Source organism: Antennarius striatus, chromosome 14 (assembly GCF_040054535.1).
Source record: "Antennarius striatus isolate MH-2024 chromosome 14, ASM4005453v1, whole genome shotgun sequence".
NCBI classification, from domain to species: domain Eukaryota; kingdom Metazoa; phylum Chordata; class Actinopteri; order Lophiiformes; family Antennariidae; genus Antennarius; species Antennarius striatus.
This window is the reverse complement of record NC_090789.1, coordinates 17,755,659-17,827,747: the sequence shown is the minus strand read 5'-3', so window position 1 is coordinate 17,827,747 and position 72,089 is coordinate 17,755,659. Positions and strand designations below refer to the sequence as shown.

The following is a 72,089-nucleotide window of genomic DNA, read 5'->3' as shown; positions in this document are numbered from 1 at the left end:
CAATCATTTTATCCTAATAGATTTTTAAATAAGGCTTAAAATGAATGATGGCCTCAAACTCACTGTGACTCACTTGTGTGGAGTCACAGTGAGTCACAGTGAGTTCACATTAAACAGTGTTCGGTTAAATTTATTTTCTCCTTATTTGTTTTGTGCCACAAAACAAAAAAGAGAAACACAAATAAATGATTTATTATGAACTGATATGGAGACAGATTTATATGGGATATGAGTTATAGTACTAAAGATATCTTATTTCTATACTGTACATGTTGTCCCCATGATAAGCTGGCGTCTTATCCAGAGTGCACCCTGCCAGCTGGGATAAGCTCCAGCAGACCTGTGACCCACAAGGAACGGATGGATGGATGGATGGATGGATGGATGGATGGATGGATGGATTTGATTCCAGTTTTACCTTTTGTTTTCAGTTTTGCCTCCGTCTTACTACAGTTATCCATCACTGTCCTCCATGACCATCGGACACCTGTAAAACCTCAGTGACTGTCAATCAGATGGTAAAATGGTTTTATTTTGTTTCACGCTCTGTATTTCATCATTTTAAGAATATTGCTTCTCTGGGTTTTATGATGTTCTGGGGGTCACCTCCAGCAGCGCTGCCACCTCTAGAAGATCCCTCAGATGGTGCAAGGACCTCATATTTCATTAAAACACTTAATGAGATAACAGATGGTCGAGACATTTCGTCCTTACTGGAGTTAAAAAGAATAAGTTTATATTTTAAACGGGTTCAGTTTCTCAAATACCAAATTAATAAAAATACAGTATATTTCTTCCAATAACTCAGCAGAACTCCTGCCAGCTTTAATTTGATTATCAGTGCTACTGTTTGCTACATTTTTGAAATTAAAAAGCAAATGGTAGTTCATTCATTCATTCACAAATTGTCATTGGCACCAACAAACCCACTTTTTATTCATTTGGTTCGTCCTAACTTTAGAGTTTAAGCACTGAGTCTGGGAAGCTCAGAAGTAAGTCAAATTACTTTATGTGTTAAATCAAAGGATGTTTGTCTCTTCTCATGTAAATACAGGAGCTCCATGGAGCTGGCAGATTTTCAACAAAGCATTCAGGAGGGGAAAAAATACCAACAAATGTGCAAAATCCTTGGGGCCCTTGGTGTTCAGGAGGGCCCGATGGACACATGACAGCAGCAGCATCTCCCACTGACGGCTCAGAGTCTCCCTGGAGGGAAATCCTCTTTGTCCCGGCGGTCCGAGCCGTCCGTGTCTTTCAACAGGATATCCCAACAGAAGGTGAGGTCAACTATGAGCAAACTCTCTACAAAAGGATCTTGAGCTGGATTTGATGTTTCACAAAGCACTGGTCATATTCTTTGAAGATTTCACCGCTTCCCCCGTCAAGTCTGTGAGAGTTAATTAAACATTGAACAGCTTGGGGTCAAGCCTCGGCTTAAAAGTGAAAAAGTAAAAATATCTTCTTTTCAAATCCGACCATTTCAAACCGTATTTCATCTTAATTATTTTATTAGAGTTGGTGAAAAGAGACTCAGAGATGGGCACTCCGTGGAAACAAACAACAATCAGCTCTGATTCTTCAACTTTAACACTTGCTTTTCATTCCCTGACCTCTTTTTTCTCAATTTACTTTTCATTCGCTCTCCTTTTAACGCTTGTAATTAGTCTCTGTGTACATCACAGGAGTTTCTTTGGGATGTTGGAAAAAGATGTTTCATTCACATGTTCACAAAAGTTGTCAGAACAATCTCCAAACGGATCCAAAGAAATGACTAAAAAATGCTCCGGAAGCTGATGTAACCTCTCAAAAATAATAATAAGATCACAGCAGGGATGCGGGAAACTGCTTTCGATTACATCGTCTTTAACTATTTCTAATATTTCAGTCATAAATTGAAAAATTCATCCACTTTCAAAGTTTTAAAGTTTTAAAAACCACACACACACACACACACACACAAAAGGAAATATATCAAACTTCACTTTAAACTCTTACAGGAGTGCTTTATACTTTTCAACTCATAGTGTTTCAAATCTTTCACTGAAGTAACTTCGATACGTTAACGTCCAAACGTCTCAGAGACATTATGGCTGATTTAATAAGAATTATGTTTAATGCGTTGCCGTTTGATCCCGGCTGATCTCGCTGAGCGCGTCGGTCGGGGCGTCTGCAGGAGCTGTTTGGCTGCCCTTCATGTCTCGTGTTGTTGTTTTCCACGGGCCTCAATGGGATGGGTAGTTTGTGAAATGACAGGACATGCCAACAAATTGCATCACTTCTGGCTCAGTGGCTAAGGACAATGCCATGCCATATGCCAGTTGGGGGGGGGTTATGGGTAAAGGGATGAATGGGTCTCATTTCCATGTGCTCCCCCTAAAGTCCGACCCCCCCCCCACCACCACCTCCCCTACCCCCTTTTCCCGACTCCAAACTCTCCATTACCACTACACTCGCACCCAAAAAGCCCTGTTGGGGGGCAGCCTTGGCCAGCGGTGGGACACTGACATACGAGCCGACACATCAGCCGTGAGCCAAAACAAAACATCCACAGATTGATTGAATGACTGAAGAGCGTCGTCGCTCCCATCATACTGTACTCACACAGATCGTCCTCCATGAGCAATCGTTCATCAAGATGGATCATTTGTCCTGTCCATTTGTGCTTTTACTGAATTATTGTTTGTATTTTAAACATATATATGTATATATATTCTGTGTGTGTTTTATATTCTTTCAGTCTGTGTATGATACGTTATCTCGTTTTATGTACTTTTCTACTTTCAATTTTGATTTTATAGTCTTTCTTCAACGATTAAGTTTACATTATGCTTGTGACTTTCAGAATTAAAACGAATTCCCATGTGCTGGAATTAATTTCTAACACCATCCATCTTTATTATAATCCATGTTTGGAAAATTAAATGAAATTACTTATAAAACTTTTAGAAAATTAAGGGAACATAACGAATCCGATAATGTTTAGTCATGGTTAAGGTGAAATAATAATTTTAGTTGTTTCTGTGTAGTTGTTTCTTTTGATTACAGAACTGATCCAGTTTTTTTTTGTTTTTTTTTAACACAAAATCAGATTTTAGTGAGTTCCTTCTTTATCCACGTCTCCAAGGATAGAAGGACATTAATTTAGGAGGTGCTTTTCCATTGACAAGATACAAATGAAGATGTCACCAGAAGGTCAAGCAGCCCCCGCCATCACCATAATCTTCCTAATTGGAACAATATGTGTGTGATAAATCAGCACATCTAAGCACCAGGTCCTCTAAGTCCTTTTATTTTATTCCCTGCTTCTGGAGGAAAGTGAGACTTTCTTATAGTCAATATTTAAAGGTTTTTGTCACTCACCATATGTTTTTAAAGAGCATATGTTCTCCTGCTGAGGGAGGGAGGAGTCTGAGCGAGGGTTTAACCTTCTACGTTGGGGGGAAGTAGTGCGGTTAATACTCTGCCACCTCTTCACTGGGCTGGTGCCAAGGTTTCCTCCCGCCTCGGCTCCACCGGGAGGACGAGACCCAACAGATGCTTTCTCTCCGTCCCCTCTACCTCACGGCCAGATGCCAGGAGGATAAACTCGGGTGGCTGCAGGACCACAACATCAAGGTTGTGTCCAAAACGAGCGTCTGTGAGATTACTCACAGGGAGGGTGTGATGCATGACGCCTCTGTGGTTTTACCTCGGTGACATCTGAAATCACCAAACAACCTAAGACAAAAGAACATGATAAAGGATAGAGAGAGCAGAAAAATAGCACTGAGATCAAACTATTGGATTTTATAGCATGAATAAATGTATGGACCTGAAGGTTAGCAGGAATGGTGGAATACATGTGATGTGAATGTACAGTATTTTCCGCACTGGACTACAAGGCGCACTTTCAATGAAGGGCCTATTTTAAATCTTTTTCATATACAGCGGTACCTCTACTTACGATATTAACTGGTTCTGGAAGAAATTTTGTAAGTAGAAAATTTCATAAGTAGAGACGCGTTTTCCAAGCCCCCCAAAAATTCAGACATAAATGTTTTATAAAGCAAAAATATGCATCAAAACATGTAACAAATACATGTTAGAATTAGATTATTACACAATAAATGAGAGTTGTACATTACGTAGAAAACAAAGAATAGAGTAAAGAATGAAAATGACTGTCATTAACCTTTTAACTGCTGTCCTCATTGTTTTTTTGCCCTCTTTGGTTCATGCCCTCTTGCCCCCCCATGAACAACAGAGTGAATTCCAGTCCTCCTTCTGAAGTTCTCCAACCACCCACGCCACGCCTTAAACTCCTTAAACTTCCTTTTGTTTTAATAACGTGGTGATTGTAGATGCATTACGGCCATATTCTTTGGAGAGATCAACCAAACGCATCCCTTTTTCAGGCTTTTCTATTATCTCTTGTTTTGTTTGTACGGTCAAAAAAACTCTTTTCTTCGTCTTTTCTTTTCCTCTTTTCTCCGTCACTTTCTTGGGGTCCATAGTGAATACTATAAAAGTTAATACATTTACGTAAAACTATCAGAACACCTCATGGGTCGAGGGCCGAATGACGAGGACGCTGCATAGACACCTATCTAGCTACACACAGAGGTCCCTCTTAGCCAATGGGATGCCAGGATGCTAGGTAATAGCCAATGGCAGAGCAGCTATGAGAATGGTGCGTTCAGGAAACTCTTTTTACCTTTCGTAACTCGAAATTTCTTTCGTAACAAGAGTTAATATTTTCCTGTTGAGGCGTTTCGTAAGTAGAAAATTTCGTATGAAGAGATGTTCGTAAGTAGAGGTACCGCTGTATACGGCACACTGGATTTAAGGCGCACTGTCGGTTTTTGAGAAAATGACAGGCTTTTAGGTGCGCCTTATAGTGCGGAAGACACTTCTAGTCATTACTCCATACATACAAATGCATCACACTGAGCTCAGTTAAGAGAAGAATTGGACCGGCCCAGTGTCCAATCGGCTAAACAGCTTTTTATTAAACAAATTTACATGTAAATTTGAAATGCCAGATTCTTCTGCCGGAGCTCAGCTGGTTGACCATTTCTCTTGTTCTGGAGATTTCACGTGAGCTGACAGTTAATTTGCTTCTGCATCGTTTCCTGGAATAAAAGACCTGGAATAAAAGACCTGGAATAAAAGTAGTCAGAAACACTGCCCGACAAAAAGAACACGCAAATGTGGGAACATGTACAATTCATAATTATACATGCAGATTTATTCTATCAATCTTACATAATCTTCTCTCTTGTTTTTGTTTTTTTACAGATATCTATGGGGAAGGGTGGAGGCCGGGGGGGGGGGGGGGGGGGCGAGACCTGTGGATGATTAGCTTCTTTTTGTCCTCTGTTTTTTCTCTGCTTTATTTTCCCTGAGAAGATTAAATATTTCTGCTTGAGAAAATCTTTTTAAACAGCCACTGACTGCTGTCCTGCCCCCCCCCCCCCTCTGTCAGTGCCTGAGCACACAGGGTCCCTCTCCAGAAAGCCCGCAGTTCTCCCCCCCATTTTGTCCTCCCAAAATGTGCTGAAAAAATGTAATCTTCTAACAAAGAATAGAAAAGGGTGGCTATAGAGGAATTTTTTTCTGCAAGTGGCCTCTTCAGTGGGTGGGGGGTGGGGGGGCTCCTTCACAGTATCCACACACAACAGGGATCCAATCTGTCAAATAATTAGCCAGTGTGGGAGGACAAAGGTTTTTATTTGCCCAAATTTCATACATCACTGCCTGAATACATCATCACTGTATTGTGACGGGTCATGGGAACTCCAGCTCAGAGGCAGACGGGAAGATCGAAAACGTAAAAAACAGCAAACTGATCGAGGAAATCACACGATGATCTTATGATAATGATCTGATTCAAAGGCAATTTTTTGTGTGAAAACTACTTTTCTTTATGACATTGGCACTAAACTAAAGCAAAAGTGTATGCATATATGTGCTTATACAGTATGTGTGTGTGTGTGTGTGTGTGTGTGTGTGTGTGTGTGTGTGTGTGTGTGTGTGTGTGTGTGTGTTTGTGTGTATCAAAGTGATTATAACTTGTTTCAATAGTGTCCTGTCACTCCCTCCTAAGGGGAGGGATGTGATGATGTCATCAAACATACGTTCAATTTATTCTTATTTTAAAACACTGAAACACAGTGATTCCTATAATAATTAACATATCGACCTATCAGTTAAATTAACTAATCAACATTTTAGTAAAGGATCAACGACAGAATCAATATATATAATGACAAAATCATGATTTAAGATGAGTACTAATAAATACGTCCCATTTGTTCCATCACTGTGTTGCCTGATATTTGCGGTTTTACGAGGAAAACGCTTGAATAAAAATAGGCTCTTAAGAAGGGAATGATCAACTTCTTATGTTGTGTATCCATAACTTTGTGTGTCTGTCATCTAACACACACACACACACACACACACACACACACACACACACACACGGTTAACGTCAAGTCATGTGATGCAGGTTGTGGCCTTCAGATATGTTTTGTTTTCAAACTTTACATCTGTGGAAATCAGAAGAAAGAAAGTTATCATGAGATGGATATTGTCTGCTTTTTTTTTTTTTTTTTTGAAGTCGCTGCTCTTCTCTCCTCTGGGAGCAGAGCTCTGTTGTCTGCTGTGATTGCTCCGGTTCATCACACGTTTGTCTGAAGGATTAGATCGATCCGCGGGTCGGAGATGAACTCCTGTCTGTACCGGACGGAGCAGCAGGAAGCAGGAGCGGCTGCTGGTCCTAACGCCGTTCCTTTCCTTCCCTTTCACTGAATTTACTGATTAATCACAGGTTTAAACCAGAGACCTGCTGGATGTGGTGATCTACTTTTTGCTTTATTAATTGTTTTCTACAGCTGGAAAAACAAAGACTGTTGACTCCATATCTGCTGAGTGTTCAGAGAAATAAAGGATTAAGAAAAGTTCAATGCAATGTTGTGTAGAAGTTGTCTTCCATTCTTTTCACATGAATAGTATGTAGAGAATAGTAGATGCAATTATGATACAAATTTTTAATGATGATGATTTTTTTTCTTTCTGAACTTTAAAATTAAATATTAATTTATTCTATTCAACGGCAGCTCAACTCTCCTTTCCATCGCAAAATGAAAAGCAGTGTGAGGCTCAAAAATTTGTCCTTTTCCTAAGAAACGTAATAAAACGTGGATTTTTACAGGGAACAGCGCTGAGTCACAGAACACAGATGTTGTTTTTGAACTCTGCACCTGGATTAGACGGATGAATGAAATTATCTGCAGATTGAAATCATCTTTGGTTTTGATGGGGTTTTGGTGCTGTTTCCACACGCAGAGGAGGAAGTTGTTTTTTTTGTTTTTTTCATGCTTTTGTTTTTAACACAGGTGATGATGTTTCTCTCCAGGCCTGGATGCTGATATTTTAGCATGAAATGTGACAGCGCGGACATTTTACAACGCGTGTTGTGTTTATGACGTCGGAAACTGAATCTTTTGTGCTGTCAGAACACAATATTTACATGGAATGAATCGTAGCAGCGTCACACACCCCAGACAGACACGCAGTTTATTTACTGAGCGAATAAAATGAAAACGGAAAAGGGAACGAGCATCATCCTGAAAATCAGAAAGTTAAACGTGCTCGTCTTTGTCATGTGTGACCGACTGACATTCTCAAATCTCGTGTTGGACTGAATGTTTTACTTTGTCCCCTCATCTTTTTTTCTCCCTCTCAGACTGTGATTTATACACACAACATGTTGCACAATGGGAGCCTTGTTTGCTAAATGGGATAGCCTTAATGGAGACTTATATTTCCAGGATTATATCTGTATTCAGTTGCAAATGATTTGGAGGGGGGAGGGGGTTGTTTCAATACTCTTCCTCTGTCTATGAATAATAGTATCATTTGAATTAAGTGGACACCTGGTGCAGTGGGTAAGGCTCAGAGGCGCGCTGTTGACCCGCTACCACTGCCAACTTCCCTTTTTCCCAGCCTGTCCTTTTCCGTCCCTCCGAGCCTCCGATTTCATTCTCCCTCTACCAAATGCCACACACTTGTAACTTTAGTCTCCCTTCGGCAAAAACTTGCTCTCTCCTGAAAGGCAAAAAGGTAAAAAAAAAAAAAAAAAAAAAAAAAAAACTTTAAGGAAGAAGAGAGGGGGAGAGGGGGAGAGAAATTCTTATCAATCTCCTCTTAGATTTGGGTAAAGTCATTTGAAAGCGCGGTGTAATGTTTCAGGGAACACTTCCAATTAAATACTGTAAAAAGATAAAATAACAGTAGCCTGGAACCTGCCCGCCGCTGGTATTAAAGCCCTCTTTTGTTGATTTATTGTACATTAGCCACTGAGCCATGGAAGGAAGGGGACATTTCAGAGGGGATTCTATTTGTATGCATCCTGCGTCTGCCCCACACACAATCAGGCCTGTATTGCGTTTTGCAAATTTATACCAGGATGTAGGTTTAGAGAGTGCACTCCCCCCCCCCCTTTTTTTTTTTGTAAAGAAAAAGAAAGTTTTTCAAGTAAGTGTCTGCTTTCATGAGCACAAGTGATTAAGACTCACAAACAAAGCTTTGTTTCTAAACACAGATGTACAGCCCCGCTGTAGCTTTGTCCTCTGCCCCGAGACGCATTCATACATTTCTGTTACAGGACGTTTGGAAATACGTTTAGAGTGGACATCCAGTAATAATCCATAGCTTTCCCAGGACTGTATTTTACACCCGACTGGGGCGAAGGAAGACTTTTCTGCCAGATAAAACTATAGAAAAAAATAAAATATATATACTGTATATGGAAAACACTACAAGATAATGTTGTATTTTTCTAATTGTTTCAGATTAACAAAACTTCCTTCATGTTTCAGGTGAGTTGTTCAATTAAATTCATGTTTCACATGTAAAAATTCTTCAATCATTTATGTTTTGTTAAACTGCCACCCCATCACAAGTCACATCTCTCTCACTGTAGTCCTTCAGTAATACAGGAATCCTTTCTTGTGACCCTTTTGAAGGGTCAGTTTGAAAAAAAAAAAAATGTTGGACAAAAAATTTCCAGCTGTGTATTCAGGAGATGAAACCAGTTCCACCTGCAGCAGCCACAGCAGGTGATAAAAACTACAAGTCCATCAATGCATCAGCATGAATAACTAGCAATCACATGATCAATCATCAGTCACATGAAGCGCTTCTTTCACACAGAGACACACACACACACACACACACACACACACATGGAGGACAGTCATGTCAGAGGGAGATGACAGAGGAACAATTAACCCTGTAATTCCCTTGTCGATAGCGTTATGTCTTGCGGTCGATGCTCCTGTACCTGTTGTCTGTGATCGATGCTGAAGCACTTCATAACACACATGAGGGTGATAGAAGCTGATGTCCTCTGAGACGCCTCCTGATCCCCATTTAGCTATGATTGCAGGTGTTGCTGTGATTCTGTTTGGCTGCTTATGGATTAGCTACTTTAGCCCTGAAGTGGTTGCAGTTGATGATGTGATTAAATCAATGATAATTTCTCAGAAGGCTCTTTGATTCGTTCTCGTTTGGCTGCGCAGCAGAACAGATGTGACTGTTCCAGCAGTGGGATGAATGACTCTGGTCTCTATCCAGCAGCGTGAGGCGTTCACTGACCAAATATTACACTTATTTTTACAGGGGGAAAAATTGAACATTATGTAAAAGAATAGTGTAAGGTGAGTGTGTGTGACTGAATAAACAAAACCCAAGGTCTGTTTTCTTTATTAGGGCTGTCAGTCGCATCTCCTGAATGAGTTTTTAAGAATTTCATAATTTTTAGGCTATTTACCATTTTTATAATAATTTTACAGTTTGGTGGTATTTTATATTTTTCTTTTGTATTTCTTTTTTTGTCTTTCTTTCTTGTTTTAGATGAAATTTGGGGTATTATGGACTGTCAAATTGTTTTAAATTTTTTAAAAAATGCTTTTAAAAAAGATTTCACAAAATTCACTTTATTAAGTTTTTTTTTTAAATTCTAGACTTACTGGTTACTGTTTAGGAAATCTTTTTATGGTATTTATGGTGTTTGAAATATTTGTTTTAAAACCTTATGAATCTCAAATATTTATTAGATATTTATTTTTATTGTTGTTGTTTATATTTAGGAAATTCAGGGTTTTTAAAAAAAATTTTTTTTAAAAGATTAATGGGGACCTCTGTGTTCTGAACTCTTTTGTTTTTGTGGGAATTCTCTTCTTCACCTTTATCATTCCCGAAAATGCAAACATTTAAGGACATTTTGGCGTTTTTGACAAAATCTGTTCCTATGGAAAGAAAAGAAAGATTTATTTTCTTTTATAGATAACTTCTTATCTATAAAAGAAAATAAATCTTTCTTTTTAGAGCGCTGCTCTAACTGTGCCTCGGTTGTGTCTAGACAACAGGAAATACAAAATTGCATTTGTTTACAGCCGTGTGGAGCGGAGCGGGTGTTGGTTTGGCGAGCAGAGGACCGTCTGCGAAACTGCTGTAAAACAGACTGGATAGTTTTTACTCTTTGCATTTCTTATCTTGTTTTTCTCTTGACCCCATCCCCCCCCGTGTCCCCAGTCATTCCCTGTTTGTGAATGGACTGTTTGAGGCCCTTGCTGCCATTTTGACTCAATCCACTGAGTCCAGACTGCAAGAGAGCAAGAAGTGAGGCAGGTAAGCCGGGTTCAAGGAATACTACAGTTTCTTTCCTTCTCTCTCCCTCTATCGCTCCCCCTCCAGCCCTGTCAGAGGTGTCAGCTCGTCTCCGCGGCGTCACGATCTTCTCCAGCTCCTTCACTTGTAAAGCAGACATAACACAAACACTTGTGTGACTACAGCTCCTGTCGGTCGTCTGGACGTCTGCCTGTCCAGCTATTGATTATCCCTCAGCAGACGGTCATATACGACCCATGAACATACTCCTAACGTCAGACCCGTCACTAGAGGTAAATCAAATAAACCTTGCTGGCTTCGTGGAGCGTGACTTTACAATTACCCGTGACCCGCTCCTGCTGTTGGAGGGTTATTGCATCATTAATACGTGGGAATCTGGGGTGGTTTGGTGTCCTCACTTACATTCACTAACAAACAGGTTAAGCATATTCAAGCTTCACTAGGAAAATCCACAACAATGTCAACTAATAACAAGTTCACTTATCTCTATTTGTGTTCGCAAGAATACCGGTGAACATCTGCTGCAACATGTACAGTATTTTCCGCACTATAAGACGCACCTAAAAGCCTTTAATTTTCTCAAAAACCGACAGTGCGCCTTATAATCCAGTGGGCCTTATTTGTAAAAAAAAGTTCTTAAATAAGCCATTCATTGAAAGTGCACCTTATAATCAGATGCACCTTATAATCCAGTGCGCCTTATATATGAAAAAGGTTTCAAATAGGCCATTCATTGGAGGTGCGCCTTATAGTCCAGTGCGCCTTATATAATACTGCACTCTAATCTACACCTATATTCATGTGAAGAGACATTTACAAAAGCAGATAAGAAATAAACCAACACCCCTGGAGTGCACCAAAAACACGACCACGCATAGAAGTCATGAACACAGTGTAGAAAGTTCAGATGAATGACTACGATTCTTAAATGTTAAGACTTAAAACATTCATTTTCAAATTTCAGATCAAAGCTCCAAACGAAGATTGAATTACCTGAGTTGTAAGTCTGTGGACTAAAAGTGATGGAAATACTACTGATATACCACAGGCACAGTCGAGAGACTTTTCCTGTTTATCCAGTGTGTAACATCTTACACATGTTTGTGGTGTCTGCAGCGAAGGCTTCTACGTAGCTCTGATGAAATAAAGAGAAAAACAACCGTACCTGCGACTGTGAAAATCCAATCCATGTATTTCGGAGTCCGTTAAAAGCGTTAAAAAGGAGCCCCTCGGACAGGCCTGAGCCAGAATGAGAGCGCCGCAGTCAGACTGTAACTCTGGGAATGTGTGCCATCTTGCATGATAAATATCTGTGATTAGCTCCAGGCTTCAGACTGTTACTCACAGGAAGTCACTGTTTGAGGGTTTACACAGATGGAGACCATTCTTAGTCAACATTCACATAAAAATCAGTCTGAGCTCTTTTTTCTTTCCCCCTTTTTCATTGAATAGATGGTGGCAGGGCATCAGTCTTTCACTGGGTTGGAGACAACACCTTTATTTGTTTGCAGGATCTTTGCGAGGCTTAACTTCAAATTTCACAAGCAGCTGTAATTTCACACAGACATGGGTTAGCTCGAGCCGTGCTGTGGGACTTAGTGATCCGTCTGCTGATGGAGTTTGTAATTTTGTTGTTTGTGAGAAAACTGCCTTGACTTTTTAAGGTTTTTTGCTCCCCTCTCTGATAACAAGGCCAGACAAAATTACCGCTCTGCTTAGCAGCAGTTATGAGGATGCTCTGTGGCTCCTGGTCCGCTTCAGGATAAGTCCTCTAATCATTATTTTGTCCTCCGTCTCCTACAGAGAGCCTCATTGAACCAGGAAGCCAAACAATCCTCACATATGTTGCTTGAATGTGTCGCAGATGCCTGAAGTTGTCTTCTCACTGCTTCAATATGTGTTCAGGCCACTTCACTGTAGTGTAGTAACTTCTATAAACAAAAGTTAAATAGGGATCTGACATTAAATTTTATATATATATATATATATATATATATATATATATATAAATTTTAAAAAATGTATATGTATATGTATATACATACATATATACATGTATATATGTATGTATGTATGTATGTGTGTGACATAAAATGTATATACAGTATAAAAATAATATTTAATATTATCTATTTTCTTATGATTGTACCATATGAAACAACTTTAATTTCTGTCTCAAATGTTAAATCTTTCACTTGGCTTCTTAAGAGAACCTTAGTTTGTAGATCAAAAAATGACATCACATTGTACTTTTATTCATCATATGAGTGGATTTTGTTAACATAAATTGTAAAATAGTAGAAAATAAAAATGCTCAAGCTAATTAGAAGTACCTACAAGCTGGATGATGAGAGTTACGTTATTTAAGATGATTTCTGTCAGTTACATCAGTAGAATAACTCTCTAAGAATCCTGGGTTTGTTGTGACACTTAACATGAAATATATAAATGTTCCATGGAAACATATGACTTTGAATAGATTACCAGAAGTAAATGCTGTTTTTACTAGAAAGGGTTACCTGCAGGTCGCTCGCTTTGTTAGTCAGAGAGCAAGATTTCATGTAAAGCAGGCGACTTCTTGATCGTGTGGATAGTTTTCTTCCACCATTCTCAGATACAACATGCTCAAAGATTGTAATTAACAACTGTTTTATCACATCCATTGTTGTAATTGGCATTCCAGTTTGTGAGAAGGAACAATTTCCTCTTTCCCCCCCCGATAGGTTGTTGTCATGTGAGCTGGCATGTCAACAAATCCCAAACACGATCATTATGAAGCTTTTGAAAAGAAAAGAAAACAGCATCTGTTTTGATTTGTGTCCTGTTTGTTTTGTGCTGCTGTCAATAAACAGATTACCTCAAAAATTTCACGAGTTTCCACAAACAAACAAACAAACAAACAAACAAACAAACAAACAAACAAACAAAATATTTGACCCCAAAAATCATAAAGCCAAGCAAATTTACTTATTGCATAAAACTTTTCTGGAACGACACATCAAAACAGTTGTGAAGCTTTTTTCAAAACCGCTGAAGAAGATGGTATAAAAACCTAAAAATACAAGACAAGAAAGTAAAACAGCCCAGTCAACATAATAAAAAAGATCTCCAGAAGCAAACAGATCCCAAACAGATGTTGGTTCACCCTTTTTAAATTGACATTTCACTCTGGTCTCTTAGATAAAATCATTAACATGCATCCCGTCTGAGGAAGTTGCACGAGTTCAAACGCTTGCACAGGAACTGCTGGACACGAAGAACCAAAGGGGAAGGAGCTCTGATCAAGTACAGTCACTTGTAAAACACTGAAAATGTAAGCTTCAGTGTTTGAAATAAGCAAACACTGAGGTATGCAGAGGTATCGGAACACCTAGTGATGTTTGCACGCAAGTTAGAGCTTGTGCACCTTTCTCAGATGGAGTGTGTGATTACATTGTTATCTAAACGAAGACACCGAAGATGTCAGCTTCAAGGGAAACTTAATAATGTCTGTTCTTATCAGTGTAGGATCACAGTCTCTCAATCTATAGACTGGGATTGTGCCGTGTTAGCTAAGTGGATCATTTTTTTTTAGTTAACACAAGAGTATGTATGGTGTATGAAGTGATAAGTTAGTTATAGGGATTAAAATGGATTTTACTTCATAGCATCTCAATTTCTGAGAATTTTTGAATCAGAAGTAGAATTAGTTCTCAAGCAGGGCTTACTTGTTTATTAGCTTTGGAAGTTATCACTAAGATAACAGGAGTAGTGCTCTACCTGATAGATTCCAGACATGTTTCTCTCTCTACCAGCCTGTTTTGTCCAGCTGAGTTTAGTATGGCCAAAGTGCGTTTGTTCTTCTGCTGCGCGAGCGTTGACTTCAGTGAGTCCACAGTTGAATTCTAATAACCCGTTTGTGAACGTCTCTTTTCGACCACGAGCAGCTTTAGAGCTTTCAGCTCTAATGTGTTTTCAGGACTGTGAAGATTAAATTTCATAGATTAAACATGTGTGTTAACACATTAATGTTGACAGCCCTACTTTTTACATTTTAGTACTTGTTTTTTTTAGTTGTTTAAAAAAATGCCAGAACTCTATGAAGCTCCAACAATGTGTTTTGGATTAGGAAACTCCACCTGACTTTCCATTGCCACTGGGTGATATGACTAAACAATCTCTTTTTTTCTAGTGTGTTCATTAACAACCATTTACCCCGATTACACATCATCATCAACACTTTTAGACATGTATTAAATTTTTGTCCGTTTCTTTCTTTCTATCTTTGCCAATGTTCTTTTTTGATCCCAGTCCACTCGTATCAGCAGCTTCCTCATTTACAGCTTGAAGGCGAACCTGACACCTGGGACGTCATGTGAAACCATGACGGACAGGAGGCAATAAGCCAGAGAATAGCAGCAATCTTCAGGAAAGTTCTCCATTCACTCTCACTCTTGTGGTTCTCTGTCCTCTTATCCAGCCTTAAAGATAAAGAAAAAAATCAATACAGAAACACAGTGTTAGATAAAAGCCGAGTGGGGGGAGAGAGAAGCACCAGGTTGGCTGGAGTGAATTAAAGTGATCAGAAATTTCCCAGCCACTCAGTCCTCAGTCTACATAACAGCCCTGTCTTGGTGCTGTCTATCACCCTCCACTCCCTGTTCAATCCCCTTTTGTTCACATTTGATTTATTTTTGCTCTACTCCCTATTTGCTTTGTGTTTTGGGATGAAGGACCTGCTCCCATTCAGCTCCAATAACTGCTGACTGAAGGTTTTGGATATTGCGAGGAAGCAAATCTGATCAGCTTTAACTGTTGTTGGTCTCTGTAGAGCAGTCAAGGGGAAACTATGGACCGTGGAACATGTATGGCCTGCTGGGTTCGTCAAATATTGCTACAAAATTGTTGAACTTATAGTACAGCCTCATTTTTTGCCTTATTCCATCAAAACCTACTATTTTAGTTGATCCCACTAGATGGAGTACTCCACAATAATGACCTTTGCCAGTGCCCGCTCTAATGGACCATTGTCACTGCCGTGAGCCATTTTGTGACAAAGAGTAGACTAGAGAAAAGACAGGACAACAGTGAGTGTTGAATAAGGAGTTACCAGCTAGATAACCAAAGACTGTGTGTCAAATTTGCAGAGAAACCATTGTGGTATTCAAAAATTTACAATATTGATTGCCATTTATACACCCAGCAGGCTAGCCGCGTTAGCAAATGGGCAATGTAATGGGCAGCAACCGCTCAGAGGTTGGCAGTAAATTTACAGAGCTATTTAAGAGTCAAGCATCAAAGGAAGTTATTTGTGTTCAGTCGATCTATTTCTGGTTTTAGCTGTGTAAAATCATATCTACGAGATGGACTGCTATCAAAGTGTGTCAGGGAATGTCTACCAGACATTCCCTGGTTGCACAGTGATGCAACTCACTCCGTCACCATCCATCCGTCGACTGTCATTGTCTTACCCTCAGCCGCTTTTCTGGTTTTTGGGTCCCAAAGGTTGCTGGAGCCTATTCTAGCTGACTATGGGCAATAGGCGGGTTAGGCTCTGGACGCTTTACCGGCGCATTGCGAGGCCACACACAATGCGTCATTCTCAAGTTTTGGCAGTCTTCATTGACTTGGTCTTTTCACGTGAGTCTCTGTCTGCTCAACCTCAACTTTCCCATCACTGCCCAGTCCCTGCAGATTTATCAACTTCAACATTCTATCAGTCTTATCCGCATCAGCAGAGTCATCAGCCGCCACCACCACCACCACCACCTGGACTCCATGGTGGATTTTATCTGCGGGTGTCTGGACAGATACCCTTCCTTGACATTTTGACAGATTTATTTATTTATTTAAATCATCTGCTTTTAAACAGTAATCCTAACCATATTCAGTTTTCTGTCGTAATTGACAGTTACTTATTGTGAAATGTAATATTGGTATTTTTGTAAAGGTGCTTAAAAATAATAGTAAAACACAATTGTATTTTCAGTGGTTTAGCACCAAATGCTAATGACATTTCTACTAAACTTAGCTCTACTTTGTTTAATTATAATTAAATAGTCTTGGCAGTTCCAGGTTCCAGAGTTATTTTCACCCATTTCCATTTGTTTATTTGTTTGCGGGACTATGTAACAGCTACTGTGAATGGTCCAGGAAAGAACCCATTAATCTAAATGTGAAACCCACAATGGGACAAATACAAGAATTCATTACAATTTTACTTATCTGTGTGAAATTCCAATTACTTACTACGCAAAAACTACTAAAACCATCGGCAGATCCAGGTTTTTTTTTGTTGTTCTTTCTGTCTTTAAAAACTTCCACATTTAAAATGTTGATATTGATCAGTGAGTGCATGCGGCAGAGTTGAATAATAATCAGGATCTGATCACAAACATGTATCTGTACTTAGCAGCTGTTATAGCGAGACAGCTACGCTTATTGATCACCCTTCACATATTATGAACTCTACTGACAGCCATTCTAATTTATAGTGTTTTGGAGTTTTCAACTTACTTTTATTTACAAAACACCAACGTAAAACTGGAAGACCAAAAGTAGTCAGGTCTAGACCATATGTTGTCTTACTGAAACCTATTTACATTCCCACATGATCAAACTCAAGGAAAAATTTACTTTTAACAGAGAGAAACCTCAGAGTAGACCCCGGTTCAAGGTGGGTGGTCCTCATCTGCAGTTGTCAAAATAAGAAATAAAACTGAATGCCTGTAAGTCCACTCTACTTCCACTGAAAAACATAACCAAAAGAACCGCATATTGAATAATATCTATCTATAATTATTAATCTCATCTACGTTCCATTATTTATTGTAATAACTTATACATAAGCATGTGGTGTTTGCCATGCTTGCCCTGCATATATTAGCACTTACTGCATGACATCACTAAAACACGCTCGTACAGCTGCTAGCTTGACTTTGGTGAACACTTTGTCTCGTGATTTATACAAATTTATATCCACATTTCTTTTTTCTGATGCCTTCTTTCTCTCAGCTCATCAGCGAACAGATCGCATCAACATCATGTGATTCTCTCTAGGACATAAAACACAAGAGACTGAGGTCATACTTTACTGTTTCAGGGCTGGAGCGCGGTCATGTATTAATTAAAATACAAATACCCTGTATTGATTGGTGTTATCAGGCCAGAGCAGGCAGGGCCCAGCGTATTGATCTGTCCTGTGATTCATGATCATTTTCAAGAAAAATCCTTTAGTGTGATTATATGAGGAAACAGCCTGAGTGAATGTAATTCTTTTAGACGTATTCTGTAGCATGGGAGGGGTGGTTGGGGACCAAATACACTGCCACCCTGAAGCCACTAAGAAAAATATATTTCCAACTAAAAATATATTACGATATCCAGTTGTTCTCATTGAAAACTAAATCATAGGAGGCAGAAGGCTTTACAGACTCTTCTGGCACACCTTCCTTTCAAAGGCCATAGTTGATCTAGACATAATCACAATTTAGAAACTGACAAGACATAATTAAAAGGGTCAGCTCACCCAAACCTTTAATTTTGATTTTTCCACTCCTCATCTGTGTTGTAAAACCATTAATATAGTTTAGATTTTTGACCAGTGTGTTGAAATTTTCAGCACCCCAGTAGAATGAAGTTGATTGTTTTCCTTTCCAACATGTATTTCAAGTCCCACGCCCCAAATCTTTTAGACGTAATCCTTCTACGTATATTACCTGTGCATGGCAGGTACTATGTTGCTGAGAATGGATGGGTCACAAACCAACCAACATGACCAGTGCACCTCATCCAATCATTCTGCCTCCAGCAATACTTCCTTCACTGGAAGTGAAACATATGTTGAAGTTTGAATTAGTTGAGACATCACACGAGAAGTTATCAATTGATGCTAGCATTGATGTTAGTATTAGACTAAATCTTGCCATTGTTGGTGTGATCGGCCCTTTTCTGCGCTCCTGAGGCTAAATCAGGAGATCTTCATCATCTTCATATTCCACATTGTGGACGGCACAGAAAATTAAAAGAATTACGCCTGTCGATTTTTTTTTTTTAACACAAACAACCCCCTGATTGTAGGTGTATGATGAATCATTTCCCCCTCAAATCATCCTTGTATATTTATTTTCTCTGGAAACATTTGAATGCAGAATTGACTCCATTTTTTAACAAACATTCCATTGGTGGGTCTTTGAGATTTAAGGGTATAAAATGTGGCTCAACTGACTCTGCAGTAAAAATTCTTGGCTGTACTCCCCTGACGTGTCATGCTAATGTTGATAGACCTCCAGTGAACACTCGTCAGGTCTTTGAGGCTGATGTATCTTTCATTTTTCCTGTAGTTGAATGCTGTCTGTCTCAGTTGCGAGTCAGGGGCCATTAGCTTGTCATATCTCCATCGGAGGCCTCCCGCTTCATACAGCAGCTCTCACATTCCTCTGTAGGCACCAGCCGACAGGACGCTGCTGTATCTGCTTCTCCATTCAACTAGCAGTAAATCACAGACCATATTGTAAACTTCATATGCAGAAAAACTGGTTCCTTTAAATCCACAGACTCAATTTCATACGCACAGCATTATTTATTGGTGACAATCTCCCAATCAAACACATATCTTCTTGGGTACTGGAAAGTCAACTCAATGGATTTTCAACTGTAACTGACTGTAACTACAGTATTTAAGTCAATAATTAAATTAAAAATGATTTCATAAAATCATTTCATGAAATCATTTATTTTGTTTACAACTGCTTGTTTTTCAGCTTGTGTTTATAAAACAGCCCAGTGAACTAAAGCATGATCACAATTATTTAATGATACTTAAGAGCTATTGGTCTTTTCCAGTCCTGAGGGTGGTCAAAATAACACAAACATTTCACAATGTCATTCAGCACTGGGCAAAGAGACCAGTGAAACACTGTGAGGTTTCAGTTTGAATGTCTGCATTAAAAACAAAAGAAAAAGAAACATTCCTGGCTTTTCCTGACCTCATACGTTCTGTATTTTCTTTCTTTTTTTTTTTTTAGAAGTGATGGGATTCAACTTTATACATGCGGCCCTGCAAGATCATAAAAGCTCATTGTGTCTAAAAATAAAAAGGTCAAAGGTGTGTTTTAGACCTAATACTACATTTCCCACAATGCATTGATTCAGTCCATTTTAACTTTGAAAAAAAAACTTGAAAAAAGTGAATGTCCTAACTTGTGTTTGATGTTATTTTTCTTTATTCACTTGGATAGTTTGATCCTTAATTAATGGAGTTCTGTGGGTTTAATAATCTGACAAATTAAATGGATTTATGTTAGAACAGAGAAACAAGCAAACAAATTTTTTCTGTGTAACTGTTGTGTTTGTAACTTTATTAAGTAATAAATTCAGAGCATTTAACATTATGGAATAGTTACATATATTTTATATTTGTTTTACATTACATTGAGCTACATTTAATTAGATTTACAAGTTACATCTGGCTCCTTGAGGACAACCATTATGATGTAGCCCTCAGTAAAAATGAGTTTGACACATGTAAAAGAAAATATAAAAAGAAAAATATGAAAAAAGAAAAGCATGTTAAATTTATCTGCAGAATGAGATTAATTTTAAGGGTCGCAGTGGGTAGCGATGTTACCTCGTAGCAAGAAGGGTCTGGTACAGTTCTTTTCTCCACATGTCTGTGGGGGTTCTCTCTGGGTTCTCCAGCTTCCTCCCACCTCCAAAAACATGCAGTTTATATCGTCTGATCATTCCAAATTGTCATTATGTGTGAGTGTGAATGACGTTCATGTGGTCCTGCAATGAGCTGGCATCTCATCCGGGGTGTACCCCCAACTCTCGCCCACAGCCAACTGAGACAGGCTCCAGAAGACCTGTGACCCTCTAGCATCACAGTCGCAACTCTCTCGTCTACCAGAAAACGGACGGATGTATTTGTAGATCAGTCTGACTCTCCTTGATTTTATTAGCGTGGTTTCATTTCTGCAACATTCACACAAACGTAAAACGTAAGCCACTGTTGAGGAGTCTGAAGACGATTCATTTGTTTTACTGGAAGACGGTCCTAACCCATTTTTTTCTCCAAATAAACAAGTAAAAGAAAAAACAAAACCAAAATAAAATCAGAAGGAAAACAAACTCCACCAAGATTCTTATCTGAGGAAGCCTAATCTGGGATTTGTGAGCTAAAATCCTGTCTCCTGTGTGTTTATTCAAATCAAGTACATGAAATCAGCTAAAAAAAAAAAGTATCTTTTATTTATTATCGAGTGTTTTTATAAGTTTTATTTTATTTGCTATCAATTTCATTTGTTGTTGAAGTAATTTATGATTGCATGTGATTGACTGCGTTCAAATGCAGTTGCTCCTAATGCTAATGTTTCTCCAACAAATTTGCACAATAATTCCAGGGGTTCTTCAGGCTGTGAGAGCAAGCAGCAGACCGAGTCTGAATCTGGAAGAGGTGATGGTCAAGTAGTTGTTAGTTTGATTTTCTTGTGCCGTCGCTGGTTACAAAGAATCAATAATGAATCAAAGAGGGTTGAGTTTCCAGATAAGGGTTCTTGGCCACTCTGGCTATTCATCATAAGTCTGTAGAAACCTGATAGGTCAGAAGAAATTATATTCCAGCAGGAGTGGGTCCTCCTTATCTCTCCATAGCAGGGGAATAGAAGCCATGCCGATCAATACCAGGCTGTTGTGTAGTACTTGCAATTATCAACAGCTGATTCTGCCCTCACTGAGCTGCAGCTTTTAATACCACATAATTACACGTTTTTGACAATACATTGAGAAAGGGATTATTGCTATGGTGAAGTATCCCTTATTCTTTTCTCGGTTTTGGATTACTTACATTATGTAGAAGAAGAGCACCAAATAATAATCCCCAAACAGATTGTATTATATTCCCAGTACTCTATAGATGTAGTGATGAATAAGAGATTCAACTGAAAGCAGGGACCTGTGGTCTGTGACTATGTAAAGCAACCGACACAACCTAAAAACTACAAAAACTCAAGGTGTGTGTGTCTGTCAACACTCTCCCCTCCTCAGACTTCAACTCAGGTGTGTTTTCCCTCAACGCATCACCGACCATCAGTCAATAAGATTTGATTTCCAACATAGAGATATTTTCAATCTATAATGGCGCCAAATTGTGGGAGGTCGTAACAAATGAAGCAAGGGCTCAAACACCTCCTGTGGTATCCTGGCAGTAGCCTATCGCAGTCGGCTGAGGGGAGCCTGCTGATGGGCCGGAGGCGGAGGCAACAAGGAGGGAGCCGGTGCCCGGGACAAACCAGGGAGTCTCACGTCAGACAGCCACCGATCTGAGGTCGGACTCCCAGGCCTGACCCGATCGAGAGCTTTTCGCTTCGGTTTTCTATTTTTTTTACTCAAATCGATTTAACGCGTCGATTGGGGACTTTAGTGGACTCAACAATTATCACACCCTCCTATGGAAGGATAACCTGCGATGGGCTTTACTCCGATGTTTTAGGTCTGCGTCAGGGTTGAGATTCGATCGGGACGCACAGCTTTCCAACCGGAGGACTCTGCCTGAATCTTTTGAAGGAGCAAAGATCTAAATCAACTCCATCCTAAATCAACTCGTTGTGCATCGTTTGTTCGCCGATTTAAACCTCAAGATGCTCACATCAGTTCAGGTCGAACTTTACCGCGGCGGAGCAGCTGGGAGTTGTGCGTAAAAGTTGCCGAAGGCTGCGCAGGAAGTGAACTAATTATTAGTAACCCCCCGCTTCTCATTTCCATATCTGGCTGGATTGGAGCCAATCATCCACCGAAGTGCAAAGAGTCGTTTAAGTATTATCCTTCCTCCATCACAATTACACTGACATGCGCAATCTGCACACGGGCATCACCAGCGGCCACCGTTCGCTTATTTCACCGAAGCCGCTCCGCCTGAAGGGTCCCATTCGCTGCTCGTAGATGAGTCGGCGGAAGGAAGCAACGAGTCTCAGTCCAAGAGCAACATGTCCCGCCGCAAGCAAGCCAAACCGCAGCACCTGAGGTCAGAGGTGGATGCGACGCGGAGCGGACGCATCGGCAGCGATGGTAGGTGTCCGGAGAACGGAGACACTTTGACGGGGTTTGCTTCGTCTGCTGGGGAGAACCCAGAGAACTTTATGTGAAGAACAGATAGGTGACAAAATGTGCCATTATGATGCCAGCTTCATGTCTTTAAGGTGGTAAAACTTTATTTTATATATATAAAAAATAAAAAAAAATTCCAACGATGCATAATTTCAGACTCCTGATTTTAAAGTCATTTGAAAAGTTTATCGTCTTAAATAAAAGTTTATTATACATTTAGATTTTTTTTTATTTTTAGAAACTGTTGAGACGTGACTTACGAATGCTGCTAATTCAAAGCTGTTTTTAAGTTTATTACATTTCAACTTTGAAATAAAACCCCATCAGACATGGGGCTCTTTTACTCCTGTGTGGCTCTAGAATAAAGCAGACGTGTTAAAGTTTTATTTCTGAAAGTTATGTTTGGCTGGAGGCCTTCCTGTCAACTACTATAAACTTCAACGATAAACATTTACACCATTCATCAGGAGAAAATGATCTGAAAATAAAAGGAACACATAACAAAAAACTGTTTGTATTGTGTTGTAAGCAGTGCCAGTTTATATTTTTTCCTAATTCCTGCAGTGCTTTATAACATTTGACTAGTATTCTGTTCAAATTACAATAATAATGTGAAAAACAAAACAGATCAGGCTAAATGGATTTAAACATTAATCTAAGCATATGAAGGTTTTCCCTGGAGTGTATAAAATAATTACAGAAAAATTATCAGCCTTGTACACATTACTTGTAAGATCATATTTCAAATATTGCCAGTCTGTGTTATGTAACACCAGAAGCTTAACATCATTTCTGATATTTTAATATTTCATTAAACAATCTAATTTTCTCGCAATAAGTGTACAAGACAAACCGGCTGTCATTTAAATCTTTTTCAGCGCTAACTCAGAACTAATTTCAGAACCAATCATTTAAAAAAAAGAACTTTTAAACTATGGGATGGGTTTATCCAAACTGGACTGAATTTTTAATGTATTGTTGTCCTGCTGTTTAAATATGATGTAAAATTGTGGATTTAATTCCCACCACGCTTGAGCTGGCAGTTCTTGAATCTTAATTAATTAAATTAATGTAACGTGATTCATATTGTATTACATTATTTATTTTTTTCATCAATATCAACTTTATTCATCAGCCCAAGCCTCTGCAAATTCTCAAAAGCAAAAGGCCTGCAGAAGACCAATCTAGTATTATTAATTAATGTAATCGGCATCACAGCGATGCTCCAGGTTTTTCAGTTTTATCATTTTACTATCGTGTGCATCATTATTATTTGTGGATGCAAAAAGGTGCCGAGTCCAGAAGAGGCCCTTCCACAGCCCTGCATTCAGACGGAGGGCTCTGCCACTCTGAGGTGGGCTTTGATTGAGCTCGCTGACTTAACCTTTGTCAGCCTCACCCTACGAAGGGCAAGTGCTCCAGTCTGGTTCATAATATAATTAGTGCATGTGAACCGTTGACCTCTGCAACCCGGAGGTCACAACGGAGGGACACCAACTCCGGCTGGGTCTGTTTGCTTTTCAGCTGCAGCTTCATGATTATTTTTCTCCTTTCAGCTCCAAACCCTGGTGTGAAGCAGACATAAATCTGTTTTCTGCCCCCAACAATATGGATTGAGTGAGGGTGACATTTCAAAACAAATCTCTATCTGTGTGTTATTATATCTGGAAATATACTCAGAGTTTTAAATCAAAGCTGATCTCTTCTTTGTTTTTTCTGGAGGTAAAATTTACAAAGTGCAGACAAAATCCTGACCTAAAACAGTGGAAGTGTTTTCATGCCTGTGTTTGCTGAATCGCCTTGGTGATCTTCAGACCACCCACCTAGTGGGCCCAGCCACTGATAATTTACTGACGACTTGGACTTTTACAGAGATTTTAGCCACTCAGCTGTGTTAAAATCACTTTTGTTGTCTCAGATGTGAGACGATGTGAAGCTATAGACTACAGTATATTAACAAACTACATGTCTGCATACGTGAAGCTTGCTGTGGGACTGTAATGTCTGATGTCTGTGATTAGCATTAGCACACTCATTTTCAGGTGAAACATAATGACAGTTAGCGCAGCTACACAGTCATTCATGGTAAATGGATTTATGTCATTTACTGTGTTCAAGAACGAAGGGTGCAACATGTAAACCCCCACCAAACACACACACACACACACACACGCACACAAAACCTTAACCCCAGCAATAATTCTGAATCTAAAATATTTTCTTAAAGACTTGTGAAGCTACTGAAAAAGCAAAAAACGAACGTATGACATCAAAATGAATGTGAAGCATTCTAAATAAATTTATATATAAATATAAATATAAAAAAAAAAAAATATATATATATATATATATCTGTATATATATATACGCCTGTATATATATATACACCTGTGTATATATATACACAGTATGTCACAGTAAATTACATTAAAAAAAATATACAAGCAAGTTATGAATAAATACTTTTTATTAGTTTCATATATATTTTATGACACGTATGACACGTTTACTGGACCATTAAATCTGTTATATTATAGATGGAGTTCTACCCCCCCCCCAAAAAAACCAAACAAACAAACAAAGAAACTATCAATATCAGCTGTTATCTTCTGAAAATTGAAAAATGTAATTTTGCTGATCAAAATTTTGAGCAAAATGAGTGTCACACTAAAAACAGTGAGCCTGTCATGTGTTTCATGCTGCTTGGTGCATCCGATGTAAACATATAAATAAACACATAAACGCACCTCAGTTAAAGAAGATGTTGTCAGCTGTCTTCACACAACTCCAGGTCTTTTTTGTAGAGATGACACTCATCCCTGAAATGTTTGAATGCACAGAAAATCAATACACTGTATGGAATTTCATTACCTGTCTGAATGCACAAATGAGAGGTCAGATGACTTTATTGAACTCTATTGATTTTTTTGGAAAGATTATTAACATCTGAAAACAAGGGGGTGTGAGTTTTAAAACATTTTACCGACCACTTTAAAGCCTCATTATTATCATCTGTGTGCTGCATTTTGGAATTGAAAGTGGAATTCAAAAAGGCAATGTATGGAGGATTCTACTAGTAACCAGATGCAAAAATTAAAATAGCTGAGAATTAATTTTTTCAAACAGAAATGACATGTACAATTCTTTTACTTTATTTCTCGTTAGAAGTCAAAACTCAGAGAGCCCTTTGGTTTTTTTTAAGGAGATTCATTGTCAGGACAAAATATATTCGCTACGGTTTTATTGTATATCAATATACTATATACGTTTGTACTGGCAATCTCAAACATTTCTAATCGTCCCTTTGTCACTATTATCTTTTAAAAACCTCCTTGTAATTCAGCCTGACATATCTATTATCTTTGGACATTTAAGGATCTCTTGTGGAATTTTAAGTTCACTTGGTTTGAACAATTTCCACCCATGCAGCAAGAGTTTGGAAAGATGGACGGTCTGCTATGTGTGGAGAGATTAACAGAACGCCAGAACAATAAATTATCAGTGTTGCTTTCTTAATCTCTTTTCAGGCATTGTGGAGAGCATGGAGAGAGAGGAGACCACGGCAGGCGGCCGCAGCCCGGAGGAAACACATGTCTGTGACAAATGTTGTGCTGAGTTCTTCACTTGGACTGAACTGAGTGAACATCAGAAGGTCTGCACCGAGGATCCCTTGGTGCTGATTGTGAAGGACAATGAGGGGATGCCTTTTTCTGAAGAATCTCCTGTCAGACCTTCTCCGGTTCCTAGCGTGGTGTCCAGTGATCTGACGGCAGCGGAGTCCACGGACGCTGGCTTTGAACTGGGAGAGATGCTGGTGACTGACAACGACAGCCTGGATAACGTAGAAGAAGGCGCTGAGCGAGATGAAGCCATGGAGCTTGAGCAATGTCCAAAAGAGAAATACATCTCATCCTCCAGTCCTCATCCTCCAGATTCAAACAGGTCCTGTGCCCCCCATGTGTCAGCTGATATCTACAGCATGCCAAATACGAATGTGACGCTAGAGATCCTTCACAGTACCAGGGTGGCTGTTGCCCAGTTCTCCCAGGGCATCAGTAACTGCGGTATTGGAGGGAAGGCGGCTTCGGCGGCCATCCCTGTGATCCTGGATCACCTGCTAGCACTGCAGAAGCAACAGGTCCACCAACTGCAGCTGATCGAACAGATCTGCAGCCAGGTAGCCGTCATGAACAAACAACCAGTACAGACGGCGTTAAATCCAGTCTCTAGATCCCTGTCCCGGACGCCTAACCCTTTCCCGTCTCAAGTCATCATGCCGCCTTCTGTTTTGCCGCTGTCGGGGACTATGCCCTCAACTATCAATGGACAGGCGGCCGTTTCTTTGTCCTCTGGACTCAGAAAGTCACAAAGTCCCCCCTCACAGACTATATGTGGGCAGTCTCCATTTAGAGATTTAACACATACCTCAGCTTCTTCAGAGAATCCAACCCCTTGTCTTTCCAGCTGCAGCAGCCATGAGCCTCTGTGTAACGAGACAGGAGCCACGTTGCTGCCGCGTTACACAAGCTCACACACCAGCAGCATGAGCTGTTCCCCTAGCCCGCTGTCCCTGGGGCAGAATTGCCTCCTCAGCTCATCCTCCAGCTTGCCATTTCTACCTCAGAGCCCCCCCAGCAGCGTTATTTTCCCCAATCCTTTGGCTAGCATCGCTGCCACCGCTAATGCACTTGACCCTCTCGCAGCCCTGATGAAGCACAGGAAAGGGAAGCTGCCTCACGCGTCTTTGTTCGAAACCAAGCCCAGTCCAGAGGAGCCCTTCTTCAAGCATAAATGCAGGTTCTGTGCCAAAGTGTTTGGCAGCGACAGCGCTCTGCAGATACACCTGCGCTCCCATACGGGAGAGCGACCCTTCAAATGCAACATCTGCGGCAATCGCTTCTCCACAAAAGGGAACTTAAAGGTGCACTTCCAGCGACATAAAGAGAAGTACCCGCATGTTCAGATGAACCCCTACCCAGTGCCAGAATATCTAGACAATGTGCCAACAAGTTCTGGGATTCCCTATGGAATGTCAGTCCCTCCTGAAAAACCTGTGTCCTCATGGCTGGATAGCAAACCTGTTGTAGCAAACCTTCCTGCCACCATTGGTCTTCCACTTTCCTCCAGTAATTCCAGTGTCGGAGGCTCAAATGACCCTGTAAGTGTAACACCATCTGTTAAATCTTCCTACCACCTAGCTCCTTTTGATTGTGTACCTTTATCACCTGACCACAGAGGCGGTGAGGTCCACATCTCTCCTGTTTCAGAGTCTCCACACTCAAACCTTGAGACGGTAGCATTGAATAAAACAGAGGAGTTACACATGCCCCAAAATTGCTCCCTTAGACTGAGAGTAACAGAAGCATCCAGTAGTACAATTCAAACTTTGACCACCACACCTGAACCCATCACCTCTGCATCCCCTGTTTCCAACTCTTCACCCCTCTTGCTTAACTCAGATGAAACCACATTTCCAACTGGGGACCTCCTGGACTCTATGCAAACATCTGAAACCTCAAAGCTCCAGCAGCTGGTGGAGAACATTGACAAAAAGATCACAGACCCCAACCAGTGCATACTATGTCACCGTGTCCTCAGCTGTCAGAGTGCACTAAAAATGCACTATCGCATCCACACTGGGGAGAGGCCCTACAAATGTAAAGTGTGTGGCAGGGCTTTCACCACCAAAGGCAACTTGAAGGCTCACATTGGTGTTCACAGAGAAAATCCACCTGTGCAAGTGGAACATTCATGTCCCATTTGTCAGAAGAAGTTCACCAACGCTGTTGTGTTACAGCAGCACATCCGCCTGCACATGGTCGGGCAGATTCCGGACCCAATTTTGGTGGACGGGCTGCAAGAGATGGATAGCCAGATGTCTGTCAATGAAAGAAACGTTGACAGTCTGAGCAGCAATAGTAATGAACTCACTGATGATATCTCAATGGAGGACGATAATGAGGAAGAGGAAGTTGAAAATCTGGCTAAACCCATAATATTTGCTCGTTATTCTCCTCCTAAGTCATCTGCAGTTGTTTCAAGTATGGCTGCTCTGGAGAACCAAATGATGTCCGACTCTATTGTAAGCCTAACGCACTCCTCGGATGTAAAACCCCTCACAAATGGTTTCAATGACAGCATGCAGCTCAACTCTAAATCCTGTTTATCTGAGAAAATAGTGGAGAACTGCAGCACAAACAACCCAGATGAGTCTGAGTCCTCTTCTTCATCATGTGTACCAGCATCTCCTGTTCAAAGCAACTCAGAGGCCATGGTGGAAAAGCCTGCAGTGGACAACATCAGGCCCCAGGAGCCTTTAGCAGCCTCAGTGAAGAGAGAACAACCCGATTCTCCAATCTCAGCATCAGTGGCCCAGGAGCTGAGAGGAATGCAGGCTGACAAGCTCTGTGTGAAAGAGGAGACTCCTTATGTGCCATTTCAACTGATCCCAGAAAGAGGTACCTGTACCTGAAGTTAAATGTGTTTTCCAACGTTTCTTTTATCTATATAAAGTTTAAATTGTGCAAGAAAATTCACTTCTGTGATTTCCTTTCACCCACAGGTCCAAACATTCCCAGCCTGGCCACTAGCACGTTATCCAGCCTGATTAAGACTGAAGCGAAGGGTCACAATCAAGCAAACAACCCATCTGAGGTGCAGCACCCAGCATTTATCCCTCAGGCTTATGCATCAATTGGCAGCTCAGGGATGACTTCCCTCCCCGGCCCTGTTCCCCCGCGTCGAACACCGAAGCAGCACAACTGCAACGTCTGTGGGAAGAACTTCTCATCAGCCAGTGCCCTGCAGATCCACGAGCGCACACACACTGGAGAGAAACCGTTTGTCTGCACCATCTGTGGCAGAGCGTTTACCACAAAAGGGAATCTGAAGGTAAATTGAGGGTGTTTTCATTTGTTGTCCTGTCAGGATTCAGGCTAATATCTAATGTCAATACATGGCAAACATCTATTTTTGGTGAAATTGCTTCATCTTTACATTGCTTGTTTTGTTTAATATAATATAATATAACATAATAAAATTTAATATAATATAATATAATATAATATAATATAATATAATATAATATAATATAATATAATATAATACAATACAATACAATACAATACAATACAATATAATATAATAATTAATGTAATGTAATATAATATAATAATACATAATACTGTATACTGTAATGTAATATATAACTAGCGGGAACCCGTGGAAATTTCACAATAAAACAATAATATCAGACTTCATACCAAACATATGAAAAGAATAAATAGCTACCTTGTTCTATGGAGCAAGATAGATAGGAAATAATGACTGGGAATGGCATTAGTTCATTTATTTATTTATTTGATAACTAATGACAGGCACCTTTAGCTGATAGCTTTTAACCCACTGAATGTATAGCATACTTTCTGTACACCCCCCCTTTCTTTTTCTTGGCGATTTTCCTTTTGTGCTTGGCACTCATTGGCTGTGGCTAAGTAGTACTTCTCTTATTGTGATGCAATCCTTTCCTCTCTTTCAGTCGGAGTTTCACTCAGAATTCGTTGTCGTTTTCTGTGTCATTCCTGCTGTTTGGACTCTCTGCTCGAAAACATGAAAATTGTTGGAACAGCTATGACACTCTAAAATTATCTTAAATGGGAAGTCCATCTATAGTTATTTCTTCTCCTAACATAGCAGATGCCTTACACCATATTGTTCACGTGATTCCTTCTGGCAGATGTGCCGTGATTGGTTGGGCGCTTGATTGACAGGTAGTGGGTGAAGTTGGTGACAGCGTGAGACTTTTTCAAGAAAACCTATTCAAATATATAGGTGGGGAGATATAATATAATATAATATAATATAATATAATATAATATAATATAATATAATATAATATAATATAATATAATATAATACAATGTAATAGAATTAAAATTTTGCTAATTAAGTGTAATATTTTTTGCTGTAAATGTACTTGGCCTTCAAAAACTGAACTTTTAAACTCAGATAAACATGAAACGTCTATTTGTATGTATTTTCAATCCTATCTTTCCTCTTTTACATCAGGTGCATATGGGAACTCACATGTGGAACAATGCACCAGCCAGAAGAGGCCGGAGGCTGTCGGTAGAGAACCCAATGGCTCTGCTGGGTGGAGAAGCTGTGAAGTTTGGAGAGATGTTTCAGAAGGACTTGACAGCTCGAGCGATGAATGTAGACCCTGGCTTTTGGAACCGCTATGCGACTGCTATTGCTAGCAGCCTGGCCACGAAGAACAATGAGATCTCGGTGATTCAGAACAGAGGCATCTCCCAGCTTCACCCTCTGGCTGTAGGCATGGACAGACTTACCACCACAGGAAACCCAATAACCAGTCGAACCAAGACCGGCATGGACCTGGGGAATAATAGGCATTTTTCTATGCTGATTGATGACAGCAAAGAAATTGGAATTAATTGAGGAAAAAACCTGAACAGTGACTGAAAACTTATGCAATCAATTATGAACATTAAATATTTGTGAAACACATTGGTTGATCTGATGCATTATATATAGAGTTAAAAAAGAACTTTTAATGAAATGACAAGAGAATAGTCGGTTCTTCATGTTTGCTGACATTTGTCAATGTTGTTTTTCTATACATTAAATGAGTTGTTTGATTTGTACCTGAGAATCCCTGAGGTTTAAGAAGGTATGGTTGCTCTGAACAAAGATGCATATGTTCAAATCAATAATGCAAAGGCTCTGCTATCTCCTCCAGAAGGCTGCCCAACACTGACAGCTGGTGCAAAGCACAACACATGGTCAAAAATACCAACAATAATCAGTTGCAATGAGAAACTGTCATTTTTAAACAGCACTTGGACCTAATAAAAAACTAGAACAAACAGTCTGTATGTTCAATTCACCACTTCTGTCTGTTTAAACAAGAAAAGAGTTCACTTGTTTGGGAGTTATTTCAAATTTTTGCAGAAATTAGGTTTCAGCGAAAAGTTTTAAAACACTAAGACAAAATTAAAAACATTTAAATTATTAGCAACTCCATATATAATTTATCTTGTGCATCGTGGAAGCAAATTACTATTTTTTTTCATAAACTACTCAAAGAAAAAATAATTCCTTTTAAAACTGCGTCACCTTTGTTATTATAGCTTTTGGCAGCAGTCATACCAAACAGAAGTTCCATTACATATTATCAATCAACAAGAGCAACTATAATAAAAAAAATTGTGAATGTAAGTTAGATGAATTTTTGTGTCTCTTTGCATTAACCATTGTTATACAGGATAGCATAGTGCGCCCCCCCCCGTCCTGTCTCCATTTATTATAACCAAATCAAATATGGAATGTCTAATTAATCTTAGTTCCTGTGCAAATTATTGCTACAAATAATTTGAGACACATTCAAATTAAATAAAGTGAGACAGGTGATCATCCTTAAACGTGTTCATAAGAAATTGATGGGAAGTTACAAGAATACGGGTATTTGAAGTGTAGTTTGAAACAGACTCAGTTCGTTTAAATAAGTAAAGACAATTTATGTGACTTTAAATGACTCTTACTTGGACTCCAGAAAGCCGTAAACGTAAAGATTTACATTAAAAGGGGTCTCCTTTTGAGAAGATTTTACATTATTTAATAATTATTTTGTTTTATAAACTTAACCAAAATCTGAGCTATCCTGCAGGGGCTTAATATGAGGAAAATGAAAAGTACTCCTTACATTCTTACAAACTTGACAGCTTGCAAAAGGTTCGAATTTACGTTACATGACATAGTTGTAACAATTTCTGAGGTACTTGAATGTAACACAAAAACCCAGCCCCTTTTGGTGACGTCAGCGTAAAGGTACTGCCCAGCCAAGATGGCTGACAGCATCCCCTTAAATCCGATGCGAAAGATCCCGAGGATAAGACCACATTACAACTCCGCCAGACTTTCAAGGTATGGCGAGCAGTCTGTTAGTTCTTCTGGTTACATTCTGGAAAAATGATAATTAAAGACGGTTTACAATTTGCCGTCTCGCTTGGTGACGGGGTCCCTATCGCTGTGCTTCGAGGCTGTTAGCTTGTTTTGCTAGCATTGCTTCTGACAGCTCCTTATGTCTGACAGCTAACTTCTGGACTTGCTCATGCTAGCATCCATAAAGCTAAATAATCGGCTGATGTACATTTTATTTATTGCTGAATTCTTGGTGCTGGTTAGCATTGGTTAGTGACATATAAGCTGTAAGTTGACCACTGCGCTACTTACTCCCTACTGACATTTAACAGCTTTTCTGTTTCCTTCTCAACCAACTTCATTACATGTCATAACATTATTGTTTCATTATGTAGCTATCATTCATAAGCTTGTTCATTTTTCAGACTGGACGAGGATGAGCTTATAAGGAATGGACAGGAAGTGAACTAGTCGCATGATCAGGTACTTTAAGACAAGCAGTAGGTTGTTATTGTTTACTTATGTATGATATATGCCTGACAGTAAATATATATACCACAATTAGCATGGAATGCAAGAGGTTTTTCTTGAATTGTGTTTGTCTTTAATTATAATTTCTTGAAATTTGAGTCACAAGGGAATTGCCTCTCCCATTCTTCAAACAGTAAAATTCACATGACTGTTTATTGGACCGGATACGAACCAGTTTGACTTCATTATGGACGTCAGGCTGCAGAACAGTGACTTTGAAGATGTTAAAGCTACCCTGACAAATGAAGTTATTGTTAGCTGTAATACCTGCAAGCGACAAAGATCAGATTTTTTTTTTTTAACAATCTGGTCCACATTCAAGGCTTAAAACTAAATTAATCATAAGTGACAGTTTTGTCATAAGGAGCTGCTAGTATATGTTGTTGGCAAGTTCCAATAATGTTTGAAAAGATCTAATGAACTACAATGAAAAGTTCCTTATGACTTATGCATTGCTTCAAGCATACTTGTTGCTGAAGTCAAAGCCTCATAAGATGATCTGGACATTCAGAATTAGATCAATCAAAATCAGTTAAAACACACTCATTAATTCCGAACTAAGCAAATTAAAAAATTCTCACATTTTGTCTATCTTGAAATGCCAAGTACTGAATAAATAAAACTTATTTTAGAGAGGGCATGTAAGTTATTCATTCACTATGTGTCTTCTTGAAACCAAGCATTTTTGGTTCATAAGTAACTAAATGACAACTGGAGCTGAAAACGGAAGCCAAAAACTGCCTCTCCTCACCCGTCTACTTCAAACTGATTCCACTTTGTGCTCAGCTTAAATAAATAACCACAAAATCTGCCTGCTGCAAAACACTTTGCTACACTCCCTACAGCTTATTGTTCTTTTCATGACAAATACACGGTCAGATTATATTTAACTCATTTAAATTATTTTATAGAATGAAGTTGTTTAAAATTGTGTGGTCATTTTGAGGGACAGCTAGCTGCCTGCTGTCTGCTTGGCATCGCCGCGACCAATGCTTATTCATAGGTGTGTTTGTGTGAATCGTGCCAAGTAGAAATATTTTACCTGAGTACCAGATAAAAATAATAATAGAATGTATTAACAAAACCATCTAAAAAGTCTTTGCTTCACCTCTTTATTTTTTGATTTACTGGCAGTCAAGCTCTGCCACGATGGCTGCAGCTGTAGCCAATGTCGGGAAGTTTTCAACTACAGTACTCACAATGAGATATGAGTGATGTGGACTGTCTCTGTTATATTCAATTTATGCTGATAACAGCTATGGGTGGCTGATTAACCTTCACCTTGCTGATGAAGGTACAACACACCACATTGAACAACCTTGTCTGTCATGAGGTCTGAACTGTCATACTCCATTGTTACCCACCAGCACTTCACAGCCATCTTCATAACCATGTTTTTACCATTGACATTATCTCAGACAGCTTGTGTAGTTCGGTGGAATTTACAGTTTTAGCAGGATTTATTAGGCCTGTGGCTGTTCCTCTTTATATCAATAACATGTGCTTTATTGTTCTTGTTTTAGTTGCCTTTTTTACCATAAAGTAAGACAATCAAAAGGCTGACGACAAATGAATGAAATGCTGAAATCACTGCTATCTAGTAGCAGGTAGTTTAAATGCAGCACAAAATCAGTCACTTTCAGGATTCCTTGCACATTAATTCAAATTAATTTACTGTTAATTGAAAATCATAACAGTGTTTCAGAGAATCAATGCCATCTGTTACTTTTCCTGCAAATCAGGTCGAGCATGTGGAATACATACAGGTGAGAAAAATGTTAGTGGATGATATTTATATAGATAAAGAATAGCATGGACCTAAAAACTGTCCAACATGATGGGAATGGTCTGGATTAGACTGTAACCCAGAAAGTAGATGGGAGTAAATCAGTGGTTTGGAGAGGAATGTTGATGTTGAGAGTTCACTGTGACTTGATAACTCACACTGAACACTATTAGTACCCATATGTTAAGAGTTTTCAATCAAGATTCTGAACTGATGAAGTGCGTTGCACTTGCAGTTTTGTTGAGGTGTTCATGATGTCTGCAACCAACTTGTGTTCCGGTGTGTGTTTAGTGATCATCCAGTATGAAGCAAGTTCTTTATCTGAGTGGTCAGAGTGAAACTCGTTTTTTCAGGGGAGTGAGTTCAAGATGTCGTATAAAGATTTTTCCCTGTTTTGCCACAGACTCTTTTGCTTCTATAGAGGGGCCTCATGAATAAGACATAATGCGTCTTTGAGGAGTGTTTCCAGTGTGTCTTTACAGTGTGAATGGGAGACACACTCTACAGTACTCAATGATCGAAGACCTGAGCTGTATTGTTAGTTTTCCACCACATCTGGTGCTACAGGGAGAATTTTTTTTCTCCTTATTATTCAACTAAGTACAAAATGTGGGTAGTTGACCACACAGGCTGTATGTCAGTCACACAGCCTCTAATTAAGCCTGTTTCATATTCTGGGTTTATAATTCCAAATGTAATTTCTATATTCTTAAATGGAAAGCCATCATGAGAAAGCATAATACACAGAAAATGTTACAAGACCTCTTTCAACATTTCTTTATTTGACTGCCTTTTTTTTGACTTCATCTTCCCAGATACTCTCTTGACGATGAGCCCTCTAACCTGGATGAGATGCCTCTGATGATGTCAGAGGAGGGCTTTGAGAATGATGAAAGCAACTATCAAACGCTGCCCCGGGCCAGAGTCAACCAGAAACAGAGAGGCCTCAGCTGGTTCCTAATGGGAGGCTGGAGAGTCCTCTGTGGCAGGTATTCCTACACCAGGGGTGTCCCCTGCCTGCTGAGGACAGATCTGGGATCTGAGCCCCCAAACCTTATTTTCTATTAGTGATAGTAACTAATATTAAGAAGATGAATGATATAGCACGATAAAACAAAATCATTATAAAAAGATACAAAAGAAAACTGCAACAATGGGACTGGTCCATGTCTGGTCACGTCACCAGTTCATGTTGAACGGCTATAAACATTGTTTTTAATTATGTTTTCAATGAGCCTCCATCTGCTAAACTCGAGTGGATGGAAGCTTGTTAAAAACAAGTTTCACTTTAGTCACTACAGTGACCTAAAACCTTGTAAATTTAGTTGAAGATTACATTTAAGAATAAGACATCGCTGTTCAGTTTGAAGCTTCCCATGATCTACATTTGGCCCAGTGTTCCCAGTTTTTTATCCTCTTCGACTGCATTTTTTTTGCTGTTGGTCATGAGGCTTTGTCTTATAACACCTCATAACTGATTTTTCCATTCAACTTGGGTGATTCAGTCACGAAGAGATAGCTGAGTCTAACACAATGATGCAATTCTCTGTTTACAACATGTACATCAGGACATCATGTGGACAACAAAATATTTTCCGAATTCAAAAGAAGACCCAAACAATTAGACCAAGCTGACCATTATTCTTTTTAGCCTTTGGGCTTTTCCACAGAAGTTCCCTGTCTTTTCTGTGTTTTGTACAATTTCTAAAATTTCACTTTTATCAGTAATAGAAAAAGGGGTCTTTGAGAAAAATTTGTTGAAATGAGAAAATCAGTTGAGATGCTGATGCGTGTTTAAAAGCACTTTAAACAGATGCAGATCAGTGCAAAGATTTACTGACTGACACATGACTCAAATACTCCTGACATTTGAGTAATTTTGGTCACTAGTTCAGAGATGTAATCACTTGAAATGGGCAGTGTGAACTATCGTGTGCCTCTTGCTTTGGTCTGAACATTTTCTTCATGTAATTTCTATTACATTTCTTCAATATTATGTAATGTGTTGTCATAGAGAAACTCTCTTGTTGTTGTGGTGACTGCGTTTGTGTTGTGAGCTCATGTAGACTCTCATGCTTTTTATTATTCTGTTAGTGTATGTGTAATGTACCTGTATGATGTCGGAGAGCGATCAGTTTGGATTTCAAACGCACCGGTAGTTGAGCATGAAATGCAAAGAGAGGATAAGGGCGTGTTTTTGGTCGAGTTCCTCGACGCGCACCATCAGTCCAAAAAGATCTTCAGGTCAAACACAATGCTGTGGTTTATCTGCATAATGATTCATTTGACAGCCTGTGTCCCATGAAGATGTTCTTTTGGGTTTATTTGAGTATGTCTGAACACTGAAGTTTAACATTTACAGACATGTAAAAATGCATTTAATTCAAAATTATAATAATTATAGTAGTAATAATAATAATAATAATAATAATAATAAGTTATTATGGCTGCAACCTCTGTGCAGATGGAGTTGAAGCTGCATATTGATCCCCCTCCCCATTCCCTCCACTAATGAACAAATTGGATTTTTCACAGCTGACCAGTTTGATGCTTTCCAGTAATTTTATGTGTGTTTAGTGTGGGATTATAAAACACAAATAATTCACACTGAATAAGCCCTGATTGTTCAAATGGCATATTATTTAAATAGTATTCATTTGCTCAAATAATGGTTGCTATGAAAGTGAACTGGGAGTGCACAGAGACAGAGATCATCAAGGCCAATGCAAACAAGGCTTTTTACCAAAGTTGATTTATTTAGTTTTATGCCAACTTGCTTAAAAAGTGGAAAAGCCAAGTTGATCAGCATGACAGTGTACACTGACACTCTGTCCTCTTTCCCTCCCAGGTGCCAGTTTAGGTCATGCTCCCATCGAGCTGCTCTCATTCTAATTTACCCCCACGCTACGCCTCTGTTTGTATTTGATATCAGATATGCTAGATAAGCCCCAATGTAGTCATTAGGAGTTTGATAGAAAGTCAAATATTTTTAAAAAAAGTAATTCTGCAATCCATCTCTTCCACCTAATCTCTTCTTGGAACAACGATAATATCACAGTAATAAAATAGGTACACAGTAAAGAAAACTGCTCTTTGCATAGAAGAAAGAGTCAACATTAGGAAAAACTAACAAGTAAGGAAGGACAAATTCATATATTCTGCCGTACTGCACGTTTTCTACTGGCATGCACCATGTTTGATCACTGCCTTTAAAAAGTTCCTCCCATGGCGTTTGCAGGAGAATCCCTCACGGAGAAACTAAGCTTTTCAGATTATTGATTTAGCTGAAAGTGAAGAACTCCCTCACTACACAGGAAGTAAAAGTGACTTGTCTATGAACAGTGGCAAAAGAAACCTTGAAATTGTAAATATCATTAACGACACTGATTGTAGATAACAAACAGCATTGTGGAATGCAGTAGATCACGGCCGTGAAACTCAGTCGCCACAATTAATTGAACGGCTGAAGGAAATATGGAGGTTAAATTGTGAAATCTAGATATCTATAAAAACATACTGTAGTATGGAGGAAAGAATTATTTGCATTTGGACAAAAAACATGAATGTTACAAATGAGATGAGAGGCATGATTTGTTTTTGCTCACAGTCTTTAAGAAAGTTTTATGTTTGAAGTTTTATAAAGTGTGTTACGTACGTATTAGGCAAATTCCCCTACTAAAGTATTCCTACTACTACAACTCTGATCAAGTGTCATATACTGTATGTCATCGAATTAGTTAAAGGGTTAGTTAATTGTTACAAATTTTATGTCAAACATATGAAGATGGATTCATTTATTTTTATTAACAAGTAAAAGGTAATCATTTCTTGAGCAGCTTAACCAGTGGAACAGCCACTGGGAGCAAACCGAGGTTCAGTATCTCACACACTTGGTCCCGTAGACTGCTTGGTTGGAGATTGAACCACCGACATCTCTACAAGTGCACGACTGCTCCATCTCTTGTGCCTCTGAAAATGTGGATTAATTGATAATGAAACGGATAAATGCAAACCTAAATTGTTTTCAATGGATCATTTTGACCTCTTCCCCCCGTCAGCTGCTGTGACTGCCTGGTCCACGTATGTCGGAGGAAGAAGGAGCTGAAGGCCAGGACGGTGTGGCTTGGCTACCCAGAGAAATGTGAAGAGAAGTTCCCCAAAAATAGCATCAAAAACCAGAAGTACAACGTCTTCACCTTTGTTCCTGGGGTGAGTGGGATTTGAGAAGACAACCAAACGCCTCTGCTCACTCTGGTATTTTGTTTATGTAACTGATTTTACGGTTCATGATCTGATCTTTGTTTTAAACGAGTTATATGTCATTAACTTTTATTATCACTACAGTTCATCCTTTCATTTGAAACATTCCCGTCTCTGTACAGATTAATGTCACGTAAAACGACATAGCATCCACTGTTAACTGCTCTGTCATTAGATTAAGGGGTTTGCACTGTAGGGGTCATTAGACATTCATCAGACTTACTTATTAAAAACCAAATGGCTCCATGATTAAGAGGGCTGCCTTAAGCCCAGCCCATAAAATGTCAACTGTCTTTTAGAGAAGTAGAATTTCTCATCGACGTGAAACAAAACAGGTCTTCCTTTTCTCTCCACTTTGAATTATTAAATACACACAAATTGACTTTAGCAGTGTGCATTTTTCCCTAAAGGTCAGGGGGTTCATTAACTGAAGAGCATCGTCCATTGATCCCATTGTCTCTGATAATCTGTGACTAGATGCTTGTCTCTCATTATTGCAAACATTATTCAAAATTTGACCTTAAAAAAAAATCAGATGCTGAGGGATCCCTGTTGATGGATTGCCCATTAGCAAAGAGCCCTCAGTCATAGGTGGCTCTTTAGTGTGTTTGAATCACCAAAGTTTACTTCCTGTTCTGTTGTCATCATCGGACTGCGTTATTATTCTTCACCAACTGGCTTTACATGAGGTTTCCATGCCAGCTGAATCCATTACCTTAAATCCTTTCCATTTAGGCAACATAAACTCTGCAGCATTAACACGTCTTTTCATTGCTGGAGCATGTAATCTGTCTCTCTCTGTGGCCTCCATCGCCTTTCTCAACCATCATCATCATCCTTTATTCTCATGGCTTAAAACATCACTCACCTGTACTTTCTTGTCGTCTTTTCCCACCCAGGTTCTCTACCAGCAGTTCAAGTTCTTTCTCAATCTATACTTCCTTGTGGTGGCCTGTTCCCAGTTCGTGCCATCGCTGAAAATAGGATATTTGTACACATATTGGGCACCTTTGGTAAATACACTCCAGCATTTACACTGTAATGAATTTACTAGACCTTTATTCAAGATAATACTAGTCTGACTGGGTTATTATTGTAGATAATACTAGAGTTTGCTGTCAGTGAGGAACTATTCTAAAAAATACTGACTGTGTAACATGAGTTTTGGGTGACTGAAGCTTTGTAAACAGTTTGACTGATCTGTTCTGTCATTTTGTCACTCAGGCTTTTGTGTTAACCGTTACAATAATGCGAGAAGCAGTGGATGAAGTGCGACGCTACCGGCGTGACAAAGAGATGAATTCTCAGCTCTACAGCAAGCTGACAGTACGAGGTCAGTGAGAGGATTGGTGGAAATCTATCTGCGCTCCACCTCATGCCTGTAAATGTTTGCTGACATTATGATAAAGGATATTCCAGTGTATAGCTCTGCCCATGCAATTAAGAGACAGCACTCCACTTTGAACAGCCGTTCATCTCTCTGTAATTGCATTGATTTTTCTTTCTCAGTTTCTAAAGACTGTATGATTCAGGAGCAATCCCTTTGTTGAATGTGTGGTAAAATCCTCCTGTGTGATATCTGTGACCACACTCCGTGCGCTCATGTGCTGCTTTTACACGCTTAATGGCAGCTCGCAAGCCCAGAGGAAGAAGGCTTGTAACAGATATTGAGGCAGTGCTAACTGAGAGTGACCCTATGTGCCATTGTTTTACTGACTCTCCCAGACCAGAGATGAAAACAGTAATCTGTCGCATTATCATGGGTGAGGTAATCAATCCGTTAGAGGGGTGAGAAAGAGAGAAGAGCAGCAGCGAGAAGTGGGCCGTGGTTTGAGGCGTCAGCATCATTTTCAAAGCACAGAAATTAATACCTGTTTAGTCGTTCATACCTGTTTAAAAATTAACAGAATGTCTTAAAAACTGAGAGTCTGAACAATCCTTTCAGTAACTTAAGTATTGCTGCTTTTTTTTAAACATTTTTTTTACATTTTCTTTTATTCATCCCTTTTTCCTCCTAGGTAAAGTTCAAGTGAAGAGTTCCGACATACAAGTTGGAGACATGATCATTGTTGAGAAGGTAAAGCTTTAGTGTTAACTGTGCACGAGTTTACATATATTGTATTTACATTCACAAGGATTCATTCCGAGATGAAAGTCACTGTTAAAAAGAACCTTTCAATATGTGAATGCCTTTTTATTAACTTAAGTAATGACATAGTAGAGCAGTTTATTCATCAGAAAGTGTTCTTTTAGAATATGTTTGACATATTTTGTGTATCTTGTTAATATTTATTTCCATTAGTTTGGTTAACAAAATTTGAGTTCATACGTTTTGTTGTCTGCATTAATTTAGCAAATGTTTCCTGCATGCTTTCACGACTGTTAGTTTTAGTCAATGCATATATTTCTTGCTAGAGATTTTTTCACGTCCAACGGGAGGAAAACATGGAACACAGGATTGTATAAAACACCCAATTAGGTTTCAGCTCAAACATGAAAATAATTACAGTTCTGTTGTCGCCTGTGAGACGGACTTCAAAAACTCTTTCTTTCATCCTTTTGTCAGGGAGTTGATCTTGTTGAATTAATCAGTTTCACTTCTTGTGTCTTTTTGTAGAACCAAAGGATTCCTGCAGACATGATATTCTTGAGAACATCAGAGAAAAATGGTGAGCAGATGAAGCTATGGTAACTTTATCAATGTGTACCAGGACGATACTAAAAATCACCAGCAACAAAATTCCACCTGAGCTGATGGAGATTCTAAAAATAGAGAAATTATCTCTATTCAAGAAGAATAAATAATAGCAGTATAAATGCAAAGCACATGTAAAATAAATGGGGCCATTCATCTAAGTTTTGTCTGCTCCATGTCACTTCAGCAAACTGAGTCAAGATCATTTGGGTGAGAACGTGACTATTCTCCACAGTTGCAATTCTCTGACATCATCTGAGCACGGCAGCAAGTGATTCATATGATTTATGTCACATTCTTCCTGTGACTGATGATGTAAATTCCAATTAATCAATGAGCTGCATCAGATCCCGGATCTCTTTTGAGGGGCATCGGGAGGAAATGTTCTGAGGACTTCATTTCCATCAATCTTTGATGTGCCAATAATCTTGTCAGGGAGTTATTGATGTCTTTACGCCTCTAGCGCACACACACATACATAAACACACCTTTATCTTTCACAGATATAGTCTCATATACTTTGTCTTTCACACCCACGTTTCTCGGAGAGGTCATGTGAGGAACTGAAGTGCCATCGCAGCAGAAAGGAAGCATGAATCATCGTCCTTGTGTTAATGTTTTCCATCATAGTTAACACTCCAGGGATGGTTTATAGCTGCCCTTTACCCTCTCTGTCAAATAATTGCTCTCATCCATCAGTTTCATATGTAATATTACCTCAGATCAATACAGGTCATGACTGCTCTGTGTTTATAGCACCCTGCCGTGTCTACCAACTGTGGGTAGTGCTGCTGCTCTAATGTACAGCACTGATGACCATGCACTAATATATTCCACTTTAATAGAGGAACGTGTGTTTCAGCCTGCTCTTAGGTGTTTATAACACGCAGTTTCTCAAAGCTTTATGATGAAACAAAACGCTCCTTAGAATTTCAGTGACAACCATCTGGGTTCTTTTTAATGTATTGCCGAGTTTCACTGGAACAAATATTTTTTAGCGTACAAAATGTAGCATAAAATCCTCAATATTCAGTTTAAAATAATGTCAAAGTTAGAAAACCTTTGTCTGAAAGGGAGACTCCAAGTCTTCCCCTTGTTAATGAGAGTTTAGATAATTAATGCAGTCAGACTGACATCATTATTGATGACCACCAACTTCTAGCAAAGAGCTATGGATGTTACTAACAAACATCAACAGATCAGTGATCTTCATTTTCTTTATTTACTTTTACTGCTCTTGTCAGCAGTGTTACCTTTATCCTGTTACTATAACCTTTGGCCAAAGTGATTGCTGCCTTTTAAATATCCTAGTTTATATGAAGTGTGATGCAATATGATACAGTATGATTGTAAAACATTCAGATAAGTAGGTAATGATTGGCCATTTTGTTTTTGGTATAACATGGGAAATATGTAGTTCTTACACATAAATTCAAGAGAAGAATGAGGTTGTTTTTTGTTTTGTTTTTACACATAATGACACTTAATTATTCAGGATTTGATATTTCTGTTGTGTTCCAGGTGCATGTTTCATCAGAACAGACCAGCTGGATGGAGAAACAGACTGGAAACTGAAGGTGGCCGTCGGCTGTACACAGAGACTACCAGCGGTCGGGGTGTGTATGCGTTACAATGTCGGGAATCACTGGTGACTGTGAATCAAGTGACGTCTGACTGTGATGGAAACCTAAACACTGAGGAGAAATCCTATTTCTTAAATTCATTTTCTGATTCTGAACAATGTTATGTTTTGTAAAATGACCGGATTCTCTCCTCCACATGTGTCTATGAAGGTAGTCACATGGCTACCTTCTTAAAAGGGCCACTAACACAGAATACATTACAGCTAAATTGAAACTCCCAAGCTAGCAAAACCAACAAAAAAACAAACGTCTTTGGAAAGTTTCTTGGCACAAGGTGAGATAGCCAGTGAGGAGACAGAAGACTCAACGACTTCAAGGAAAAAGAAAACTATTTTTCAAGTCATATCATTTTATTTTGTTGTATTTATCTGCTGCATCTTAAAAGCTGGTCTGTAAAAATATTGTCTGATGTTCAATCAGTCTGTGGCGCAAAAAAGTTTGGGGATCACCAGTCCAAAGACTTCTTTAAATACAAGGTGATATACGTCTCAAAAGAAAGTAAAGAAATATGGACAGAATTTATCGTAGTTAATTTGATTTTTTCCACAAAGAAGATTATTCAAAATGTTTCTAAAGCATTAAAACAATTTAAAAAATGTAGCATGTAAGAAATTAAAACTTCTAAGACGTTCCAAAGCTTACACTAGAAGCCCGTTCAAAATGTCTTTTTCCATTCAAGAAAACAGATCCTACATTTAGAAAGAATGTTCATATTTGTAAAAACCTCCTGTTCTCTTTCATCTCCTCCTCTCAGGACCTTTTCTCCATCAGAGCATACGTCTTCGCCCAGAAGCCTCAGCTGGACATCCACAGTTTTGAGGGGAACTTCACAAGGGTACAGTAGCTCGTTGACATATTTATATGCTGTAAAACAAATCTTACACACATGCAGGTTTTTTTTTTTCTTGTAGAGGCTGGATTGACGGAGAAGATGTGTATCACTGTAATGTGTTGACAAGCTGCAACAATGAGAGCTTGTGTGTCCATCTGGGCCCGTTATTATCTCCAGCAGGAATAGCTCTTACATCACAGGCAGGTTTTCACAGCTCCATCCATCCAGCCCTGCTTGTTGCTCAGTGATTTTTTTTTCTTCTTTTTTTTTTTTTATTAATAGCAGATTAGCGCAGCCCCCACAGAGAGGAGAACCGGAGTACAAAGGGAGGCTTTGTGGTCTGTCTTCACTCTTGGCCACACACCAGGCTTAGTGAGCGAGTACTTCCTCCGCTTATTCATCCTCCGCGGCCTTCCTTTGCATAGCGTGTGCTTTTAGTCTGAGCAGGATGGGAAAAAAAATGGGTTCCCACAGACCCGCAGCAAATGAACTTACCTATTTATGAGGGTTTCTTTTTTCCCCCTGGACGGATATGGTTGCTTTGTTTCTGTGGTATTTATTGAGACCCTCTGCCGTTATGGACACCACAGTTAACCAATGTCAGAGCGGTCAAGCAATCTGCAACCTGCCATTTATTTTTCATGCACTTTTCCCTCCATGTTTGAGTGGATTGACAGGATGTGGGTGCTTGGGTATCATAATTATCATATTGAGCAATTTGAGCTGAAACCGGAGCCTCGACTCGGCGCTCCTGACTCAAGCCATTTTCGGCTTTTTGTCTTTATTTAAGAGAGAGGGGTAAAAAAGGAGGGCGGATGAAACAAGAGGCTCTCCAGGGGCTTATTTATCACCGAAATCTCATCTATATGCACCCTCTGAACTGATTTTTAAAAGGAGCCTCTATCACCAGGCCAAACCTTGTAACAGTATTGATAGAGGGACTACTGTATTGCTCCAGTCTGCACTACCGTGTCAGGTGCTTGTGAAAATTAATGGCACAGCAGAGCCCAGGTAATCTGGTTACCACGTACAAACTCTCAACGGTGTCGAGGTTCTTCTGCTCTGTTTGGCTGAAAAGTTTGTCAGGGAAATTTTGTTTTGCTGTAAAAAAGTGTGTTGCCTAAAATAGCAAATTTTTTTATTTATATTTTTATTTTGTTGTACAATTCTATTGATTTGTGTAAAATTTGTTTTTATTAAACCGTTTAGCCAGGACTAGCTACAACTAGCCAGTTGCTGATCGCGTTCACAGACTGCACAAAATTCGTCTTGAACTGAGAAAATGTAACAGAGTTAAAAACCAGAAACTATATTTTGCAAAGTATTTCCTTCTTTTCTGAATAATTATCTATCAGGACCCAGAAATTAAATAACAAGAAGCTGGAATTGGTTTCAGCTTCAGTTTATTTTAATTTTTATGTAGAACTTTGCTCAAAGAAAACTAATTTGTGTGTATGTGCTTGCGTGTGTGTGTGTGTGTGTGTGTGTGTGTGTGTGTGTGTGTGTGTGTGTGTGTGTGTGTGTGTGTCTAAAAGCAAAATTCATGGCTTCATGGTCTAGTGTTTGCTTTTTACCTGCCCAGGACAACACTGATTAAAGCTGGTTAATTGCTGAAATAAATTCTCAACATTGAGGAGTATCTTTCACACTGATAAATCTCCTCTGCCTCTTGGTGAAGTTACTTTTCTGTGACAGTAACTGTTGTTGTAACATTAAAGTCGAAACAAGCATTGTATCTTTGAAGCAAACACATCTGTACGGTTACGAGCTATTAAAGTAGACCGTTAAACAGTTGTTATTTTGATGTGGAGATAATCGACGGGACAATAAGTTCTAGGTGGACTGTTGTGGGTATTGTGGAGTTGTGTGGACACGCTGCTGCTGCCGTAATGTGTATTTCACTGCCATATCGTAGCCATTTATGCAAAATGCATAACAATAGTAGTGGTGAAGCATGTTTGTTCTTTTCATTTGTCATGTAGGAGGACACAGATCCACAAATTCATGAGAGTCTGAGTATTGAGAACACTCTTTGGGCCAGCACAGTTGTTGCATCTGGTAAGTTGATTCTCGCTGTTTGATCTTGTATAGAAATGTTTTCCTGTTTTTTTCTATAATGTATTATTTAGCATCATCTCTGCTGTGTTTGTTCAGAAGTCATTTGAACATTTTGACTGTGTTTAACATTGTACCTCAGGATCAAAAGTATTTCCATGCACCAAATGGATTCTGTTGTATTGTACTTCCATTAAAATATTTAATATTTAATTTTTAAAAGAAACAATTGCTGTGTGATTGTGTGGTAAAATAAAAAAACTAAATCATCAAATATTTTCAGACACGACTTTGTTGGAAATATAGTTCATGTTTGCCAGTATTACATTTTTCACCAAAAACCGTGAAATGAAAACCGTGGGGGAGCAGCGAGCGTATTTAACATCAACAATGCTCCCTCAGTTCCAGACGAGGGTCCTTGTATGAAAACCTCTTCGCACCACATTGAAAAAGTTAGTTTTCCATCATTCAGTAGAAAAAAAAACAGTTTCAGGAACTAATCTTGATCATTTTTGTATTGAAATTGATATGCACAAGCCTGCAGCTAATTCTCTTAACCGTAATTCATGTTAAGCTGGCAAAAATGTCACATTTTCAGATTGGTTCATTTTGTCCAGCATTTATTCATTTTATTTCACGAGGGACAGATAAAAGATTCACACAATTGATAAAGTCTCTAAATAGTTTCCAATTAATTGTTTTTATAGTAATTCATTAAAGTTCTAATTGTTGAGGCTTTATTCATGGCGTTTTGCCCTGAAGTTGTTTGGTTTGACGCTGCTCTGTTCTTGTTTGAAGAGCTCTGAGAATCCCCACAGTGGAGATAATCCTCCCTTCCTCCAGCGTTAAGCGATCCCCACAGAAACGGTTGTGTCAGTCGAGTGTTCCTGACGCTCGCGGAGATGGCCACACCATTGATTTGTGGTGTAGCTCTCCCCTCTGGCCTGACCTTGACCAGAAGAACTAACACACAGACACACACACTCGCACAAAAAGCCAGACTTAAACCTCTTACATCATCTCTGCTTGGGAATGTCATTGTACACCACGGGCCTCCCCTTGACAGACTCCTCATCGGCTCTGGTGTGGTTTTCTGGGCCCAGATCATCATGTATTCACTTTTTTTAGGCCTCAGTCCAGCTGTGACTGGAGAATTAGTTATTCGCATATTCAAATTGAAGCCACAAAAGCGTGCTGTGCCGCGCTCAATTTATCACATCGCTCAATATTTTCTGAAGTTAGAAATCGGCGAGAGCCATTCATCACCTTTCTCCTCAGGTCCTGTAACCCGGTTGCTCTCTGGCTGCGCTTCGGTCCCCCCGCCTTGTTTCCTGCTCATTTTTAACTTTCTTGCCATTTTTTCTAGTTCAGGGATTTCAGGGGCTTATTATTGCCTTCACTCCTCCGTTAGGCTCATTTAATATTAATGAGTAATTAATCCTTTGTTATAAGGCCGCTGTAATGAATTGGCAACTAAAGATGGCAGCGTATTGATCAGGTTTTATGAGCTTCTATAGGGCGGCTGAAGGCCCTGAGAGTCTGAGCGAATTAAACTCCTGTCTGTCGGCCTGAGTGGCCATGAGACAGAACTACATCAGCTCAGCCTTATTGTGTTTCCTCTTATGCACTTCATCTTACGTGACCAAGAGGTGTGTGTGTGTGTGTGTGTGTGTGTGAGTTTGATGTTGGGGGTGCAGTTAATGAGCAGCATTACTTTCCTTTTGTCTCTGGTTGGCAGGCACAGTGATAGGGGTGGTGATCTACACTGGCAAGGAGACCAGAAGCGTACTGAACACGTCCTACGCCAAGAACAAGGTGACGACTGTGGTGATTGTATTTCTGTTGGTAGGACTATCTTTTTTAGATTTTAACTTGATTTGGTCCTTTAAATGTAAGGTTATTGCTGTACTATGATTTTTTAAAAATTATTTAGTAATTTAACATTATTCACTATTTGAGGTATAAAATGTCAAAACTATGTATATTTTAAAACTCTTTTTTTTGATGAAAACCCACAGAAATTCAGTTAACTGATACAGAAAACAGCACATTTTTGCTGGAACTAGTTCATGTATCATGTTTAGGTTTGAATCAACATTTATTGTAGTAGGTGAGATTTTTTTTTTCTAGTAATCAATTGATTTTTTTCCAACACACTTCTTCTTTTTCATATGATATATTTTCTCACGAAGGAACAACAAACTGAAGTCCTAAGTTTGTACGGTGATGCTCTTTACAAACGTTTTATAAAGTGTGCCCCCCTCCCCCCTGGTCATGGCTTCTCCCTGTCCTCTAATCGCTAATCAATCACTTTGGGGAGGTGGTTTTTTAACCTTGACTTTCTAGATAAAGTTGGACCTGTCAGTGCGAAAGGTCAGTACCAGTTGCTAATTAGCAAAAAGGGAAATTAACTAACCAATGAGGTGAATGACATTTTCATCAGAAAGTTAATCTGACGTAATCTCTCTGGAGCATTTGGTCATCAGATTAAGGAGATTAATGAATATTTGATTTTAAATGTAGAATTTTACGTCGGTTTACAGCATATACTTAACCATCAACGGTGTCCTAGAGGTAGGGATTTGTTTTTTTCTCCTTCACTAGGAGTTTTGGCACACTGACCGTAGCACCGCAAAACCTGTTCTTCTGCAGCACAGTTTTGACACCAGCCTCTTGTTTTAGGAACACTGATGTCGTTGGTAAAACAGTGGGGGCCAACTGTTTTGTGTAAGCTGGACAGTTGAGAGGAATTCAATATTTCAAGGAGATGATGTCAGAAATGCCAATATGGAGGTTGGAGATTGGGGGGAGAAAGTCGATACGCTCTGGATGAAGTCTCAAGAACATTTTGGCCTCATATAATCTGTTGTGACACTGGACAGGGCAGTGGCTGCATTTGATCAATCCGACTGGGAGTCAGATATAGATTCACTCTTTGTCTCGGTGTTGTTCTCTGTCAGGGTGAGGAGATGGAACAACGTCAAGAAGCTGCTCCTCAGTAGAGGCACATATTCCAGTCCTGATGCCCTGTTCTCTTCACTTGTCTCTCAAACAGCGTCTCTCTATAAGAACCGGGAAACTTGGAAGTTGTTTACTAAGATCTCAACAATCAATACCAGTTTATTCTCTTTGTTTTCCTGTGTTACAAACACTGAACTTCCAGACATTCCATGGTTTTCACTTGGTGAATATTCATGAAATCCTTCATCAGATTCCAGACACATTCTATAACACAAGCCACACAGGCAGATCGAATCATGTCTTTCACTTTTAATGGATAGGAGAAGAATGGAGTAAAATATGCACCTTTTAAATTCATTGATAGCATCTTTAGGTTGAGGTAATTGAGTCCTTCCCCCCCTTGACTAAATGAATAATGACTTCATCTGATCCCCAGCAAGGCTTGGAAAATTTAGACCAGCTATTGTTCAAGCAGACGGGGATCCTTTGCTTTTTCAGGCATGCGCTGTGTCTTAATTTTTCTTCATTTTAATCCACCCAAACCCCCCTATTTTTCTCAATAGCTCAACCATGAACCATATAGTGGGCTAGCGGGGTGGGGGAGATACCCACCCACCCACTCACTCCCTTTACCCTTCCATTCTGCGCACTCTACTACTGGGAGTTTAACAGCAACTGATAAATCAGTCACACTGGACTCCCAGCTCTCCCAGTCCTCAGGGGAATAAGTGTGGTGGGGGTTTAGGCAGCGGAGGAATTCTGCTTGCTTTTTTTTTATACGTGCTTGCCCCCCTCCCCTCCTTTTCAGAGCAGTTTCTTTTATTTGAGGTAGGAGAGATGTTATGTTCTGCTGTTTTTGTAAGCGTGGTGCGTCAGAAGAAAGCCTTCTGTGTGCGAGGCTTTGCTGTGAGCGCTGCCAGAAAGGGGAAGGGCATTTCTTTATTTGACATCTTTTTCCCACATGCTCTATTGGCTGGGAGATGCACTCGAAAAATAAAAGACAACTCTGACCCTCCCTTTTGTCCTTTTTTTCTAGGGAGCCATCTCAATATGGGAACTCTATTTTTTAGGTCTTTTGACCTTCTGCTGCATTCAAGGACAATACTCCAGCATGTCAATAAGACAGCTTGTAGTTTACCACAAACAAGGGCCACCAATAAACTTATTTATGTTGCACTGACAGTTTGCATGATAAAAGCCTGCAGCCAATTTTTTTTTTTTTTATTGGTTCTGTTTTTTCTCTACATATTGGCAGGCTTTTAGAGCAGATGGGACTTTTTCCCCCTAAATCTCTACTTTAATACTAATAATAATCTCCATTGAACAAAAACAAAGATCTCCTCAAACCATGGTGATAAATACTAGAACAGTTCTGTTAATGTCTGCTATTTTGACCTCTGTTCCCTACAGGTTGGTCTGTTGGACCTGGAGCTCAACCGTCTAACCAAAGCCCTGTTCCTGGCCCAGGTGGTTCTGTCTGTTGTCATGGTAGCACTGCAGGGATTTGTCACCCCCTGGTTTCGCAATCTCGTCCGGTTTATTGTGCTTTTCTCTTACATCATCCCCATCAGGTACTTTATGGTGCACTTCTGTTGTTGAAGTGGCGTTCTGTCTTGTGATATACATTTCCTCTTGTTGAACGTTTAGTTTCACAATTACAAAAAAAAAAAAAATCCAAAAAGTTAGTCTGTAAAAATATCTTTGTTTTTTTGTTCTTCATGTTACAGAGACTGTTTTTGCTTCTGCTGTTACAGTTCATTTTCATCCCTGTTGATGTCTGTCCTTTGTGTAGTTTACGTGTAAACCTGGACATGGGGAAGGCAGCATACGGCTGGATGATCATGAAAGATGAAAACATCCCAGGCACTGTGGTGAGAACCAGCACTATTCCAGAAGAACTGGGTCGGCTGGTCTACCTGCTGACAGATAAGACTGGTGGGTGTCCTAACAGGCTGAAGAAGTTATACTTTTAAAGAATTTAAATTAAAGCAGTGTAGAACAGGATCTAGTATGAAACACACTCAACTCTTGTTTACTGTACTATAAGGCAGCCTATGTACATCCCCTCATACCAGACACGAGTGAAGGCAAAATAACTGAAATTCACTTTCTTAAAAAAAAAAAAAAAAAATCTGAGCAGAATGTCACTCAAAAACATGCAGAGTAATAACAAATGGGTCTTGGTATTTTGTTATGATAATGTATTTAAGAAGAAACACATAAACCAACGTAATTAAACCCAAAACACTCATGGACTGATGTGTCCTCTAAGACACGGCTGATGATCTTTTGTCGCTGCTATCACAATTTAATATACTGATGTGATATAATTTCAGCTGTCAGATCAAAGCCTGGTCGGATCTAAAGTTGTCATTTTGTTTTGCAGAATAAACCTAAGGATAAAAGTATCAACAAATCTTTTGCATTTCCAGGATTATTTAGAATTCTTACTCATTTCGTTATCGTGTGGCGATTCTCAGGTAACAAATAGGAACTCTTTGCTAACGCTAGGCAGAATGTCAGAGTGATGAACTCCTGCGCTGGTCCCTTCATGCGTCTTTGTCGTACCCTCCTGATCCAGGTAGGAGTAGATTAGCTGGAGTGCTTATTTATCCAGGTTGATAGTTAAAGAATGTGGAAAAAAAGAATTCAATCAATCCAACAGCGTTGTTTAACCCTGTGGCCCCCCCAACCGTTTTTGGACGTGAGATGCCCTCTATCAGGACTTGTTCTAGTCAGCGACATCCATTAAACAAGGCCACGGCCCTGGTTTTCAAAGTTTCTTTAAGTGAACATTCACTCGGTCTTTTTGTATGCAGTGTTGTGTTTGTCTCTTGGTTTCAGAGGACATGGAGTCCATGCTGTTAATGAGATTAGGTCAGTGAGAAGGCAGCTACAACAACCCTGCATGTCCCATGACGCATTATAAGCAGTCGTCTGAGGGCAAATGCTTACAGAGTTGGTGATGCTCTAATTTATGCCGTGAAGAAGTATTTGTTACCACAAATGTGTTTTTAAGTCCAACATTAAACCGCTTGACATTTATTTTAGTATTATTGTATTTAGTATTATTTATTTCAATTTTTTAATCATGTCTATATTCCCAGAACTTTGGTGCAGAACAGATGATATGATAAGTACTGCTTTAAAAATTTAATATCAAAATTAGACTGAGAATAAAAAAAGAGAAACAAAAGTTGAATATAAATGAGGCAGAGTGTTTGTAGATACGTATAACATGAAATTCATTTTTTTACTGGTTTTGCTTGGAAAAAGATGCATGAATCGGTGAAAGCAGTACGTTATGTGTTCATCATGTATTTATATGTGATGGACGACTAAGATTCGTTTATTTGGAAGAGTGGGAATTTTTTTCATATAAATTGGGGGCAACAGTAGCTCAGTCCACAAGGACCTGGCTTGGGAATCAGAGGATTGGTGGTTCAAGACCGAAGTCTGGAAGGGGAACTGGAAGCTGAAGAGGTGTCAGTTCACCTCCTGACCACTATCCAAGTGCCCTTGAGCACCAAACCCCACAAGCTGCTCCTAAGGCGCTGCTGCATGGCTGCCCTTCACTCCACCGTCTCTCTCCCTTTGAAAGTTTACAGGTCGTGTGTGTGAGTGTGTGTGAGTGTGTGTTCGCTCCGACTTGTATGTGTGTGAAATACATATTAAGTGGTATCAAAATTTAAATGACACCGAGTTATTTTTAAGATGTTCTGCTCTGGGTTTCGTTGTAAAAACACTACACATGCTGGCTTACACTTCCTTCAGGGCGTATAGACACAAGGAAACCAAGAGAGCAATAATAGATGCAGGTGTGCGACACTAAAAGCATCCATCATTTCCCTTCATCCTCAAGGGGCAACAGGAGGCATATGGCTAATCCTCTCTGTCGCCTCTTGAAGCATAGCGTAAAAAGCAACTGAGAATGTCTGACAAGATGTTCTTCTGAACTGTAGGCACTCTGACACAGAATGAAATGGTCTTCAAGCGGCTGCACCTGGGAACCGTGTCGTATGGCACGGACACTATGGATGAGATCCAAAGCCACATCATTCAGTCATACGCACAGGTAAGATTTATGAATGTCCAGCAGGGCTACCACCTCCTTTGTTTGTTTTACGCTTTACAGTAGCATCACTGTCTCCAGCAACGACACGGGAGCAGTTCATCTGAACAACTTGAATCTCTAAAGATTCGGACCTTAAAGACAGGCACAGGGAGTACTTCGTAGAGACCCTTCAGCTGGTTTGAGCTGCTGAGGGTGTGAACCTCGGCCTGACACCAGATTCTGTCAGCATCCCTGACGGTTCTCATCCCATTCCTTGTGGATGCTGGACTCACTCGCATCTTCAGCTCTGGACCTGCTAACTATGGTTCCATCTCTATGTCTAGAAATATTCAGTGAAGGTCTGTGTATTCTTTAGCTTGGAATCTTCAAGCTATTCACTCTTTCTTTTCATGTCATGATAGAGCCATCTTGCTGATCTACAGTAAAATGTAATATAGAAATTTCGTTTTTAGAATAAACTTTGGATCTCGACTGCTTAAAGTCTATGAAAGTTAATGTAGTGTCATAACCACATATTAAGGATATTATTGTCTAGTTACAACGATCCAGAAGTAAATCATATCTCAGTGAAAGTTTTCTTTCATTGTGCTGAGAAGTGTAGGAGTGGATTCATATTCATATCATATGATTCATATTTGAAGAACAAATATGAACCATAGTTCCATCTGTCCTGCTCAAGCCTGCTTCTCCTTGTAGATCAGTTTGATAATTTTTTTTATATGTAGCTAAACATAACTTTTCCAGGAAAATTGTGCATTCATATTGTTCATTCATCCTGGAGTGTCCCTGGGTGACGCTTCATACTGTAAGCAAGTGTTTTCCTCACTGGGTGGCTCAGATCTTGCTTCATTCGTGACAGACTGATATTGTTCATTCTCAGCTGGTTCCAAACATCTGGTGGACTCAGCATCTGCCCCACACCCTAAATACTGTAAATAATCTCAGTTCATGAAAAAACATATTTTAAAGCTACACAGCCATTTCCTTGATGTGTCACATGATTACAAAATGCTATTATTTGAATTTTTATCGTCATTTTATATGAAAGCATCAACTATCTTCTCATTTTCCTCTCAAAGAATAATGAGAAGTATTAGTGTCAGTTGTTAACAAATAAATAGGAACACGTTTTATGTCATTTTTAAAAGTAATGCAGAAACTCATCACAGATGTGATGCAGGACCTTAATTTAATATTTTTATTTTATATATACAGTATTTAGTATTTGAAATTTTTAAGTTAAATATTAGGAAAAAGCAGTTGATCAAATTTCTGTCAGTAAACTACAGTTGGTGAATTTTCCAACTCTGACATCTTTAATTATTTTGAGAATAAAGTTAAGCTTTAAGGTTTGTAATCAATCAATCAACTTTTATTTTTATAGCGCTTAATCACATCTGAAGACATTTCAAAGCGCTTTACAGATAGAAAGCCAACGATGCCCTCCAGAGCAAGCGTAAGTGACGGTGGCGGGGAAAAACTCCATCACTGAGGAAGAAACTCTGAGCAGGACCCAGGCTCTGGAGGGGGGGTCATCCGCCTTGACCTGTTGGTTGGGAAAGAGAAATACACTGGGGACAGAGATAGGTCAAGTAAAAGAGACGGAGGGAGAGAGAGTGAGAGTGGCAGATAGGCCAATTTGAGTTTAATGTTCATAGTGCGCTGTCGCTGTATTGGGGGTCCAGGCTTTTGGATATCCTGTCTTCCATCCGCGTTCTCCACCTGTGGAACAGAGGCACAAAGACGGCAGCAGTATCGTGCACACAAAGAGTGTGATTTGACAGTAATAATAAATTTTGGGAGCATAGACAGATAAAGAAAGATAAAGAAGTGACAGGAGCTCCAGAGTATCTCCCTTTAACGGGAGAGACGGAGAAAAAATACCCTCAGCAGCCTAGGCCTATAGCAGCATATCTAGTGTAGTGTGTGTTTTTTCAATTGTAAGCTCTATCAAAGAGGAGGGTTTTTAGTCTACTCTTAAATAAGCTGAGAGTGTCTACCCCTCAGACCGAGGCTGGGAGATCGTTCCAGAGTAAAGAGGCCAGATAGCTGAAGCTTCTGCCTCCTGTTCTACTCTTAAAAACCCGACGGGTCACTAGAAATCCTGCATGCTCGGATCGAAGGGCTCTGGGTGGGTGATACACTTCAATAAGATCTTCAATGTCAGACGGAGCCTTACAGTGGAGAGCTTTATATGTGATCATGAGGACTTTGAATTGTATTCTATAATTAATCTGGAGCCAATCAAATGACACTAGGACAGGACAGATGTGTTCTCTCCTCCCAGTTCAGTCAGTCAGCGGGCAGCTGCATTCTGAACTAACTGTAGAGTCCTAATAGAGGAGCTACAACAGCTAATCTAATCTATAAGTGACAAAGGCATGAATGATTTTTTCTGCGTCTTTTAAGGATAAGAAATTTTTAACTAACAATATTTCTCCAGTGAAAGAAGGCTGTCCGGGATACAGACTTGATGAGAATCAAAGGACAGATCTAGATCAAAAATCACTTCCAAGTTCCAGACTTCATTGGTGGAGGACAGAGGAATGCTACCTAAGCAATGTTAGAGAAATAATCTCTAAGATGCTTCGGCCCAATAATAATGACTTCAGTGTTGTTACTGTTCAACATTAAGAAATTGTGAAGCATCCACGATTTAACATCCCTGAGGCAGGTTTACAATTTAATTAGCTGATCAGATTTATTTGTTTTCATTTATAAATATAATTGAGTATCATCAGTATAACAATGAAAATTAATGTTATGTTTCCTTATAATATTTCCCAATGGTAACATATACAGATTAAACAGAATAGGCCCCAGAACGGATCCTTGAGGTACTCCACAGGTGAGAGTCCCTCGATCTGAAGATTTATTATTTACATAGACAAACTAAAATCGGTCGGATAGATATGACCTAAACCAGTGTAGTGATGAGTTTTTAAGCCCAACTTCCTCCTTAAAAGAATGTTATGGTCAACAGAAAGTTACAAGTTTGTAAGAAAGTTGCAATCAGACTGCACCTTGAGTAATGCATGCATTTAAAATTTTCTTCTATATTTATATAACATTTTCATGAAGGATTTAAAAATTGAGTGAATGTGTTTGATTTTATCTTCTACTGGTGTCTGTACACACCTTGTCTTTTCATTCATCTTTCATCCAGGTTTGGTAAAGGTTGCGTACTTACAGTTCTTCCATCTCCTCCTCATTTCCTTCCTAAAAGTAGGAGTAACTTGATAACAATGTAAAGCTCCCACCCTATAAGAAGGGTGGGAGCTTTACATTGTGACTCATGAGATGTGGTAATCATGGACAGGTGGTTTTTCCTCAGAGAAAGCAGACTTAACCCAGGGTTCGGTACATTGCAACTTGCAGCCAGATTTGACAGCAAATGATCTGATGTTACACGCGTTGTCTGTTCTTTAAATTCAATCCTGGTATCAGGTGACCTCGCAGACCTCCAGTGGTGGCACCGGTAGCTCCACTCCTTCGAGGAAGACTCAGACATCAGGGCCCAAAATCCGTAAGAGTGTCAGCAGTCGCATCCACGAGGCGGTAAAAGCCATCGCCCTGTGCCACAACGTCACGCCCGTCTACGAGTCACAGGCCAACGCCAACGGAGAGGCGGAGTCCGCTGAAGCCGACCAGGACTTCATCGACGACAACCGCACCTACCAGGCCTCCAGCCCCGACGAGGTGAGGGTTCTGGTGCTGCTAGCTTGAAGAGAGTTTAGGTCTCCTCTCAATCAGACCTGTGTTCAGTGCTACACGTTACAGATGTTCAGTTGAATATGAAATGTAGAACTTTGATGACATATGAGTGTTTCAAGTCAGAACCACAATGAGGTTATGTGCTGTTGTGTCAAGGAGGTTATATTTTGTTTTTGTCTACTTGGGTAGATTTTATAAATTTAAAAAAAAAAAATCAAGTCAATTTCACTAATTCTGTTGAAAGTTGCCCCTTTGACTGTGGAGGAGGTGTTTAGACTTTGAGCTTGACGTCGATTAAGGTGCAGATTTTAGGTGATGTTTTCTATTGACCACTCTCTTCAAATGATTTCTTCATTTTAAGGGTCTCTTATCAGGAGTAAATAAAGAAAAATCCTTTTGTCTACAGTTTCCTCTCTGTTCCAGTGTACTGTTGATCATCCTAAATGACCCTCATTCATCATGATATTCATGTCATGACCACACAGTTGGGGGTCATGAACTCCTCATAGAGGTTGAGCTATTTAATCATCTGTATTTGCGTCTGGAGAATCTTTTGCTCCGGCCAAAGGAAGGAATGCGACGGCCTCTAAAGGCGTCGCTGCAGCTTCCTTCCTCCGCTTTTTTCTCGTGGCTCCTGGTGCACACACTGAGCCTGTTGAACGTTATTTCTGATTATATTACAGTAAAGACTTGTCAGTGATCACAAGTAAGACTTCTCACATGGGTGTCAAACTTGATCACCCAAGGGGTCCGAAATTCAAGACACAGCCTATGTTGCAGGTCAGATAGTCATTACTTTTATTGGTCCTGCAATATTTTGACCTGAAAATGTCAATTTTGAGAGTTTAGTGATTTTCTCAATAAAATAGATTGGTGATTCAGCCGGGCCATGAGTTTGACACGTGCTTTAGAGGGTTCACGAGTCATTGTGCTTGTCAATAAACTTGCAACCAAATCAGACAAGCAAATGGAAGAAGAAAACTTGGCAGGAGAAAATTCTTAGGTTTCCATTTTAACTTGCTGTCCTCTCATATACAGTATAAATATATAGTATCTCAGTCTTTTCTCTTTTCCCTCTGCATTGTCTCACACGGATTGAATTGATCAATACTTAATTTTCTTTTAGAGACGATGAGAGGTGGAGGTCTGTGATTGTTGGTCCAGCTGTCCCATCTCCTCCTTCGGTGTCTTTAATGTCCTGCTGTCCCCCTCCCCTCCACTCATCACTTATTAGCTGCAGCGTCAGAACTCCTCTGGTAGTCAGTGTTTGATTGGCCGTGGCTCTCTGTTCATCCTCTCTAACATATTGAGCAGTCATTAAGGAGATGCAGAGGGTCGGCCTGCAGGATCACGTTAGAGATCATCTGACCTGCTGGCCCTTCTGTAGTCTTTGGTCCATGTGATGACAGACAAGCACGTTTGACAGTGGACTTTAATGTCTGCTCTGTCCAGTATATTATGTGATTCATCATTTTCAGTTGGACTTATCAGAGCCATGTCAGTGTGTGTATGAGGTGTACGCATCATGGAGGTCGAATGTGTGTTTGAGACACAGTGTGAAGCATTTAAACAGTACATATCTGAAAAACAAAAGACGATGTTTTCATCAGGTCACCTGGTTCTGTTGCATCCAGGAGTGAAAGAAATGAACCCCCAGTGACAGAAATGACCCACTACATGTTTAAGTATGTTATTCCACTCTAATACGTTTCAGAGGGTCTCCAGACGTGCCGCCAGGTCAGTTATGATTGAAATCACAACTATTATTTCCTCTTAGGCCCTTTCTTTAGACCCAAGATCAAAGATGGAGGTTTTTTCCCCACAAATAAGATAAAATTAATATTTTTGATCAAGGACTGTCCAATATATATAATTTAGACAATCACAACTAAAAGAAAATGACATATAAATGTAACCAGATCTTGTTATTTTTAAGCTACAAGGTAAAGCCTAAAATAATTAAAAGGTTCTATTTGTCTGTATAAAAGTGTTAAATTCAAGTCTGTAAAACTAGAATTAATGAAATAACAAATAAACCAGGTAAAGTTGTTAAAAAACAAAATAAAAGTTTCTCTACAGCTGATATAGGAGATGAAGAGCTGATGTAGCATCCAGAGATATGGTGCATATTCACATTTGTCTGTGCAGGTGTGTGTGTAAAATTTATAAACACACACACACACACATAATAAATCACAGATGTGTGTTGAGTAAATAGAGGCAGGCTTTTTTACGGAGCTCAAAGGGGGAGCAGGAGAAATGATGGGGTATGAACAGGAAGTTCCAATTTGTAGGTCAGAGTATAATAACAACCTTTGAGGGGAGCAAATTGAAAATGAACCCATTGAGAATCGAGTCGTGTGCAGCTGAACGCTCAAGTCAGGGACGCAGTTCCTGCTGAGGAGAGAAAGAGGAAAGAGAAACAGAAAAACACTTATCAGGAGCTGAATGAGAAGAGCTCTGGAGAAACCACAGCTCTTCTCACATTTCAACCGGTCAGAGAAACCATTCGTCCAGCTTACCGTTTTTATGTCTTTATTAACATCTTTGTTCAACAGTGATTATCTTCAAATTTTAAAAACAAGTTTCCCTTCTTGGTCGTTATTCATAAATAATGTCCAGAAATCACCCTGGATCAACACTTTGATCCAAATCCACCTCAAAATCTGATCACCTCTTCTCCAAACAAAAGGAACACTAATGCAAAATTTCACCGGAATCCTTTAAGAAACTTAAAGAAACTTTAATTTTGTGGGGAGAAGAGGATGCAGAAAACAGGGTTAGATGGAGGCAACTGAAGGGAAAAGCCGAAAGGAGAAGAAGAAGAAAGAAACTTTAATTTATTCCAAGCATTCACAAGTCGTTTGCAACTCGTTACCGGGGGAGCAAAGGTTTCTCCGTATGTAGGTCAAAGTGTGTGACGATACGATGTCTCCTACACCTCTGAGTCCAATAAAGGCTGTATTTGCTCCTGGTCCTCTCAGGTGGCGCTGGTTCAGTGGACCGAGAGCATCGGCCTCACCCTGGTGAACAGAGATCTGAACTCGCTGCAGCTGAAAACTCCATCTGGACACATTCTCTCCTTCCACATCCTGCAGATCTTCCCCTTCACCTCTGAGAGCAAGAGGATGGGCATCATCGTCAGGGTGTGTAACCTGTATGCAACAATATGATGCGTGGAACGCAGCTGACACTTCCTGTTTGGCGTTTTAGTCCATGAGTCATGAGTTTTCTGTCTGTCGTTTAGTTTTATTTAATTCTATTTTACCATACTGCTTGATGATGGGTGTGTTGTTGTTTGGTTTTTTTTTTTTTACATTTGTTAAAGAAATGCAATGATCTTTATTTGTGATTTTGATGTAGGAGGAGTCAACAGGCGACATCACTTTCTACATGAAAGGTGCTGATGTTGCCATGGCGAGCATCGTCCAGTACAATGACTGGCTGGAGGAGGAGGTAAAGGCACCAGCAGAGTCACTGAATCACCATCCTGAGAGTGGAATTTATTACAAATTGTACTTTTCATGAAGTTACATGCATCTACAGGCTGTTGTGGAGTTTTGCTGGTTAAATCGGGTTTAACCAGCAAAATGTGATGCTAAAATAAAATGAATTCAAATGTTAAAATAAGTAATAACCAGCAAGAAATAGTGTATTTTTATTTCCAGTATTTGTGATTGACACATCAGGCCTTCATGGACATCATCAGTTTGTCCGTGTCTCTGTCTTCATCAGGACATTCACCAGATCAGCGGCCGCCTCGCTGGTCGAAGGTCTCGTGTGCTTATGTTCATAATTATATTGGCATTATTGAGTCAGCCGGGACTGCGGGCGCTGTTTGATTTAATTAGTGACCTACATAAAGTTCAAGTAATTACAGTATGTCATATTCTTGAACAATGGTGCTAATGATGTCCTGTTGGCTGTAATATCCTGCTGTCAAATCAGCAGGCGCTGCGGTTACTCTGCCTGTCGATAACCAATCAGCAGGACGGATTCGCCCCATTGGTGTTTCATATCAAAAATAAACTGCCATCCATCCCTTTGTTTTACTGTGTCCTCTGGATTGCACCAGAGGCGGTGTTATTCATTATTGATTCCTTTGGTGTTGGTAACAATATGCAGCTATTGACAGTCCTCTAGATGGTGTACTTATACAGCAGCTCCTCTGATAGGACGGATGATCTGTTTCTGAATTGTACTCAATTTTAGGAAAAAAAGACCTCATTTCTCAGACTTTATATTGGATCCCAGCAAATCTTCAAAATTCAACCTATAAATAAGATTTCATCCTTTGATTCCATACATGAAATGAACTGGCATGTTTCTGTCTGTCAGTGTGGGAACATGGCCAGAGAGGGCCTGAGGACACTGGTGGTGGCCAAGAAGTGTCTGTCAGAGGAGCAGTACCAGGACTTTGAGGTGTGGATGAACATGACTGTCTGTGCTGTAGATGATGTTTTGTCTTGGTGTTGTACGGTCCATCCATTTAACTTTATTAAAGTAAACTTTTTCCCCTCTCTCTGACCCTCCATATGCAGAGCCGCTACAACCAGGCCAAGCTAAGCATCCACGATCGAGCGCTGAAGGTAGCAGCGGCGGTGGAGAGCTTGGAGAGGGAGATGGAGCTCCTGTGTCTGACTGGTGTGGAGGACCAGCTGCAAGCTGATGTCAGGCCGACGCTGGAGCTGCTGAGGAACGCCGGCATCAAGGTCAGCGAGGATTTAAAACACCCAGACCAGTGACTGCTGTTAAAGTAAAACAAAATAAAAATAACCTCTGATTCGTGATCGGACACAGGAAAAGGAGGAGAAATTGAAGTTTTTGAAGACATTTGACACTTGAGTCAGTTGGACTTCATGCATGTTTGATTTCCTTCTGCTCAGATCTGGATGCTGACAGGAGACAAACTTGAAACGGCCACATGCATCGCCAAAAGTTCTCATTTGGTCTCCAGGAATCAAGACATCCACGTCTTCAGACCGGTGCGATGTTTTTAACGGATCCGTCTCCCAGTGTCGTGAGGTCGACACAACAACGCACTGATATCCTGTCTTGTGTGGCTCTCAGGTCTCTAACAGGGGAGAGGCCCATCTGGAGCTGAACGCCTTCAGAAGGAAACACGACTGCGCTCTGGTCATCTCTGGGGACTCCTTAGAGGTACTTCAACACAAAGCTACACACAGCGACGCTTCCTGCACAGCAGACGATTCTGAGTTTACAGCCAAACCGACCGTTAAGGAATAAAATGCACTTCTCAGCCAAAATGAAAGCGTTGGAGTTAAACCACAACCTTAAGGATTTGGAGAAGAAATCAAATCCTTAAAACACATTTTTATGAGGAGAAAGAATCTCAATTTGTAACATCCAAGCAAACGACTTGATGTATTCAAAGATTAACACATAACTGTTTTAGAAAAGTTAATACATCTGTGAGTTTTTGTTCCCACCAAAGCGTGACTTGTGTCTCCGTCTCTGCTGCAGGTGTGTTTGAGGTATTATGAGCATGAGTTTGTGGAGCTGGCGTGTCAGTGTCCAGCGGTGGTCTGCTGTCGCTGCTCCCCAACGCAGAAGGCTCAGATCGTCACCCTCCTCCAGCAGCACACGGCTAACAGGACCTGCGCCATAGGCGAGTGTCGGCCAAAGGTTTAACGTCTGTCTCCAGACAGATGGGGAACGTCTTCTCTCATGCAGTCAGAAAAATGTCTACCTTGTATAAAATAGTACATTGAATAATGTGAATAACCAAGATGTACATTTAAACACAGAAAGGATTAATAGTCTGGAACAGATGCCTGAACAAATGCATGCAATCCTCCTGTTGTCCACAAGGTGGCAGTCACAGCCCATGACTTATAAATTCCAGTATAGATGACAAAATAATGTGAAGCTGCACTTTCATTCTGATTTTTCTTTTTTGTTTTGTTCTTTTTTTGTTTTTTATTTTATTTTATTTTATTTTATTTTATTTTATTTTATTTTATTTTATTTTATTTTATGTACTTATTTTTGTGGCAGGTGATGGAGGAAATGATGTCAGTATGATCCAGGCTGCAGACTGTGGCATTGGAATTGAAGGAAAGGTAAAGTTAGACTGTAATCAGTGAACACAGCTTAAGTGTTGTTCTGTTTTAGAACCTGTAAATTAATTCCATCAGACATGTCTGGAGACTTCATTAACATGTAAAATTAGGTATCTTCTCCAGCAGTGGCCACGCCTCTTTTAAACCTAAACTTTCATAGATTTGATCTGTATTCATTTCAAACTTTAAGATCTGTCTTAGTGATTCAGGATTTTCTGGGACTTTCTTCATCTTTATGCTCGTGTGTCAACAGGAAGGGAAGCAGGCTTCTCTCGCTGCAGACTTCTCCATCACTCAGTTTAAGCACATTGGCCGCCTGCTCATGGTTCACGGCAGGAACAGCTACAAGCGCTCTGCAGCGTTGGGTCAGTTCGTCATGCACAGAGGCATGATCATCTCAACCATGCAGGTACAGGCAGAAATCAGCCTCCTAAACTGTGTTTTTGCGAAATGAAGTTTCAAAGTGTGTAATGGCTGTCAAAGAACGACTCTTGTCTGTTTTCAGTTAGTGGTCTTGTGTTTAATGTCTGCTCTCTGCTGACCGTAGAAACACAATGATCCACATTTTTACCAAACAAATTCCCAACCTTCAAACATAATGTTTTCTGTCCTCAGGCTGTCTTCTCTTCCGTCTTTTATTTTGCCTCGATACCCCTGTACCAGGGCTTCCTTATGGTCGGGTATGTACCATTTCATAATGTCCACGAATGCTCTCAGTTAGGAGCGGGTCAGCAGGATCCTCCCAGAGACACTGACTGTTAGTTTACTGACCTTTAGTTCCTTATCTGTCTTACTTAGAAGGATGATCTTGTCACAAAACCAAACTTTCTTCTCTAGAAGGATGTTAGTCCTGAAATTGTGATCAAGAAAACTGGTCATCAAACAGAAAAAGGATTGCAGAGTTTGTAGCCAACAGTCTCATGCCATAATATCGTAATATCACAATGTCCGTATGTAAGTGTAAATGAATTACAGTTGACTAAAGGTTATTAAAATAATGTTATAATTAATTGTTCAGAAAAATTTTACATTTTCAACTCTTTTTTTCAGTGTCTGTCTTCACACTATAAAAAAAAACAACTTTACTTGCTCTCCAAACATTCCAACTTGTGGAGATTAGACGACAGGAGCAGGACTGAGCTTTAACTTGTTTTATTTGTTCTCCTCTTCCTCTCCTCTGCAGGTACACCACCATCTATACCATGTTTCCTGTGTTCTCTCTGGTTCTGGACCAGGATGTGAAGCCAGAGATGGCCCTCCTCTACCCAGAGCTCTATAAAGACCTCACAAAGGTACGCCCCCCCCCCCGGTCCTTCTAAACGTCTGTGTGTCATAATGAAACATTTAGCAGGCCGCACCGAGTGAAAAGGCCTCGCGTTCCACTCAGAGATGTCGTTCTCCTCTTTCAGGGTCGTTCTTTATCCTTCAAGACGTTCCTCATCTGGGTTTTAATCAGTGTGTATCAAGGTAAGGCTCACACACACACTCTATAAAAGTTTACTGAGGCTCTATTTGGCAGGTGACGGCATTTGATCAGCATAAACTATATTTTTATTTCCACAAACGGAAACATGAGTGCTTCTCTGAAGAATGAGCGTTCTGGTTTGTAGACTGTCAAAAGCAGCTCCTTCCGCTCGCGATTCATTATAACCACTGCCTCTAATTCTGAGTCTCTGGGCCCCTCCAGGCTCTCAGACAGTCCATTTCTCAGTATCTTGGGTTTCCAGTCTGCCATCTGCTTTTACATACAGGCTTTTGTGTGTCCAGTAAATTGATATTTCTGTAATCGCTAAGCCATGCAGCGTGTGAGAAAGATCTATGTTCTTGCTGGAGCGTGACTTCCTGACAGCTCGGGGGGTTTTTAATTAAATGCCTGTAGCAGGTATGTGGGGGGGGGGGGCACAAAGACGATACGAGAAGAAGGAAATATTAGGCTCCAATCCAGCTTCATTTATTACAGTGTGTGACTGGCTGGAATGTCCTGTATATAGGCTGTGTGAAAAGGCAATTATGTGATCAGATATAGGCTATTAGGCTCAATTAGTGCCCTGCTATAAGAAATGAAGGACTATCAAGATGGAGTGGACGCCAGAGAGGAGAGAGGAGACCGTCTGGATACGTTACCGTAGAAACACGTCTCATAAAAATGTTTAGAGTCCTTCTCCATCACGTCACGGTTTCTGTTGTGTCAACAGAAATGTACAAATATCTCTCCTGGCATCGATGAAACCGTGAAAGAGTCATTCCTGTTTATTGATGTCACACACACCTGTTGTGGGTGTGTGTTCCAAACACGCCGCCTAAACCCGTTCAGTGATTATTTGTGTTTGACTTCGTTTCCACTGACGCCATCAGGCGGCATCCTCATGTACGGCGGACTGGTGCTGTTCGAGTCGGAGTTCGTCCACGTGGTCGCCATCTCCTTCACGGCGCTCATCCTGACCGAACTGCTGATGGTGGCCCTGACCATCAGAACGTGGCACTGGCTCATGGTGCTGGCCGAGTTCCTCAGCCTGGGCTTCTACCTGGCCTCGCTGGCGTTCCTCAACGAGTATTTTGGTAGGTTTACCCACGACTTTTTAGAAATGAAAAGGAATTTTTTTGCATTTCATTCATGAAGTGATCGATGTGTTCCTTCAGCATCTCCTCCGTCTCTCGTCTTCTGTCCCCGTATGAGTCTGTGCTCCTGCTAACTTTTGCTCTGCACTCTATTTCTGCTGCACTTCCTTTGGTTCTGTGTGTTGCAAAAGGCATAGGCAGGGTGTCCTTTGGCGCTTTCCTTGGTAAGTGTGCTTCCTGTCGGTCAGTTCCTGTCTGACGTCCTCTCGTTTCACTCCATCATTTGGTCTGTTGTGAATCATCTACATTCCAGGTCCTTATTATCTTCTTTTTACTGTTAAGTTTTCATTTTAGTGAATCTCTCGTAGGATTTTTCACCTCAACACCAGTTATTTCACCCTCTCTTCTGACCTCATATGTGATTCTCTCATTACCTGATTCATTTTCCGTTCTCCGGTGCTTTCAGCAACAGAACATTAAACTAAACTGTGTTTCTCTCCCCCAGACTTGTCTTTCATCACGACTTGGCCTTTCCTGTGGAAGGTGTCTGCCATCACTTTGGTCAGCTGTCTTCCTCTCTACATAATCAAATACCTGAAGCGCAAGTTTTCACCTCCGAGCTACTCCAAACTCTCCTCCTGATCCAAGGCTGGGTTAGCGGTTGTTTGTGGGGCTGAGACTTGTCGTCCCGTCCCCCCCCCACCCCCTCACTGATTGTCAGTGATTACCTGTGGAGGTCGAAGATACACTGGAAAGCAAATGGAGAGAAAAGTTCTTTGGATTGGGTCACATTGACTTGGGATGACTTGAAAAACCCAGACCACATAAGAAGGACCATAAAGGAAGTCAGAGCGGACGAGTTCAGTGTCAGTCAGTAAAAAACCTCACATGTTGGAAAAAGAATCTGCCTTCTTTTGCTTCGAATCAGCTCTGATTGTCATTTTTCTACAACTCCGATACATCTGTTTAAAGATTAAAAATTTTGTACACAGCAATGAGAATTTTTAAGTATTTTTTTTTAATCCTGTGTATAAATGACAGTTTCTGGCTTCCATCTGTGAACAGTGTTGCATTGTGGGATTTAAAAAAAAAAAAAAGATGGTCTTTGTTCACGTTTTCTGACACTGTTTATTAAATAAAGCTTTTTCACGCACTTTTCGATGACCACTCCTGTCCGTGTCGCTGCGTGACTCACATCAGAACCTTCACAGCGACGTCCTCAAGGGAAAATGCTGGAACTTCCTATCAACGGAATTTTTCTGCTTTATGTCTACGTTTTGCTGACAGCAAATGACATCATCAGTTTACCAAATGCACATGACATACAAGCCGATGTTAAATGTTCTGTGTGAATATTTGGCCTTGATTTAGAGCATAATCCCACCTGTATGCTGTGTGTTCTTCACTGCTGTCAGGATGTGGCAGCTCGATTTGTGCCTCATTAAGTATTTTCATGTACTGATGCTGCATCTGCAGCGTCGGATGTTCAACAATCACATAGTTTTGTCATTGCTGTACATGAAGTGTGGCATGTTATGAGCACAAAGAAGGTAAAAGAGACGAAAGAACTCTGAAGTGTTTTAAACGTATCGTTCGGTGAACGGGTTTTAGTTTAGTTTGTCAGGAGGTTGTCGTTTTTTCCCCCGAGTTCATCATTCCTTACTTTGTTTTTGTTTCTGACAACCATTCTGTGAAAATAGCTACACCATAAGGTGAAAACAGAAAGAGGGGATGTTTGTGGAAGACTTTGGGGCTGCTTCACTTTAATTCAAACTTAAAAGTTGGTTCTGTTTCGAAGGAATGCCCCATGTTGATTTGTGTTTTCTTTATTCGTGTGAGGATGTGGACACTATTCATTTTCAGGAACCTACTTTCCATGTTGTACATTACGATGTCTGACAGCGTGTCTGTTATTTATAAAAATGTTATTGCTTAATGACAAATAAAATGAACAACAGATGCCAGAAGAGTTCAAGGCTGTTTATCATGAGGTTCATACTTGCGCCGCTAGATGGCGCCTAAACTCTGGGGGGGAAAAAAACAGGATGGAGCTCCAAGTTCCTGATAATAAACCTTATACTTTTAAAATGTATTTGCAAAACTAAATCATAAGTCAGCATAGTTGTACATTCATGTGAAAAAATTTTCACTTTGTCATTCTAAGCCCTCCACATAATGACTCCTTGCAGTCATTATGTGGAGGGAGCTTTTAAATCAATCTCATCTAAATAAAAACCTCTCAAATGTGTTTTTGTCATTGCCTCTTCTCTCAGTCGAACCTGTGCTGTCGAGTGTTTTCATTTGTGTGTTTGAGGACGAATGCTTCATCACCTTGAATCAGAGTGCAACACTTAATGTAGGAGTAAAGTTTGGTGATAAGTCTAGAAGTCAGTCATGGTTGATGTCCACCTTCCACCAGCATTGGATAGAAAATAAATAGGAAACAGTTAAACTTTTCAAAATAAAGATTCAAAAATTCCACTGGGGTAATCAAACGCTAAAAGAAATCACTTTGGAAACAAATTTGAAGCTGGTGTATATAAAAATCTTTGTACATGTAAAGAGCTACAGTTAAAAATACCTGATTATCAAGTAATCCCACATCAGGCTTTTACATTAAAGCAGCATAAAGGGATATTTAATGTATAGAGTTTAAAAAAACAAAGGTTTACTGTGTAATCAACGGCAATCATTAAGAAAACAATGTGTTATCAATTTCTCCCAGCAGAGAGGGAAGCACTCCGTGACCCAGTGTTGAATGTGATGGTCTGATGGCTCCAACATGTCCAGAGATGCTTTCTTTCATCTCCTTCTTGCTGCACGTCCACAAGACGATGGACCGAAGTGGTCCTGAAGGACGGATCTATGGGGATCCGATGGAGCGGATAAAATCAATGCTGCTAATGATTTCTTGTTTTTGGCTTCCTGTATCTTTACATTCACGAGGAACATTTTAAGAAAAGAAATCAGGAATATAAGACTTATTGAAGACATTCCTCATTTCAGAGTGAAACCATAAAAAAGGAGAAATAAATACAAGTTTCACTATTGCTGTTATTGAAATCACCTGAGATGATGAAAATGTGAAACAGATGTGATGCAGGAGCCCCAACATGTCTGATCCCCTCAGTTGAATTTTGAGGAACACAAAGCAAAGCTTTGACGTCTTTGTGCTGCTTTTCTTTTCTTTTCTTTTTTCTTCCAGCGATTGCAGGGCTTTGACGTTCAAATGTGCCAATCCTGCAGCTCCAACCACCTGTCGACACGCCACAGATTATACATGTTCAGCATGTTATCCTTTGAGTTTTCTATTCACCAGAAGTGACTCTGAGTTGTTACTGGAAAACACTTCTGATCCAAACTAGATTTTATCCATCTGATGAGTGGCAAACAAACACCAAAGCATCAGGTTTATGGAACATTTGTTATATTAGTGTGTTGTTTTTTTTCCCCCCATATTTTTGCTGTTATTTTAAACGCTGAGAGAAACCTGCTATTATGCTATCTTGTTACTGAGCAGCTACGTGGCTTCTGCAGACGTATTCCATCTGACTGAGCTCGTTATAAAATTCCACAGCAACCGTGTTGGAATTAAAGAAGGAGAAACCAGTAGAGATAAAGTTACTGGTAATGATACGCCCTGACTGGCGTTGATGAGGGAGACGGGACTGTTCCCCCAACCCAGTGGTCGAACACGGAGGGATTTAAACACAGAATCAGCCTCTGGAAACAACTTTTCAAACATAGTTTTCTTCTGTGATGATGACTTGTTGTTTGTTCAGCTTATGAGTTCCTAAAGAAAACACAACTTTGTTCAGGTTTAAATGACACCACTTCTTTTCATTTGTCTGCTGACCTGCAGACGCTTTGCTGATGGTGCTCAAACTTCAAATCTGACCTTCAGTTTTTACAAAACTTTAATATAAACGGGATTTCCCTCCTTTTTCTTTCTTTCTTGGGGAGTTATTTTCCTGCTTCTCCACTTTAAGCGTCACCGCCCTGCTTTTTAATGTAGCTTCCGTTGCTTTCACGACCAACAGCAGAGCTATCAGATGGTTTGATCTCTAACTCAGCAGCTCACGGTATACGTCTTCACGTTTTCCTCACTAGTTTTCAGCAGGTAAATAAGAGCATGTTTGCCTATAAGGCCGTAAAAATGCTCTCATTAAACACTGTAAACTTCAACCGATGTCATGGGCTCTTCATCTCCTCAGCTGTTTGAAGTGACAAATATTTATAAGTTCAATATTATTACACAAGGTAGATGTAAAGAATTAGATTAATATACATCTTTATTTCAGCTTGAGTTACTTGTAATAAAGTTGTTCGTCACTCGAGACAGCGAAGACCATTGGTCGAGCCAGGAAGAGAATTCCGATGTTTTTAGAGTCCTGATCCATAAATCACATCATCAACATTTAGGACATTATAATATAATATATACGTTATAGGAACGTTCCATTTGTTTCAGGTAGAACGATCTTTCGGTGTGAGCGAACACACCAACAGGTTCTTCATCTTCAACGTTATGAACCTTTTTAAATTCTTCCTTCAGCTGGATGATTTTATTTTTGCACTCTTTTGTTTTACTTACACAGAATTTAAATGAACGTGTTAAAATCAGTGCAATATTTCAGCTCATTGCGATCTTTAAAAAAAAAAAAAAGTTTTTTGGCCAAAATCATGGGCTGCATTCCACACAGCACTTCCCATCAGTTACATTAACCCCATTCTTGATTTATGGAAACAACCTTGGGCATGGGGGAGGATGGGGGGGGGGGCTGGCAACATGTACAGCTGAGAGATAGTAAAATGTTGTGTGTCTCTGGGAGCTGTTGCTCCAGCTTCACATCAGCTCTGGGACTGTTAGTGAGACAAAAATGAACCTCCTGGATATGTAGACTCCTCCCTCGTCTGTCACCTAGCAACGGGCCTTCACAACAGGAAACAGCAAGGGGATTCCGTCACAGCGGCCTAGAATAAAAGGAGAACGCTGATGGGAGCCAGGAAGTCTGACTGTAAGAGCAGGGATGGCGGTGGGGCGCGGTGTGGCCGGGGGTTCACCGCTCCTTTGACAGGCGGAATAACAACATGGTGTCCTACAGGCCTCAAGCAAAAAAAAAATTTAAAAAAAAAAGTTGCTCAAATTAGAAAAAACAAAAAAGTTTCTCAAAGATGCAAAAAAAAGAAAGAAAAAAAATGTATATTTTGTCCTCCTAAAATCAAGCTTGAACAAAAAGCGTCATTATTTGTACGTGTTACGTATCCAACTCCACTCTTAATCTCTTGGGTCTTTTTGGGACGCCGTACGCCGTTCCAGAGACCCTTAAAAAGTTTTGTGAGTTGCAGATTACTTCATGTCCCCTGAAAGCAGTTTTCTGGTCGCAGTCTGAATTCAACTTGTGGTCACAGAGGCTATTTATACTGTTTTATTATTCGACATCAAGGAACACATTATAAAATAACAGCCATGAGTTCACATTTGGTGAGAGGCGTGTGCTCCGAAACACAAAGAAGTAATTCTTTTTTTTTTTTTTTTTTTTTTTAGTTTCCTTCCAATATATTTTTCCAACACAAACAGGTGAGTCAGCTGTGGGAAAAGGCAGGATTTTGGGGCCGGTTTGTTTCTTACTTTATGAATAACTTGCACTGCTGTCCAATGTTCCATCGTGTTTTTGTTCAGACACAAATAAAGCCAGGCACTGGATTCTGAGGGTTTGAACTGTGGAAAGAAAAGCGAGTTTAGGTCTTTTCCACCTCGACGTGGCCAAACCACGTCATTCCGGGCAGGATATTCAAAAGATTTGGCAGTGGCCACATATATCCCATATGTGGCCACTACAGATGACAAAAATGTGGCTTGTGACACTGAGACCACCCTCGACCCCTGATGGTTCACCCCCTCCCCACACTCTTAACGTGATCACAGACCAGGGAAGCCTTTGGGACCCGCTCCAGTCTTTGGAGGTCAATGTGAGACACGGGGTCAAAAATGTACTTCAGTGTTTTAGAACAGAAAAGGACCCGCAGAAGGACAAATCATCAATATTTGAACATAATGACAGCAGCAATGACACATTCATCAGCTTTGTCGTTTCATCTGCCTCCTCTGTCTCAGCGTACTCATCAGCCGTCGTCACCGTTCATGGTTGTTTTTCCTCGCTTGCACGACCGAACAGATCCGATCTTCAC

General features: G+C 39.9%; 2 protein-coding genes across 3 annotated transcripts; both read left to right on the top strand.

Moving 5' to 3' along the window:
• The first annotated feature begins 21,915 nt into the window (after positions 1-21,915).
• On the top strand, positions 21,916-31,427 carry sall3b (spalt-like transcription factor 3b). Its single transcript, XM_068332961.1, has 4 exons — positions 21,916-22,722; positions 26,289-29,219; positions 29,324-29,652; positions 30,829-31,427. The coding sequence occupies exons 1-4, from the start codon at positions 22,641-22,643 to the stop codon at positions 31,219-31,221; spliced, it is 3,735 nt and encodes a 1,244-aa protein (XP_068189062.1). The 5' UTR covers positions 21,916-22,640; the 3' UTR covers positions 31,222-31,427.
• A 1,183-nt stretch (positions 31,428-32,610) lies between these two features.
• On the top strand, positions 32,611-68,133 carry atp9b (ATPase phospholipid transporting 9B). Of its 2 annotated transcripts, XM_068332968.1 has the most exons (30): positions 32,619-32,706; positions 33,129-33,186; positions 35,836-36,009; positions 39,079-39,229; positions 40,180-40,293; positions 40,505-40,613; positions 41,299-41,357; positions 41,898-41,949; positions 43,497-43,591; positions 44,373-44,453; positions 46,433-46,508; positions 48,244-48,320; positions 50,877-51,037; positions 51,259-51,401; positions 53,429-53,541; positions 56,989-57,240; positions 60,240-60,401; positions 60,619-60,711; positions 61,594-61,677; positions 61,797-61,967; positions 62,142-62,240; positions 62,326-62,415; positions 62,740-62,884; positions 63,274-63,338; positions 63,592-63,747; positions 63,954-64,018; positions 64,522-64,630; positions 64,748-64,805; positions 65,694-65,897; positions 66,403-68,133. In XM_068332968.1, the coding sequence occupies exons 2-30, from the start codon at positions 33,179-33,181 to the stop codon at positions 66,537-66,539; spliced, it is 3,303 nt and encodes a 1,100-aa protein (XP_068189069.1). In that variant the 5' UTR covers positions 32,619-32,706; positions 33,129-33,178; the 3' UTR covers positions 66,540-68,133. The 2 variants fall into 2 exon arrangements, with proteins under 2 accessions (XP_068189066.1, XP_068189069.1); XM_068332965.1 differs by lacking the exon at positions 33,129-33,186 and having other exon boundaries at positions 32,611-32,706.
• The last annotated feature ends 3,956 nt before the right edge of the window (positions 68,134-72,089 follow it).

What these genes read in the sequence shown, in the direction of transcription:
- atp9b (XM_068332965.1), top strand. Translation starts at nt 32,627, where the DNA reads ATGGCTGACAGCATCCCCTTAAATCCGATGCGAAAGATCCCGAGGATA. An exon ending in ATGACTGGCTGGAGGAGGAG is followed by an intron (nt 60,712 to 61,593) that starts GTAAAGGCACCA and finishes TCTGTCTGTCAG; the next exon opens with TGTGGGAACATGGCCAGAGA. An exon ending in ACATCCACGTCTTCAGACCG is followed by an intron (nt 62,241 to 62,325) that starts GTGCGATGTTTT and finishes TGTGGCTCTCAG; the next exon opens with GTCTCTAACAGGGGAGAGGC.
- sall3b (XM_068332961.1), top strand. Translation starts at nt 22,641, where the DNA reads ATGTCCCGCCGCAAGCAAGCCAAACCGCAGCACCTGAGGTCAGAGGTG. An exon ending in CGGACGCATCGGCAGCGATG is followed by an intron (nt 22,723 to 26,288) that starts GTAGGTGTCCGG and finishes ATCTCTTTTCAG; the next exon opens with GCATTGTGGAGAGCATGGAG. An exon ending in CCACAAAAGGGAATCTGAAG is followed by an intron (nt 29,653 to 30,828) that starts GTAAATTGAGGG and finishes CTTTTACATCAG; the next exon opens with GTGCATATGGGAACTCACAT.